This window comes from Solanum verrucosum, unplaced genomic scaffold (genome assembly GCF_900185275.1).
Source record: "Solanum verrucosum unplaced genomic scaffold, falcon-dt-bn FXZP01000206.1, whole genome shotgun sequence".
NCBI classification, from domain to species: Eukaryota; Viridiplantae; Streptophyta; class Magnoliopsida; order Solanales; family Solanaceae; genus Solanum; species Solanum verrucosum.
The window spans coordinates 1,422,287-1,494,375 of record NW_026020104.1 but is presented as its reverse complement, the minus strand read 5'-3'; the positions used below and the strand labels follow the sequence as shown (position 1 = coordinate 1,494,375).

At 37.1% G+C, this 72,089-nt stretch overlaps 1 protein-coding gene across 1 annotated transcript; it reads right to left on the bottom strand.

The window, feature by feature from the left end:
• Nucleotides 1-19,271: 19,271 nt before the first annotated feature.
• Nucleotides 19,272-41,058, bottom strand: LOC125825132 (uncharacterized). The gene is made up of 7 exons (XM_049504469.1): nt 40,652-41,058; nt 38,498-38,671; nt 38,251-38,343; nt 38,098-38,166; nt 20,497-20,703; nt 19,898-20,023; nt 19,272-19,761 (listed from the first exon to the last, which is right to left on the bottom strand). The coding sequence occupies exons 1-7, from the start codon at nt 40,892-40,894 to the stop codon at nt 19,609-19,611; spliced, it is 1,065 nt and encodes a 354-aa protein (XP_049360426.1). The 5' UTR covers nt 40,895-41,058; the 3' UTR covers nt 19,272-19,608.
• Between the last annotated feature and the right edge of the window lie 31,031 nt (nt 41,059-72,089).

The window sequence follows — 72,089 nt, the reverse complement described above, 5'->3', positions numbered from 1 at the left end:
CACATATTTATTATTGTGTTCTATCAAATATAGCACAACCCACAAGTAATTATTTCAAAAAGTTTATGAGAAGCCTGTAGAAAAGGACAAAAAAGATCAATTTTCAATCATCCTTGCTGAAATTTTTAATAGAGTTCAAAATAAGTCACCAAAATAGCAAAATTTTTTTTTGCAATAGTTACATGAATCATTATGACTTACAGTAAAATATTAAGCTTCATGAAATAGGAGGAAGAAAACTTTGAGGAATGAAACACACTTCATTAGATGCTTAATTAATGTTTTTGAATTCAACTCCCCTATAGCGGAAAAAAGCCTACAAATAATAGTGGCAGGAATAGAAGTTTTATTTACTAAAGACCAAATGTTATGAATTCAACCATTCCAACAGCGTAATGTGTTGTTGACTGAGAGACGCAAGTGTAGTAATGTTGCATTGCAATTGAAAGCAATTTTCTTTGCTTATTCTTTCTTCTTTTGGTACCTTAGAATTAAGTGTTGGGTTTCAAAAGGTGTGAAGAAAATGAAGAGTTGTAACTTTTGTGAAAAGTTGTGACATTTATTAAAAGTTGTGACTTTTATGAAAAGTTGTGACTTTTCTAAAGAGTTGTGAATTTTATGAAAAGTTGTGACTCCGTGAGATTGTGTAACACCTCATATTCGAAAAGGGTAGAAAATTTCAACTGTTGCAGGGACTTGTGCCAGTCCTGATGGGTCCACCCACGGCTCGTGGACTGACACACGGACTATAATTCGTGTCGTGGATGGCATTCCAAGTTTTCCAAAAATGTCAAGTTCCAGTACTTTTTTCAATGGTTCACTAGGACGGTCCGTCATTCCGTGTACGAGTCGTAGATAGGTCTCCTAGGTGAGTCCTAGACTTAGAGAAATTTTGAGGCAAGAGTTGGGACCTACGACTTTGTTCCACAGCTCGTCAATGGACCCACGGGTCGTAGGTGTGGTCCGTCATTAGGAGTCCAAAAATTTTGGCATCTGAACTCATCAACGACCAACCAGGACGGGTCGCGAGTTGATCGACGACGTAGGTCTAGGTCGTCGGTGAGCTCGACAGTTATTTTCTTTAAGGAATTTTGGGTCTTTTTCTAATTATTCTAGCCTAATACTATGTCGTTTTACCCTTCACCTAAAGCTCTGTACAAGTGTTTTTACCACCAAATTTCCCCAACTGAAATCATTCTATCAAATTCCTAAAACTAAAACAAGTTTTCCCCTCCAAAATATTTCTTTCTCAAGAAAGCTTGAAGAAGAAGGAGTCAACCTAGGGTTTCAAATCAAGTCTCCAATTCCACCATTGAAGGCAAGATTTTGGCATTGAGGTATGATAGTCTTCATCCGTGGAGACCTTTTCTCCATGGAGTTCCTAAATTCTTCAGTTTATAAAGTTAAAAAATTCTCAATTGAGTTAGAGTTTTCTTCTATGGCACATGTTTCTTTCAATATTGATATAATTGATTGTTTTATAAAGTATTATGATGAATCCCCATAAATCCATGCTTAACCCATGTTTTCTAGACTATGATAATTGAAAGTGGGTTTTGAACTATGAAAGAGGATTTCATGATTTTATGCATCTTCTTATGAGATTGATGAAAATGTTTTAAGGATGCTTTGAGAGTGAAATATATTGTTGTGTTGTGAAAGGATTTCTCATAGACACATGAAAGCATGAATGTGAGTTGAAAGGTCTTCTCACCTAAAATGAATCAAAGTTAAGGAGCTATTCTAATAATGAGACAAACAACGATTACCCATGACCTCTAATACTAAGGCAAGTGACAATTACCCATGTCTTATGAATGTTAAGAAAAGTTAAGAATAATGAATATTTTGTGGGAGTTGTGCTTAGCACCGAGTGGACAAGTGGTGATTACCCATGTCCCATAAACTATGTGCCAACATAGAATTCTCTAGATAGACATTAGCTAGTGGATCCATGTAAGCTAGAAGTTCATGGTCTTACCTTGGCAAGTAGGACACCTCCTTTCGGTGGGGTAGACACCAGATTCCATGTTAATAGCTTGTCTTACATGTCGGTTATAGGTGATTCTCCCACATTAATGAATCAAGGTTACTTGTTACAATGAAAATGAAGAAGAACTTCAGGTCTACAAGGTGTAAACAATAGGAAATAGGAGCTGTAAATTGCAACAGAAAATCTGAAATTGAAGCAGAAGGCTTAAGTTTTCTTGAGTTCAATTTTTTCACAAGATGTTTCATTACATATGGTGTATTTATAGATAAAGTGTGAGAATTACAACCACATAATAAGCAAAATATCTCACACCAAACTATGTACCTATGTGGCTCACTAACCACCACACATTTTAAATCAAGACCAACATATCTACTACAAAATATCTCCAACCTAGGAGTTTCTAGATAATTCTTACTTTTCTAACATATCTAGTACAAAAATATCTCCAACCTAGGAGTTTCTAGACAATTCTTACTTTTCTAACATATCTAATACAAAATATCTCCAATCTAGAAGTTTCTAGACAAATCTTAATTTTCTAACACTCCTCCTTAAGATTTTTCATTGAAACTCCTTGCAACAACCTTTGAAACTCAAACTTCTTAGTGGAAAGAGCCTTGGTCAGAATATCAGCCTGTTGATCGTCACTGATGCAATGTACCAACTTAACTTCACCATTCTTCTCCGCATCTCTTAAAGCATGAAACCTTATGTTGATATGCTTTGTTCTTCCATGCTGCCCCGGATTTTCAGCCATCGCAATGGCTGATTTATTGTCCACATAGATCACTGTTGGTTCTTTTGGCAACAAATTCAATTCCAACAAGATCTTTCTTAACCAAATTGCTTGATTTGTAGCAGATGCAACAGCCACATACTCGGCTTCTGCTGAAGATTGTGCTACAATATCTTGCTTCTTTGTGCTCCAAGAAAAAATGCCTGAACCAAACGAAAAACAGTAACCAGAAGTGCTTTTGTAATCATCCAAACATCCACCCCAATCACTATCTGAATAGCCAATAAGAGATCCATTCTCCACATTTCTATACCAGATTCCATAATTAATCGTCCCTCTAATGTACCTTAACACCCTTTTAGCGGCTCCAAAATGCTTAGTGCTGGGACTTTGCATATATCGAGATAACAAACTGACAGCGAACATTATGTCTGGCCTAGAAGCTGTTAGATACAATAGACTTCCAATTAGACTTCTATAAACTTTTGGATCTGCCCTCTCTTCGCCATCATCCTTCATTAATTTTTCATTCACAACAAGTGGAGTTGCAACAGCTTTGCACTTGTCAAGCTTGAACCTTTTTAACAGATTCAAGGCATACCTCTTTTGGGACAAGAAAATTCCTTCACAAGATTGAGATATCTCCATTCCCAGGAAAAACTTCATTTCTCCTAGATCGGACATCTCAAAAACTTTTAGCATTTCATTTTTAACTTCTTGAACTGCAAGAGGATTTTCACCTGTAATCATCAAATCATCGACATAAACTGATATCATAATCAACATCCCATCCGCTTGTCTTTTGAAGTACAAAGTAGGCTCATTTAGGCTTCTCTTGAAGCCTTGTGACAGCAAATGAGAATCCAGCCTACTATACCAAGCTCTTGGGGCTTGTTTAAGACCATAGAGAGCCCTTTTAAGCTTGTACACCTTGTCTTCTTCACCTGCAACTGTAAAACCTTCAGGTTGTTCAACATAAATGTCTTCCTCAAGCACTCCGTTGAGAAATGCAGATTTTACATCCAAATGAAAGATTTTCCACTTGTATTGTGCTGCGAGAGCGACTAGAAATCTTACTGTCTCATGCCGTGCAACAGGAGCAAAGGTTTCTCCAAAGTCCACTCCAGGCTGCTGAGAATAGCCTTTAACTAGAAGTCTAGCTTTATGCTTGAAGATGGAGCCATCTGGATTGAACTTTGTTCGATAGACCCATTTGACACCGATAACATTCTTCTTTTCTGGCCTATCAACCAACTCCCAAGTATCATTTTTATTAATCATGGCAAGTTCCTCCTTCATTGCTGAAATCCACACTTTGTGGTTTGCTGCTTCTTCAAATGAGGATGGTTCAACAAGAGCAAAATTGCATTGCTCATAAACTTCTGCTAGTGATTTGGTCTTCAAAACAGGAGAGTCTGTAGTCAATTCAACATCTGAATTGTTTTTTGTTCCAGAAATAGGACTAGAGGGAGTATCACCTTTTTGCTGATGTGGAGTTGCAGCTGAAGTATTCCCACCTTGGTTCTTCACAACAATATCTCGATCCCAATCATAGTGGCTAGACTCATCCACTATAAGATCTCTACTAACAAACACCTTCTTACTACTAACATTGTACACTTTGTATCCTTTTGCAACTGTACTATAGCCCAACAGAACACACAGTTCTGCCTTGCTATCTAATTTGCCTCTTTTAGCATCAGGAACATGTGCATAGCATACCGAACCAAATACCTTCAAGTGTCTTGCAGACGGCTTGATACCCTTCCATGCTTCAAATGGTGTCATGTCTTGGACTGCTCTAGTTGGTAATCTATTTAGCAAATAGACAGCGGTATTGACTGCTTCAGCCCAAAAGTATTTAGGCATCTTCTTTTCTGCCAACATGCATCTCGCCATCTCCATTACAGTTCTGTTCTTCCTCTCAGTAACCCCGTTCTGCTGTGGAGTGTAGCTAACAGTGAATTGTTGTTGGATACCCAAATCTTTACAATACTTGCTGAACTGATACGAAGTATATTCAGTTCCATTATCGGATCTAATATACTTCAATTTACAGCCACTCTCCCTTTCTACCATAGCTTTGAATTCTTTGAAAACAGAAAACACTTGATATTTGCTACTAAGAAAGTAGACCCATGTCATTCGAGTCAGATCATCTACAAAGAGAACAAAATACTTGTTTCCACTCAAAGAAGCCGTCCTTATTGGTCCACATAAATCTGTATGAACCAACTCTAGCTTTTCCTTAGCTCTCCAAAGACTTCCTTTAGGAAAGGATCGTCTACGCATTTTACCAAATTGACATGACTCACAAACATCTCTACACATGTCAATTTTGGGTACTTCAAGCACCATACCCTTTGATTGCATATACACCAGTGAGCTAAGATTATAATGACCGAACCTTTTGTGCCAAAGCCAAGTATCACTCAATTCAATATTAAAAGAGCAAGTATCAATAGAATAGCATGAAATTGGAAAGGAATTGTCAATCATGCTAATTTTAGCTACTTCACATCCTTTAGGATCATGAATGACACATTGTTTATCCTTAAAATTAAGAGAATAATTTTTATGAAGTAATTGAGCAACACTTAACAAGTTTTGTGTCAAATTTGGCACATAAAGAACATCATTAATAATTTTCGTACCTTCGTCAATAGGAAATTTTACTGACCCTCTACCGTGAGCTTCCACCAATGCGCCATTTCCAAGCTTCACTTTGGTTCTATCAGATCTGTCCAAGGAAACAAACAGATTTTCATCAATTGCCATGTGCCTTGTGCACGCGCTATCAATATACCATTTACATTGGTCAATATGTGATGTGTGCGAGGCCATGAAAACCTCCTCCTCTGATTTTCCAACTTGGTGATCATCTGCGAAATTCACTCGATGGGAAGACTGGCCACTTTGATTTTTCTTTTGCCTACAATACTTCTCAATGTGACCATACTTCTTACAATATCTACATTGAATTGGAGACCTCTTTGAATTCTGCCAACAATTCTTCTCTAAGTGGTTTGTCTTCTTACAAATGCCACAAAGTGGAAATTTTCCTTTTATCGACAAATCACCTTGGTTTCCACCAGATTTTACCTCTCCAGATTTATCCAACCAGACTTTTCTGCTTTCCTTTTGATGTTTGAATTTATGCCTTGCTTGAAAGGCATCTTCCACTATCCCTTCACTTCTCATACTGACCCGTTGCTCTTGGACTTGCAATTTGGAGATTAGTTCGGCTATTGTAAGAGTAGTCAAGTCACAAGACTCTTCAATAGCTGAGATTTTTGATTCAAACTTGTCTGGAAGGCTGACCAAGATCTTCTCTACAACTTTCTGATCTGGAAAGGTTTCACCAAGTATTCTTATCTGGTTCACAATCTCCATCAGCTTTGAAGAGTATTCTTTCACACTATCTGAGTCTTTCATCTTCAAAAGCTCAAACTCTCTCTTCAATGCTAAGAGTCTAACAGACTTTACTCTACTGCTGCCTTCAAACTCCTCCTTTAACTTATCCCAAGCCTCTTTGGCTGTTTCACAAGTCATAATCCTCGTAAACATCACGTCCGTAAGACTTGAATGTATGCAGGTGAGAGCTCGTGGGGATCTAGTCACCAACTCATCATACTTCTTAATTTCATTGAGAGTTGCATTAACTCTCAATGGCTGGACAACAGGTTCTCCAAGCTCAACAACTTCCCATAAGTTGAGAGCCTTTAGATAAGCCTTCATTTTGATAGCCCATATGTGATAATTCTCTCCGGTAAAAGTCGGAGGACCTGTCGTTGGTTGATTTTCAGGTGCCATGAAATTTTTTTCAGCGAGCAAATTCAAGAAAGAACAGAAAGTAGATGAGCGAAACAAACAAAATTTGATTCAGATCCCTTAGGAAATAGGCTTTGATACCATGTTACAATGAAAATGAAGAAGAACTTCAGGTCTACAAGGTGTAAACAATAGGAAATAGGAGCTGTAAATTGCAACAGAAAATCTGAAATTGAAGCAGAAGGCTTAAGTTTTCTTGAGTTCAATTTTTTCACAAGATGTTTCATTACATATGGTGTATTTATAGATAAAGTGTGAGAATTACAACCACATAATAAGCAAAATATCTCACACCAAACTATGTACCTATGTGGCTCACTAACCACCACACATTTTAAATCAAGACCAACATATCTACTACAAAATATCTCCAACCTAGGAGTTTCTAGATAATTCTTACTTTTCTAACATATCTAGTACAAAAATATCTCCAACCTAGGAGTTTCTAGACAATTCTTACTTTTCTAACATATCTAATACAAAATATCTCCAATCTAGAAGTTTCTAGACAAATCTTAATTTTCTAACATTACTTCATAAGTACCTCTCACGTGACTTAAGATGATGTCTACTTGCATTGACCTTGTTTTTATGACTTGTATTTTCCAACTCTTTTATATCATGTTTTAGCTTGGTCATTTCATATTACGAAAATGTCCTTTTATCATGACTTATATTTTCCAGCTCTATTATATCATGTTTTAGCTTGGTCATTGGATATTACGAAAATGTCCCTTTATCATGATTTTTGAACTTGATGTACGGGTTGCGTCCTGATTTCTTCTTATGTACTACATGGCTTGAGACTTTGTTAGATTCCGCTTCGTTTTATAAAACTCTATGTTTTGAAATAATCTTTCAAATCTCTTAAATTTCTATTATCTTGTGTATGTATGCTAAGGACCCGTTTGGCCAAAGATTTCCCAAGTAAAATTTGGGGGAAAATTTGGCAAATAGTGTCTGTCCATATAATTTGTAATTATTTGGTAAATATTTTTGTCAAATAACCCAAATTCCCAAATATTAGAAAAACTAGTATTTGGATCAAATCTCATTATTTGGGAGCTTTTAAATATTCAAATTCTACATCAAATTTTTATTCTTTTACAAAAACACCGTCTATAGTAGTTGTTTGCATTGTATTACATAATTTTTTATATGAACACCAAAGTAATGATGAAATATGAAAGTGATGATATGGTTGTCGATGAAAATGGCGAACAATCATCTTAGGGTAATAAAGTCATGTGCTTCATCTACTTCACGGTGTATGGAATGATGGTTGTTCCACTCACTCCGAACTACCACATTACTCCAATGTCATGGACACTACTTGTTATTTGCTGCAACAAAGATTCAATTGATTTGTTGCGGAAGTCATGAATCTTGTTACGTAGATGTTTCTATCTTGCTATGTAATACAAACCTATGGTTAGTTTTGATAGTTTTTAAAGCTTATGGGTATAAATCATATTTATTTAAAAAGTGAAACATATTTCCCAAATATTATGGCCAATCACATGGTGAAATTTCACCCAAATTCTCACCCAAATAATATTAGCCAAATTTTTTTGGAAATCTATGGGCAAACACTAGCTAAGTGGCTTGTATGGGGCCTCTCGGGGTCTTATACTCCATGTTACACCTAGGGTCTACCTTGGGTCGTGACACGTTGTGACTTTTAAGAAGGGTTAAATAAGAATCCTGTGAGGGCGCCGCATAGGCGCGTCTAAGATTCTCATATATATATAAGATTTGTTTTCATCCTCGACATTTTTGTAGTATTTAGTTGAGAAAATGGCCATATACCCCCTTAATCGATATTTAGATTTCCAACTTCACACTTCAATTTCGGGGGTCCTATCATCCCCCTTGAACTGTTTATATTTGATATTATTATACTCTTAAAACGTCACAACCATATTAAACTGGCAGGTGAGACTCACGCATTTGACATGTGGAATTTTATTAAAAACCTTTTTTTATTCTTTTTCCTTTATGATTTATTGTTTCAACAACTAGTTAAAGGTCATAACGTAAAAATTTATGGATGTATTTTGGATCTTCAAATTTGGAACTTGTTGATAATATAGATGGTTGGTAATTATTTGAAGCTATCGAGTTTGATTGAGTTCATGGCTAAGATTTTTAGATTTGAAGAACGCCGAAACTCTATGAAAATCGATGGGCTTCCATATGAAATTGGTAGATCTATATTCGTGATTTGGAAGCAGCTTTTGTTGATGGTTGGAAGAGTTGTATAATTGAAAACTGAAGCTCATAGTTTAAAATGTAAAGCACCAACTTGAAACCTCCATTAAATATAGTTAAAAAATATGAATTGAAAATTTGATTTGCCACAATTGAGCTCCATTTTGAGTGGGTAATATATCAAAAGAATTAAAACGTCAAGAAAGACTTATATCTAAAATTTAGGACAATGTTGAGAAGATTTAGAGTGATTTTACATCAAATTCTCAGAGCAATAAGTTGACGAAGATGAACAACAAGTGATTTATTTTCCAGATTTGCAGAAAAATGGCTAGTTATTAAAATTAGTTGATAAATATTTCTATGGGTCTGTAGAGTATTGAATATAGGATAAAAAATTGCACGACCCAAAGTACACCCTAGACGTGACATGGCGTATAAGACTCCGAGAAGCCCTCCACAAGCCACCTAGCATACATCATACAAGATAATAGAAACAAAAAAGTTTAAAAGGTAGCATTTCATACAAAAGAGTTTGACAAACGCAGAAGTCTGAACATTAGTCGCAAAGCCATCTATTACATCATAAGGAAAGTGATTGGGACGTAGCCCATACATCACATACAAAGTCTGAAATGAAAATGACATGAAAGCAATAAAAGAATCTTGTCCCTCGAATCATGAGGATTCACAAATCTTCAAATGCCCAAAAGAGTCAACTAGCCACGAGTATGGGGAATAGAAGCGTCATACCTACATTAGTGAAACAATGTAGGAGCAAGTATGCATTAATTCATGAAATATACTAAGTATAAGGCAACATGCATAAATGTAAGTATGATAATATAAGTAACTTAAAACGAGTAGTCATGCTCATAATGTTACATTAAAAAACTTCAAAGATGACATTAAAATCATGAAAGTGTGGTAAAGTATATTAACATAAAGGCCATACGAAAAGCTTTGAAGAAAACTTAGTCATTTTGTGGGATATTAAATTTAACTGACAATAAGACCATAAGAGTTATATCATGGAATCCGGTATATCCCTTATACCGAAAGTGGGGGAAACTACTTATCAAGGTAGAATCCGTACATATCATCATTTTCTAAAGTGGATCCACTAGTTAGGTCAGTTAAGACAATCCTACAGGGTCACGTAGTTTGGGACTAGAGGTTGCTACTAGAGACTACCCTATTTGAGCCTCCACCTCAAAGCCCTCTCGGTGCTAAGTCTAAATCCCAAGGGAATGGATAAAAGTCAGATATCATTTTAACATAGGAAAGACAATGATCAATACAAATCCACATATTTCAAGATCAAAACATAAAATAGTTCCTTAAACATAACTCAACATAGATGAGAAAATCTTTCACCAATGTGAATTCATTCTTGAGAATACCTTTCACAATTATAATCAGCATAGTAAGTGAGAAATCCTTTCACAAATAACATTAATACTTTCCTTTCAAAGCATCATCAATTATGAAAACATGCATATCTTCATAACTTCATAATTCACAGTTCATAGGTTCATCATAGAATCATGGTTGAAAAGCATAATTTAGGCATGGGTAGATGCAATTTCAACTAAATATTATAGATTAACATCAAATAATGCATTAGAAGATTTAATTAATCATAATTGAATGAAACCCACATTTGTTAAAATATAACCCTAATTTGATCAGTTTGAAATTGAGTTGAAAAATTGAAATACTAAGGGACCCCATGGAGGAAAGGACTTGATTGGTGAATACACACATACCTTGATCTGTTAAGCCCAAGAAAATGGAGAATTTGAAAACTTGATTGGAACCCTAACTCTTTTTTTTCCTTATACTTAAGAGAATTTGGGAGGATGAATTTGGTCAAATTTAGAGAATTTAGGAGAATGAGTTGTAAATGAGTTAATTGGGGGGTTAAAACGTTTATATAGGGTCTAGGGTAGAAGGTAAAATGATGTAGTATTAGGTTAGAACAATTAGGAAAAGACTGGAAAGCCCCTTTAAAATAATTGTCGAGCCATACCTACCGTTTAAACCTACGGTAGGTCCTTTTATGGATTGGTCAGTCGTAGATAGGTTACTAAGGCCCTTAATTTAACCATTTTGACGAAAATCATGTACGGTTTGTAGGTCGTCCTACGGTCCGTACATGCATACCTTGGAAACATATCTGAGGAGGAAAAATTGACTCCAAGCTAAAGCATATCCAAAACATCAATTCATAAGGCCTATATGCAACTTATACTCAAATGCACATAAACATGAAGAAATCAACCAAGTTAACTCATTTTCTCAAAAGCAAGTTTTCATGCGCAGGCATGCATGAGGAAATATGGGAGTAACTAAGACAAATCAAATCAAAATAGTTAACCATGAGGAACTAGATACCTCAAGCTAGAGGAGGGACGGAGGGGAAAAAATGAGGGTATCGGGACATCATATCGGCCTCCCAAGTTGCACCCTCAACTAACTGATTCCTCCAAAGAACCCTTACGAAACCAACTTCCTTATTCTTAACTTCTTACTTGACAGTCCGAAATTCCAATTGGAACCTCTTCTAAGAAAGACTCTCTTTTATACTAACACTCCCCAATGGCACAATGGATGTTGGATCACCAACACATTTCTTCAACAAAGAGACATGGAAAACCGAATGTACCAATACCAAGTCATTTGGCAAATCGAGTTCATAAGCAACTTTACCAATATGTCTCAAAATCTAATATGGACCTACATAACGAGGACCAAGCTTTCCTTTCTTCCCAAACCTTGTCACGCCCTTCAAGGGTGAAATTTTCAAGTAGACCCAATCATTAACATCAAATTCTAGATGTCTCATTCTAACATTGGCATATGACTTTTGTCGACTTTGATCCATTTTCAACCTTTCTCTAATAAGCCAAACTTTTTTCATAGCCTCATGTACCAACTCGGGACCTATCAAGGCAACTTCACCAACTTCAAATCAACATATAGGAGATCTACACCTCCTACCATAAATAAATTCAAATTGAGTCATACCAATGCTAGAGTGATAACTATTATTATAAGTAAACTCAATAAAAGGCAAATGGTCATCCGAATTACCCTTGAAGTCAATCACACAAGCTCTCAACATATATTCCAAAGTTAGGATAGTACGCTTAGCTTGCCCATCGGTTTAAGGGTGAAAGGCCGTACTAAGCTTAACATGAGTGCCTTGATCCTTTTGGAAAGACTTTCAAAATTGAGAAGTAAATTGGGTACCACGATCGAAAATAATAGATAAGGGTACTCCATGCAACCTAACCATTTCCCTCAAGTACAACTTAGCGTAGTCCTCCACCAAATAATAAACCTTGACGAGAATGAAATGAGCCAATTTCTTCATATGATCCATAATAACCCAAATTGAGTCATGTTATCACCAGGTGGGGGGTAAACCCACAATAAAATTCATATTCAAATCTTCCCACTTCCAAGTAGAAATACAGATATCTTGGGACAAGCCTCCCAACTTTGATGCTCAACTTGCACTTGTTGACAATTAGGACATTTAGCCACAAATTTTGCAATATCTTTCTTCAACTCAGTCCACAAATAGATGTCCTACTAGCTACGATACATCTTGGTGGCTCCCGGGTGAATGGAATATTGAAAACTATGGGCTTCCGATAAAATCTACTCCCTCAAATCATCGTCATTAGGAACACACAAATGACCTTGATACTAAAACACACCATCTCCCCCTTGGAAGAAAGCCTCAATGAATTTTTTAGGCATCCTTTCCTTCAATTCCACCAAAATCGGATCACAACCTTACTTGGCTTTCACATTTGACACAAAAGACATTTATCTACCATTATGTACCATAACACCGCCTTTGGTGGAGTCAACCAACCGGACAGCCAATCGAGCCAATCTATGAACATCTCGTACCAACTCCTTTTTACCATCCTCAATATGAGAAACACTACCCATCAATAACCGACTAAGAGCATCCGCCACCACATTTGCCTTGCCAGGGTGATAGGGGATACTCATGCCATAATCTTTAGCAACTCAAGACACTTCATATGGAGAAGATTTAGATCTTTTTTCTTGAACATATATTGCAAACTTTTGTGGTCGGTAAAGACATCAACATGAACACCATATAAGTAATGCCTTCAAATCTTTAAGGCAAAAACAACCGCCACTAGTTCCAAATCATGGGTAGGATAGTTATTTTAATGAATTTCAAATTGCCATGAAGCATAAGAAATAAAATTTCCATTTTGCATAAGAACACACCCTAGCCCAACTTGAAACATCACAATAAGCCACAAACCCATTGGATCCTTTCAGTAAAGTCAACACCGGAGCGGAGGTAAGTCTATCTTTCAGCTCTTGGAAACTCTTTTCACACGCTTTAGACCATACATACATAACCTTCTTTTGGATCAATGCCGTCAATGGAGAGGCAATAGAAGAAAACCCTTCAACAAACCTTCTATAGTAACTAGACAAACACAAGAAACTTTGAATATCCGAAGGGGATAGAGGTTTAGGCCAACTCTTAACAGCATCCATTTTCTTAGGATCTACCTCAATACCCTTATCAAAATAATGTGACCGAGAAAAGCCACAAATCTTAACCAAAACTAACATTTACTAAACTTTGCAAAGAGTTGTTTGTCCTTGAGAATTCGCAACACAATCCTCAAATGGTCAGTATGCTCATCCTCACTCCTTGAATAGATCCAGATATCGTTGATAAACACAATCACGAATATATCAAGGTATTGTCTAAACACCCTATTCATCAAATCCATAAATGAGGTCGGATCATTATTCAAACCAAATGACATTACCAAAAACTCATAATGACTATACTGGGTTCAAAAAGCCATTTTTGGAATGTCATCTTCTTTTACCCTCAATTGGTGATAACCCAACCGAAAGTCAATCTTAGAAAAGTAACTCTCTCATTATAATTGATCAAAGAAATCATATATCCTTTTAAGAGGATATTTGTTCTTAATGGTAACCTTGTTCAATTTTCAGTAGTCAATACACATACAAAGTGAACCATCTTTCTTTCGAACAAACAAAACATGAGCACCCTATTGAGAGATAGTTGGTCCGATGAAACCCTTATCCAACAAATCTTTTAATTTCTCTTTTAACTCCATAAGTTTTGCCGGAGCCATACGATAAGGAGGGATAGAGATAGGTTGCGTATCTGGGAGAAGGCCAATCCCGAAGTCTATTTCCCTTTCGGGAGGAACACTGGGTAAATCATCAGGAAACACTTCCAGAAACTCATTAACAATGGGGACCGACTCAAAGATAGGGGTTTTAGAATCCATATCCCTAATCCGACCAAGATAGTATATGCAACCCCTAGAGATCATCTTTCTAGCTATAAGACAAGACACTCCCTTTCCACTCTAGGACTGGCTCATTAGGAAATTGAAACTTGACCACTCGGTCCTACAATTAACAGAAGCATAACAAGAATGGAGCCAATCCATACCAAGAACAACATTTAAATCTAATATATCAAGCTCTATAAGATCAACATGAGTGACTCTATGGGATAATGAGACGGGACAAATTTTATACACTCTCTTAGCCACACTAGATTAACCAATAGGAGTAGAGACGGAAAAAAGGTCTATCAATACATCCGGAAGAATATCAAACCTCATAGCCATATATAGAGTCATAAAAGATAAGGTAGCACCGGGATCAAACAAAGAATAAACATCTAGATGAAAGATTTTCAACATACCGGTAACCACATCGAGGGAGCGTTTTTGCTCATGGTGAGTTTGAAGTGCATAAAATTGATTTTTCTTTGGAGAACTGGAACCCGAATCACTAGGTGGAGCTTTCCTACCATCCTTTCCCTTGTCATTTCTAGATGGACAATCCTTCAAGCAGTGACCACTCTTGCCACAACCAAAGCAATTATATGTAACCATCAAGCATTTTCCTGAATGACTATTGCCACACTTTTGGCATGCGAGAATCGAAGAACAATTTCCACCATCATATCCTTCTTGAGTTTTAGGGTTAGACACCCTTTCCTTGTTGAACTTAGGAGTCGGGGAAATGGAGGAACCTTGACCGAAAACCTTTGTCAAATCTTAGAACGACCATGTCTATCAGACCTTGAATGTGAAAAGTGACCATCACCGGTCTTTGCCCTCTTTGCCTCCCTAGACTTTTCCTTAAGTTTCTCTTCTTCGATTTGTTGAACATGAATCATTAGACGATAAATGTCCATTTCCTTAATGAGCATGGCGGTACGACATTCCTTAACCACCATTTTGGACTCACTCGAGAAGAATTTGCTCATCTATGCCCTAGAGTCGGCAACCAAAGTAGGATCATACCTAGACAATTGCGTGAACTTCAAGATATACTCCTTCACACTCATATTTCCTTGACGAAGGTTACTGAATTCAAGTACCTTGACCTCCTCATCTCAAGGGGAAAGAACCTATCATGGAAAGCACCCTTAAACTTTTCCCAATCAAGAGGTCCTGCATCAACCACCCTCTTTTCCTTCCATTGGTTGAGCCAAACTTGAGCAACACCCTTAAGTTGATAAGCGGCTAATTTCGCATTTTCCATCGGTGTCACTCCCATGATCATTAACACCTTGTAAACATCATCAATGAACTTTTGAGGATCTTTCTCAACCCCGGAACCATGAAACTTCATAGGATTCATCCTAGTGAAGTCTCTCACTCTAGTTGCTGTCGTTCCCACATTTGGGTTCATGGGGACCACAACCTCCCTATTGGCTTGAGTTGTCATGGCTTGAGCCAATACTTGAAAAGCAGACCTAAACTCTACATTATTCACTTGTTTGGCCAAAGGATCAGCCGAAACTTGTGGAGCTTCTTGAAGAGCTTCTCGTTCCACATTCTCACCTGCATTTCTTTTAATGTATGCTCTTTGAGGGGTCATATCCTAAAAAACATCTAATAGGGATTAGGAGAGGGACATATAAAGTTAAAATTCATCGCACAACTTTAGAGTAAAGAAAGAAGTGAAGTTTCCTAAACATCTTATAGCCTCTCATTCATAAATATGATGCACTTCACACTCATGAACATGACTCTACTTGACGTGGCTTATGAGACATCCTAGGACCTTTCTAAGTCTTGTGCTCTGATACTAAGTTTTCACGACCCAAAGTACACCCTAAACGTGACATGGCGTATAAGACCCTGAGAGGCCCTACACAAGCCACTTAACATACATCATACAAGATAATAGAAACAAAAGAGTTTAAAAGGTAACATTTCATAGAAAAGAGTTAGACAAAAGCGGAAGTCTAAACATAAGTCTCAAAGTCATCTATTACATCATAAGGAAAGTGACTGGGACGTAACCCATACATCACATACAAAGTTTGAAATGTAAATGACATGAAAGCAATAAAAGACTCTTAGCTCTCAGATCATGAGGACTCACCAATCTTCAAATACCCAAAAGATTCAACTAGCCACAAGTATGGAGAATAGAAGCATCGGACCTTACATTAGTGAAAAAATGTAGGCACAAGTATGCATTAGTACATGAAATGTACTAAGCATGAGGCAATATGCATAAACATAGGCATGATAACACAAGTAACTTAAAACGAGTAGGCATGATCATAATGGGACATTTAAAAACTTTAAAGAAGATATGACATGAAAATCATGAAAGCATGGTCACGTATATTAACATAAATGCCATAAGAAAAGCTTTGAAAAGAACTTACTCATTTTGTGTGATATTAGCTTTAACCGGCAATAAGACCATGAGAACTATATCATGGAATTCGATATATCCCTCATATCAAAAGAAGGGGAAACTACTTATCAAGGTAGAATCTGTACATATCATCATTTACTAAAGTGGATCCACTAGTTAGGTCATTTAAGACAATCCTACGGGGGGCACATAGTTTGGGAGTAGAGGTTGCTACTAGAGACTACCCTATTTGAGCCTCCACTTCAAACCCCTCTCGGTGCTAAGTCTAAATCTCAACAGAATGAATAATCAATTACAATCCACATATTTGAAGATCAAAACATAGAATAACTCCTTAAACCTAATTCAACATAGATGAGAAAACCTTTCACCAATGTGAATTCATTTGTGAGAATACCTTTCACAATCATGATCATCATAGTAAGTGAGAAATCCTTTCAAAATAACATCAATACCTTCCTTTTAAAGAATCATCAATTCATTTACAATAACTTCATGAAAACATGCATATCTTCGTAACTTCGTAATTCACAGTTCATAGGTTCATCATAGAATCATGGTTGAAAAGCATAATTTAGGCATGGGTAGATGCAATTTCAGCTAAATATCATATATTAAGTACTGCCGAGGAGCGATACCTCTGAATGGCACATCAAATAATGCATTAGAAGACATAATTAACCATAAATGATCATAATTGAATGAAACCCACATTTATTGAAATACAACCCTAATTTGATCTATTGGAAATTGAGTTGAGAAATTGAAATACTTAGGGACCCCATGGAGGAAAGGACTCCATGGGTGAATACATACATACCTTGATCTTTTAAGCCGAAGAAAATGGAGAATTTGGAGACTTGATTGGAACCCTTACTCTTCTTCTTCTTCTTCCTTAGACTTGAGAAAATTTGGGAAAATGAATTTGGTCAAATTTAGAGAATTTAGGAGAATGAGTTGAAAATGGGTTAATTGGGGGCTTAAAACGTTTATATAGGGCCTAGAGTAGAAGGTAAAACGACGTAGTATTGGGTTAAAATAATTAGGAAAAGACCCAAAACCCCTTTAAAATAATTGTTGAGCCTTATCTACAGTCCGTAGGTCCTTTTACGAACTGTACCGGTCAACCGTAGATAGGTTACTGTGACCCTTCATTTAACCATCTTTTGATGGAAACCATGTACGGTTCATAGGTCGTCCTACAGTCTGTACATGCCAACAGTAGAAACCAACTTTTATCCTCAAAATTTAAACTAAGTCTGGGACTCACCTACAAGACCTATCTACGACTTGTACAAAGATTGACGAACCGTCCTGGTGAATCGTAAAAAGGGTACTGGGACTTGATTTCAAAATTTTATTTTCCTCAGTTCCTACGGTTTCCATCTACGTCCCGTAGATGAGACATGTAGACATAGACACCAGCCCAAAAACTGCATTTTCCTTCCTTTCCAAATCCGAGGTGTTACAGAAAAAATTCTTAGTATTCAAAGTTTATTGTAGAAAATCAGTTGGGTGTCCTTATTCAAGCTTAATTTTGCTTTAATTTGATAGATTTTAGGTACATAATTCTTGATTATGAAGAGTGTTGGGTGAAATTGCTACATACGATTTGTGGTCTATCGATTGACGTAGTGATGGTGTTGATTTTAAAATGGTGAATAATGATGAAATTTGGTGCTTTTCATAGATATTGTATCAAGTTACTACAAAGAAAACAAATTATAAGATATAAAAATAATTTAAAATGAAAAAATAAATAAAAATACATATATTTATGAAAAAATATTAGTAATAATATTTTGATATTTGTTTTTGGTCTTCACTCTCTTTGAGAGTGAAATACACTCACTTTGTAGGTAAGCGTTTGAAGAGATAATAATTTCAATTTTAAACAATTCAAGATGTTGAAGAGGTTGATAGGACCCCTGTGAAATTGAAGTGTAGTTGGAATCCCAAATATAGTTTAGGGGGGAATTTGGCTATTTTCTCTAAACGGATTTGAGTTGATTTTGTCACCCCCCCCCCCCCCCCCCCGAGAACTTTGACCAAGTTCTAATTTGTTTGTTTATTTTCTTTATTTATTACTGATAAAACTTTCTTAATTTTATGCATATATATATATGAAAATATGACACATCTAAAAGCATTCAAATTCAGGCAATTTTTTTCTTATGCATATATATATATATATATGCATAAGAAAAAAATTGCCTGAATTTGAATGCTTTTAGATGTGTCATATTTTCATAGACTATTTCTACTACCTCTATCATATAATTTTTTCTTAGGGTACCCTATTTGAACAATGCTACATAACATGTACCCAGTTTTTTTATAGTTTCTTTTTTTATTGATTTTAGATTTTAAAAGAAATTGAATTTTTTTTACACGTCTACAAAACTTCAAAACAATTTTAAGCATTCTATAACTGAAATTTTATATGGCTTAAGCTCAATCATTTCTGGTTGAAGTTCAAGCAAAAAATAACTAAGTTCAGCCACATGGATGATAATGGCTAAACTCAGTCATATATGCTTGAACTTCCGTCAAATAAAACTTCAAATATAGCATGTTTAAAGTGGTTTAATTACAAAGTAGGTAAAGTTACAAGTTTTTTAGATACTACGGATATGATTTTACGGTGGTCCCAAATTCTGGTCTATGTATACTTGAGCTCTCTATCACAAACACAAATGTTTGAATATATGTAAAACATCAGCAACATAATAGACACTACGAAACAGACATTACTCAATTGAATAAACGCAAACCGTCAATACATCAAGCAAAGCCAATACTACTAAACTTGAATGGATTGACATTTCATCTTTTAGCCAATCAAATGATAGAAGAAATCAAGTCTATCTTGCAGTCATTTGGGAAATATATCCAATCACCTTAGTGTTGAACAAGTTAGAAATAGGGAATTGATGATATAGTTATACTTTGCTCCTTTACAAAGGCTCTTGTGACTGTTTACTGGCCAGGAATTGACAAAAGAATACACTTTCAATTTGCTTCATCATTTATAGCAACACCGTGAATGCTGTAGGTATCCACTTATTATCTTAAATAGGGGGGATTATCAAGCTCCTTTATTACCTTTAAGATTTATGACAGCAAGTTCTTGTTCAACATATTCACCGGCACAAATGGGAGGATACTTGCTTGCAAGAGAACTGTCTGAAAAATGCCCTAAAGGTTTTAGCACTGCATCTGATGCTATGTGTGCAAATAGCTAGGTAAAACAGAAAATGAATCCAAGTTAGTATCACTTTCAACAAGTCAACCTTCAAACAAGTGCAACTTCTGCAATTGAAATTAAAAAATTGACCCAGATAAAAAAAAAAATTCAGCCTAATTTCCTCACGCACCGTTGAGGATACTCTCCACAGACTGCAGTTTTGCTCCAGAGCTTGTTTAATCGCATCAGTGGTCCTATTAGTTACAACAACTTCATGCATGCCAGCCATGCATTCTCCAGCGGTCAACCATTCTATCTGAGTATATTATTGAACAATACGTTTAAAATTGTAGCAACTGAAACTACAACCAATATGCGAGGAAAATAGGGATACACTCATAAATCAAATTGATCTTTCAATCTATGATACAGATCTTGCAAATTGAATATTTCAAGATATATCTTGATTAGAAAATTTAGCATTTTAACATTACATTTAAGCCAAACAGTACCACAGAGCTAATATTGAACTGAGAACAACTAGCTCTAATTTTCTTATAAAAGTGAACATACTTAATCAAACATGACATTTGTTTTACTTTTCTCCAATAAAAATGGAAAAACATAGGACCACAGTTTACTATTTCACCATGCCAAGGAAAGAGAGCACAGTGGTTGCATAATCATCTTAAGACCATGTTGATGTTGATTGCTGGAGCTTAGCAGATTTAAATGTTAAATGCATTAATAATGTCGAGAAAATAAGGAAGTGCATCAAATACTTTATACCTGCTTTCCTGCCTGAATAAGGAGGCATCCTACAGGAACCTTCACTTCCATTTTTAGCCCATTTCTAAGCCAAATACTTAGTCCAGGAAATCGACTTCTCCCATGAATAGTAAGGAAGTTCAGGTCATAGTGGTATCCTGCAAATACTGTTCCCTCTTTTCCATAACGCCTCAGGTCACTTCCTGTTGGAGCAAGCAGATGTGGTCCCTGGAAATTAGAATTAGTCATAAAGAGATGAACTAATAGAGCAAAAACATCAATTCTAGAAATTAGAATTAGTCATAAAATGATAGCAGAATAACATTTCTAGAAAATATTTTTAAACTCGCAGAACATATTATGCTCATACACCCCTGAACATTGGTAGTGGGTCCAAGTACCAAGCTTAATTCAATAGAGAGAGACGGCCAAATTTTCCTTTGAGAAAACAAATGAATCTGTTTTCTGGTAATTTTCTTTCTTGTCCAAACCATTTTAAGCAATATTTCACTCGTAAAGCAAGGAAATGCCAAGAGTTGTCTCATTTTTATGATCCATTTCACTACTCACAACAAGGATCCAGACTATACGGAGAGGATTATCAGTGAGAGACGAAGGATGGAAAAATAATCATGTATGTGTATCTAGTTCATGAAGTTAAGGATAAGATTAGGACATCGATTACTCAATTGCCAAATTTGAAATCTTAACAACCTTCCAAACTAATCTAGTGGGAGAAGCTCTCACTTCTCTCTACCTTTTCCTTTTCGAGAATTTCCCCAAAAGGTTCTAACGGTCATCTTGAAAGCAAACTGCTCTCCATCAACTTGTTCAGGAAAGATCTCTGTCCTCCACACCAGCTCCCCTGACCCCCCGGTCTAACCCCAATTTCAAGCCTCTCCACTGCTAATTCATCAAGGAGAAATCATTACCAAAGCTATCACTCCTCAAATTGGGAGAATTTCTGCTCTCAGAAACCCTCTAGCTGGGGATAACTCCTTAATTTTCATAGCTGTACTTGGTGGTCCAGGCAATAATGGCAAAGCTACAAAGAAATAAGTTCGCCTCAAGTATGATTTGTCTGATGAGAAACCTGCGGTTAGTTTCACCAAAGAAAAACGTGTATGTTGGCTGAAACCTGTTGTCTGAAGCGTTGGTAAATTTCAACGAATCAGATTATCCATCTAAAGAATTTGTGCCAACTTCCTCAAATCAACCCCTCTCAAGGGTAAGGTCAAGATTAGTGCATATCTATCTATATCTATACTCCCTTAAAAGCATGAACTCCTAAATTGAATGTTAAATTACTATAATACCCCTAATTAAAAATACTTTATTTATTTTATTTATTAATTTAATTATTTGTATTATACAAAAAGTAGATACCCTTTCATATTAAAAAGTTGTGACTTTTCCAAAGGGTCGTGACTTTTTTGATGGGTTTTGACATTTTCGATGAGTTGTGACATTTGCAAAAGGTTATGACTTTTCCGATGAGTAGTGACTTTTTCGAAAGGTTGTAACTTTTTTGATAAGGCACAATTAACACCTATTCATACTACTATTTGTTAGCTATAAATAGAGGGGCTTCCTCTCACTTTTAAACTACAATTTTTTTAAAGTTTTCAACTCTTCTTCTTCTTAAATAATCACTGATTAAGTTCAAAGTTCAACAAAATTCGAGATACCACATAAGAAAGAGTTGGTGAACAAATTGTAGCAAATCATTCATAAATTCACACTCGTATTTTTTCTTAAGATTTTCATGAGTTAATAGTGACGAAAAGTTGTGGGAAAGACAATAATAATAAACAAATATGAAAATAGTCACATGATTTGGGTGATATATTTCTTCTTTGTTTTTTTGAATTATTTTTTTACCCTCCAATGAAGGAGTTCCTTTCTACTTTCGCTAAAACAACGGGCATCAATGTAGTCTATTGAATCATTAGTTTTGATGTTAATTCCACTATTTCAAAAATAGATTTTAACTTTTACTTATAGTATGATAATAATTATTTTTTAATAGATATGTAAGTAAAAATGAATGGAGAAAGTAAAGTGGTGGTGACAAGAGATTTTAATCAAATGGAACACTATAGTGAATATAGCATGATCATATATTTTCGTCTTCCTTCTTCATTGGCTATGTATCGTTCAGTATATTTTTTTAAATATTTATATTGAGTATGGAATTTTTTAAGTATAAATTTCCTGTTATTTTGTGTTCATTTTAATTTGAGAAAATGGTATGTCACAAGATACACTACTTGCTAGCTATATAAAATAGATAAGAAAATAGTGATTGATCATAAAATAATCTTAAATCAAATTAAAGATTCTATAAACAATCCTTTAAATTTTATTCTTCTATTAATTTTTATTATTTAAAAATTTTAATATTTTATATCACGATACAACTTCTATAAGATACTAGATACTTTCATTAGACAACAAGTAAAAGATAGATTGTGTATAAAGATAAAATATTGAAATATTTATGGTAATCCTTATTAGTGTCATGCACGTACTAAATTTCAAGTATAAATATTTAAGAGAAAAATTATACTTAAATGGTGTCCATAATTTATGTTCATAACCTCACGAGGAAAGACTATTGGTGACATATTTTGTATTGATATTTTTTTTTAATTTTGTTGGTTAGATTTGCTTACAAAATTTAGTAAAGTAAAAAATAATACTACTAAACAAATGTCACTTTCTCCCCATATTTAAACTTTGAATGTATTTTGAAATGTTTCAATGATATATGGTCATTTTGATATCAAAATACAAGTAACTCTTTGACAATTTGTATTAATCATTTAAAAGCACTTGTCCTATGTTCTTAAACTATAATTATTTACTAAAAAAATTTAATTTAGTAATATTAATTCTATTTTACAACATCGTATACTATATATACATATACACGTGCAACGCACGTGCCGTGAAACTAGTAATATGAAAAATGTGTTCTTTGATCTGGAGGAAGATCATAGAAATATATACAACAGGAATCTCCTTTTACTTTGTGGCATGAATAAGAAGCAACTCAAATGGACTACTGATCTTAAATCAGAATAGGAAACAATGCTGGCACCATAATGGATTAACCTCCCTAATTACGGTGGCATTTCTTTCAATGGGATGCATTGTGCCAAATTTTCAAACCTATGGGCCTTCCCATCATCACCGACAAAGAAACTTTGTCCAAAACTAGGCCTACAGCTAAAATCAAGGTTAAAATCGATGCAACTGGACCTCTTCTCAAGGAGGTTCTGATTGATCTCACTAATGAAGCAGGACACAAGGAAATCATAGTTCAGAAGGTTGAGTATGAATTGATACTGGAATGCTTTAGTCACTGCAAAGTGCAGGGTCATAGCGATCTTAAAATGTAGAATACTCCACCCTGAATTGAGGAAAATGTTTGTTACTAGATCTGAGGAAAATAACAATGGTGTTGCAAAATTCCCCAGAACTAATGAAACACAGGTGGAGATCAAGTGTGATACAGGTTGGCAACAAAGATCTAAATGCTATAGCTCTGGAAGCTGAGATAGTGGAAGAAGAAAAGGGTTGGGCAACTGTAGTTAAAAAGAAAGGAAAGAAAAAAAAGGGAGCAATAAAATAGCACTAAACAGATCAAAGCTGCAAGTGTGACAATACCCCTCAAAAGAACAGTCAGGAAACTGAAACAAATTTAAAGGAGACTCAGGCAGGATCAAAATCCATGGAATTATCTCAAAAGAAGGATGTTATTATGGATTTTGTTGAGGAACAGCCGAAAAGCAGATTATCCTTGGACTCATCCAGAATCTCCAAAAAACAGGCTGACAAACCTATTCCTAGGAAGATCCAGAGACCAAAAAAGAACTCTTTTTCAAGAAGATCGGCCCTCCTTATGATAAGAACAAAAAGAAAGGTGAGGAAGGTATCAAAAGAAATACCTCTACCAATTGTGAGGGGACCAAGGATTTGAAAATTAGAGAAGTGCAACTCCTAACAGAGGACTCCGAGATTCGGAACACACTCTTGCAGGAATTTGCTTTTCTAGTTAGACCTCCAGAAATTCCAGTTGAAAATATGGAGCCACTTCTTGAGCTTAAAAAAAGGAAAGAATTAAACCGAGGATCAGAGTAACTGCCTCCTGGTTTCTCAGATATAAGAGACGGGGCTCAGGAGAAAAGTAATGATATACTGATTGTCATGGACAATATCCCAGTAGAGACTAATTATCAAATTGATGACTATGACAGCTGATTATCCTCATTTTGAATTTGAATCTGAATCTGAACAAGAGGTTGAAGAGACTTCAGTTTCAAAATGTACAAGCTTTCCTGTCTGAGGGGAAAATCCCCACATCAGCTAGGAACCAATCCATTTTACACCCTGTAGAAGGCAGGAATTTATTAAATGATCAACTTTTAGTCTGATGAAATTTACCTGTCTCCTAGAGTTCTGGATGGAAATCAATCTGGACTGTCTAGTTCTCAACAACAACATATCCAGTGAAATCCCGCAAGTGGAGTTTGGGGAGGTTACATTGTACGCAAACTTTACCCCTACATAGCTGGGGTCTGAGAAGGATTGGCTACTTCTCAAGGAGTCAAATCCACAAAGAAGAGAAACAAATCTGTAATTCACATTGTTTCCAGTGTGCCCTTTCATAGAACTTAAGGAGTATTAGAACTCAAAGTGCATTCAAAAGACTCAAAAACTCTCAAAAATCAATACAAACTCATCCTTATTTGTTTGCAAGAACCCAAAGTGAAGGCAAAATATATGAACCAGTAAATGAAATAGCTTGGCATGAATGGCTGTTACTCTACTGTAAATAACAAAATTTGGGGTATTTGGTCCAATGACTTTGATGTTCATAGTTCTTACAATCAAGGAAGTATATCAAGAAGTTACCAGCAAGATTCTCCACAGTGGCACCAATACTGAGGTCCACCTCTCTACTGTCTATGCTAAATGTAGGACTATTTTGAGGAAGGAGCTGTGGGAAGATTTGATCAAATTCTCTAGTACTTTAATGGAGCTTGGGTTGTGATTGGTGACTTCAATGACTGATCCTGAGGAAAAAGTCGGGGGAAATCCTTACAGAATAGACAAGAGTTTTGATTTCCTGGAACACTTGAGATACTGGTATGTAGGATGTTGGCTTTCTGGGAAATATGGTTACCTTGTGTAATAAAAGAGGGGCCCCTCATACTATATGCAAGAGGCTTGACAGGATGATTTATAACTCAAAATGGTTTGACTTGTATGGTAAATGTCTGTAACTCATCTTGCCAATGCATACTCTGATCATGTGGCACTTCTTATTCAATTCACCCCGGCTGAAGAGGTATACGTAAAGTACTAAAATTTCTTGATTGAGCATGAGGAATTCCATGAGGTGGCTAAGAGCATTTGGGAAGAGGAATGTCAAAGGGAGACTAAAACGTTAGAGTTCAATGGAAGAGAGAACTCTGATCTCTTGCTTTTTGCTGAAATATGACTTAATGATTTATTCCTCAAAAACCCTTTAAATAGAAGTCTTATACATCAATAGGAAGTCTAATTCTTATGAAAGTAGGAAACCTAAATCTTATTCCAAACTAATAACAATAACTTAACCTAATCCTTATGAAGCTATGAAACATAAAACCCTCTTGTAGAATAATAAATAAAGCTACTAAAAATATAATTAAATACTTAATTTGATGGCTTCCAACGCATCCACAACATTGCCCCCTCTCACGTTGAAAGAGTTTGTCCGCAAGCTCGAATTTCATGGTAATCATCTAGAACTTCTGGAATATTGTCTGCTGAATCATCCAATTCCAGCCAGAAAAAGTCGTTCGCACCGGTGAAGGGCTGAATATGGTTCGTCATAATTATAGCATAATCCCTTAGCTCTTCTCTCTGCCATTTCCACACGAGTTAATTGCTTGACCAAAGGGGTCTGGTTGTTGGTATTGGTATTAGTCAAGGTAAATGAATCGACTAAACTAGTAGCAGATTTTTTTGCCAAGTTTATTGTGCTGCCAAGACTTGTCCGGGACTGCTGCCTTTTCTGCAGTTGTTGTTTTTGCTCTAAAGCCCTAGATACACTCATTGCTATCGATAAGTCAAGTAGTTTGAGCAACTGCACATCCATTCTAATTAAATCATCTAACCCTGCCATAAATATTCCCACGTGCAAGTGCTCTGGAATAAGCTCATCAGCCCTAGCAAGTTTTCTTGAAACTGACGTTGATAAAGTTCAACCGTACCAGTTTTCCGAAGCGAGACCAATTCGCTCACCGAGTTGCTACTTTCAGGAGGTCCAAGTCACTGGAAACACGTTTCTGAAAGTCTTCCCAACTCATTGGTCCCTTCGCTCATTTAAGCTAATAATACCATAATTGTGCTTCTCCGAACGGGTGAAACCCAGCCACTCCAACCTTTTCCGCATCTGTTGTATGTTGATTTTCAAAAAATTGCTCACAACGATGTGCCCAAATTAATGGGTCGTTGGTGCCATCCTAGCTAGGAAAATCCATCCTTGCATACCTTGGTATTGTCAAATTGGAATTACCACAAGTTTGATGATTCTGACCAGCCAGTTGAATAGGCAGTGTATAGCCTTTATTAGTTGGAATTGTTGATCTACCTATCGTCAGCGCATTACTGGACTCTCCCCTGTGGACTGCTGGTTTTCTATAGTCAATTCCCAAGCTAGAAAATAGTTCTTGAATGACTTGTACAATTCTTTCGCCGAGACGTTGTTTCATCGCTGCAAGTTTAGAGTCTATTAGTGATTCTGTAATCACACGTTCTTCCTGAAACCTGGAATTGATCTCATTATCCATTGTGTCGAGCTTAGGTACCAAATTGTTAGGATTCTTAAAGAAGGATCAAGTCACATGACGATGAACATGAAAATCTAAATCAATTGACTTCGACTTTCCCTTGCCTTTGTTCGAATTACTAGATCAACCTATTTTTGTATATAACTTCAGCTCTTCAAAGGGAGACTGAAACCTTAGAGTATAATGGAAGAGAAAACTTTGATCTCTTGCTTTTTGCTGAAATATGACTTAATGATTTATTCCTCAAAACCCCTTTAAATAGGAGCCCTATACATCAATAGGATGTCTAATTCTTATGGAAGTGGGAAACCTAAATCCTATTCCAAACTAATAATTATAACTTAACCTAATCTTTATGAAGCTATGAAACATAAATCCTATTCTAGAATAATAAATAAAGCTACTAAAAATATAATTAAATACTTAATTTAATGGCTTCCAACACACCCACAACACTTTGTTTCCTAGTCCTGCAAGTGTAGTGAAGAAGCTAGATAGACTAAGAAGAAGAATTTTGTGGAAAGGCAACAAAGAGAGGAGGAGATATTATCTGGTGGAATGGGAGGTCACTCAATTAAGAAAAGGACAAGGAGGATTAGGAATAAAGAATTTGGAAATTCAAAACAGCTGCCTTTTGATGAAATGGCTTCCGAGATTCTGTGATGAAGAAAATTCTCTCTGGAAGGAAGTAACTATTCACAAGTTTGGACAGAACAGTCCTTGGTGCTCAAGTGAAGTGAATTGTACTAATCAGACGGGAATATGGAGGGCAATCAGAGGTTTATGGTCAAAGCTTCCGGAGAACTCTAAAATCAGAGTGGGCAATGGTAACAATGTTAGATTTTGGAAGGATAATTGGATAGGGAAAGTACCACTGCAGGATAAATTTGGATCTCATGTTACTATCTAGTAACCTTGAAATTGTTGTGTCCGATTGTTGGTCCCCCAGGGTTGGGATCTTAACTTTAGAAGGCACTTAAATGACTAGGAGGCAGAATGAATAGTTGACTTGCCAAAAGAAGTGGATACTTTTGGTGGGACAATAATGGAGCCTTATAGACTTAGATGGAGACACAGTTTAGAAGGAAGTTTCACAGTAAATAAGTTATACAAGAGGGAGAATAGCATTATGCAGGAGGAAGAGCTAAAGATATGGAAAAATGTCTGGAAGAACATAACCCCTATAACACTGAAGTTCTTCACATGGCTAGTGGTAAAAAAGGCATGTCTTAGAGCCCGTTTGGATTGGCTTTTAAAAAGTAGCTTTTAAGTCAAAAATAAAAAGTCAAACTTAAATGACTTTCAAGTCAAAATAAAAAGTAGGGGGAGACCTACTTTTGGTTTTTAACTTATTTTAAGTTATTTTTAATCTTGCCAAACACACTTCCTAACTTTTATCTCAAGTCATTTTGACTTATTTTAAGTTATTTTTATATTTGTCAAACACTTCCAAAAGTCAAAAACTAACTTAAAAGTAGATTTGACCAACTTAAAAGGGGAGAGTTGTGGTGGCTAGATGTTTTTTTGTGCAATGAGACTGGGAGACAAACAATCACTTGTTCCTACACTGTAAATTCACTGCTCAATTGTGGAGCATGTTTTTCAGTCTCACAAAGACAGTGTGGACAATGCATGAACATACAGCTGATCTAATGAGTTGTTGGATGAAAAGAGGGGGAAGTAAAAGTCATAAAAATGGTGGAGGATAATACCCTCTTCTTTCTCTCTCTTCTCTCCTCTGCTAGTGTGGAGCTAAAAGTCAAATGGGCAATGTTTTCATTTAACTAGACAGAAACCTTTTGCTGATGTATAACTTTTCCCAATGACATTTGAATTTCCCTCTGCCAACCTCTCTCCTCACCTCCGGTGGCCCTTCTGACCACCGGAAACCCAGTCCTTTCTTTCTTTCTTTTTCCCAACCTATGGAGAACACCATTTATTTTTCAGTAGGATTTAAATCATACGATCTGGAAAAAATCTCAGGGACAGCAGGAATGTGGTTACTAGGACTTCCTTCAACAGAAAATCGATGGAATGGATAGTGCAGGTCTTGAAAGAGGCATCTAAGACAAAAGGGAATGCTGTTCGTTGACGGAGGAAAACAGAGACTCCGTCTGAAATTTTCATAGCCCGTAACTTTAACAAGTTTGGACGCTACATCAGTTTGATAAATGTAAGGGGAAGGAGGAGGGCAGTCCTCATCATACAAGAGTTGACGACTAATTCTGGATGGATGGATATTGGAGAAAAGGTGACTAGGTTCATCAGCAGCCACAAGAGGGAGAATAACCTAGAGGAATATAGGCTATCTGATAGCAATATTCCATATGCAGAGGTGGTCAGGAATTTTAAATGGGAAGACAGGAACAGGAAATCAATAGAGACAAATTCAACAGTCAAAAGTGGAGGAATCATTAGCATTAATGACTCCTTAATAAACCAAAATGGGGTCTTAAAGAGGAGCTTGTTGGGAGCTTTTAATGCTGATGCAACTCTCTCTGAGGTCAGAAGGTGGTCCAACACTAATTGGAGACAAGCCCATGGCTTGAACATTTACGAGATGGGGAATGGTCTCTTTTTATTTGAGTTTACTTCCAAACTCATAGCAGAACAAGTCATGAAAGGAGACTGGATCTGGATGAAAACCCCAATAAAGCTACGATGGTGGAATCCCTCAATCGGAACATATGAACTGATGAACAGACCCAAAACAACATGGGTGAGGACTGTAGGCCTCCCTCTTCACCTTTGGTCCCAAAAAATATTTAGACTCATCGGAGAATACTGTGGGGGATGGGCTGAAACAGAAGAAGAAACCACGCTGAGGAACCATATTAAATGGGCTAGGATAAAGGTTCACGGTGATGGTAGTAATATTCCAAAAGAGGTGACGATTGAAAATAGAGGGGTTTTGTTCACGATGTAACTCTGGGAAGAAGCTCCGGCGAAGATATCCTATGGAGAAGAAGGCTCGAACACAGGTATTACCCAACAGGTTTTGGATGGAAAACCTTTGGGTAAAAGGAGGTGTGACAATGATAAAGTATAGATGGGGGAAAGCGTGCCAAAGACATGTGATGAACCATGTGGGTCAACTAGGGTTACTGGGGACCACCCAGCAGATCTAATGAAAAGATCTGCTCTGGCCCACATCTCAGGGGAAATAAATTTGGGTCCAATAGCTCATTTGGGCCAAAAACACAAAGGGAATTCTGAAACCCATTTGGGTGTAAATGAGACATCACGGGAGGAACAAGTGAGAGATATTAATGGGAATTCAACCATTAAGACTCTAGCTTCTCAATTTCCGGAAGCAATCAAACTATGGGAGAAGTGTCCTCTGAGGAAATAACGAAGGAGAAGATGGTGGGAGAGAAAGTAGCAGATGAAAATGCACACATGCAAACCCATAACTCAAAACTAACCAATGAGGACAGACATTCGGAAGAAAGGTATACGTCCAAAGATTTAAATCAGACAGAACTACAATTGCAACAAGTTCTTGATGCTGAACCATTGGCTACGCAAAACCTGTCAGAGGAAGATTTGGCTGAAATTGAGGCACCAAGCTGGGTTAACTCACACATATTGGAGTTGAGCAAAACGTATGGGGTAGCATTCGAAGGATTTGAGAAAGAGACTCTTGCACTACTCATGAGAATTGATGAAAAGAAAACAGAGATAGACAACAAGAAGCAGGGGAAAGCTATTAGCACCCCTAAGAGCAGGGGAATAGGCAAGAATGAATTGAAAAAGCTTCAATCTAGTCTCAATAAAGAGGTTGAAGGTGCTAGAAGCAGGGGGAGGGTTCTAAGCCTGACTTTGAAATGAATATTAAGTTGATCACATGGAATGTGAGGGGTCTTAACAACACCACCAATAAGAAGTTGGTTAAGATTTGTTTGCAGAAATGGAAAGCGGATGTAGTTTGTTTACAGGAAACCAAGGTGAACAAAGGGATTGAGGGGATTGCCTATCAGCTCTGGTCTAGTAGATGGATGAGGCTTGGATATATTGAGGCAGATGGGAGTAAGGGGGGAATACTTATTATGTGGGATAGTAGAGTATGGACTGGCACTAAGGTGGAGGAAGGTACCTACTCAATCACTTGCAAGTTTGAATCAACTCAAAATTCTTTTTCCTGGTACTTCACTGGAGTGTATGCTCCACACACCAGGAAAGAGAAGTTAGAGTGTTGGGAAGAAATGGCTGCAATGAAGCAACTATGTGGAGGACCTTGGGTCACAGGGGGAGATTTCAACACTGTAAAACATATGGGGGAAAGAAGAGGGTGCAGCAGAGTTACAAACATCATGAATGAATTTTCCAGATGGATAGATGAACTGGAGTTGCATGACCCTTATCTGTCGGGAGGGAAGTTCACTTGGTTCAGGGGGATAACCATCCAAGTGCTGCTAGGTTGGATAGGTTCTTATATTCTATGAGTTGGGAGGAAAACTTCAAAAGACATCAAGCAAAGCACCCTCCCTAGAGTAGGGTCAGATCACAATCCTGTCATGTTGGAAAGTGGTAACTGGGAGCATCGAAAACCATGTTTCAAATTTGACAATTGGTGGCTCAAGGTTGATGGCTTTAATGTTATGGTGCAGGGGTGGTGGAACAACTTTGAGGTAGAAGGGTGCCCTGATTATAAGCTTAGCAGTAAACTAAAGATGCTAAAACAAAAGTTAAAAGATTGGAGCAAGAAGAACTTCTCTGAAGCAGCCCACAGGAAAAATTGTTTGCTAGAAGAATTAGCTGAGCTAGATAGAATCCAGAACGACAGAATACTTAATGATGAGGAAATGGTGATAAAAACAACAATTCTGGTAGAGCTGGAAGTGCTGGCCAAACAAGAAGAAGCAAGCTGGAGACAAAAGTCTAGAGTGCTATGATTGAAACAAGGGGATAAAAACACTAGGTTCTTTCAGAGACAAGCAACTGCCCACAGGAAATACAACACAATTGACAGACAGGTGGTACGAGGGGTGGAGATACAGGAACCTACAGAAGTTAAAGAAGCCATGATAGACTTCTACGCCAAGCTCTACTCAGAAACTGAGTCCTGGAGGCCCTCTTTTGATTTTGTAGGGTGCCCAACAGTGTCTACGGAAGAAAACGAATGGTTACAAAGACCATTTACAGAGGAGGAAGTGCTACTGATCATCAAAAAATGTGAGGGGGACAAAGCACCTGGCCCTGATGGATTTACTATGGATTTCTTTAAGAAATGCTGGGATATATTGAAAGAGGACCTGATGCTGACTATACAAAATTTTCATCAGAGAAGTGTGTTTGAGAAATCTTTCAATGCTACATTCATAGCTTTGATTCCAAAGAAACCAGGTGCAGTTGAGCTTAAGGATTTCAGACCTATCAGTTTAATAGGAGGAGTTTATAAAATCATATCCAAGTTATTGACGGAGAGAATGAAGACAGTCATTGGGAAACTGATTGATGAACATCAAATGGCTTTTTTGAGAGGTAGACAAATAATGGATGAAGCATTGTTGGCCAATGAATTGATAGACTCCAGGGTAAAGCAAAAGAAACCAGGGATTCTATGCAAGCTAGACATTGAAAAAGCTTACGATCATGTTAACTGGAATTTCCTCCTGAAAATTCTAAAGGACACGGGATTTGGAAGCAAGTGAATTGGCTGGATCAAGTATTGCATTTCAAGTGTGAAGTTTTCTCTCATCATAAATGGTAACACCGAAGGTTTCTTTCAGTCCCAGAGAGGTCTCAGACAAGGAGACCCTTTGTCTCCATTCTTATTCTTAATAGCCATGGAGGGACTGAATCATATGTTCAGGAAGGCAAAGACAAATGGATGGGTGAGAGGCTTTAGTGCACAGGCAGGAATGGAGATCACACATTTATTTTATGCTGATGACGCTCTTATATTTTGTGAGGCAGAGGAGACTCAGACTAGGCATTTAAGAACTATTCTCACTATATTTGAGGGCATTTCAGGTCTGCATGTCAACTGGTTGAAGAGTCATCTCTTTCCTATCAATAATGTTGACAATATGTCTAGGCTAGCTGAAACATTGGGTTGCCAGGTAGATGCACTACCAACAAAATACTTGGGACTACCTTTGGGAGCAAAGAACAAAGAGCTGGAAGTGTGGAATGTGGTGTTGGAGAGATGTGAGAGGAAACTAGCCAAATGGAAAAGCCAGTACCTGTCTCTGGGTGGCAGGGTAACACTCATCAAATCAGTGTTCGATGGTCTGCCCACCTACATGATGAGCTTATTTCCAATCCCCAAGAACATTGAGAAGAAAATTAATAGGCTACGGAGAACTTTTCTATGGCAGGGTAACAAGGAAAAGGGAGGCTATAATCTGGTAAAGTGGGAGTCAATCACACTCAATAGAATCCAAGGAGGCTTAGGCCTGAAGAACCTGAGTCTACAGAACAGTTGTCTACTTCAGAAATGGTTATGGAGATTTTGTACTGAAGACAGAGCCTTATGGAGAAGAATCATTGCAGGCAAATATGGTTTATTTAATCAATGGACAACTAAAGAGGTTATGGGCACTTTTGGATGTAGTGTTTGGAAGACCATTACAAGATTATGGCCACACTTCAGAAGCAACATATGCATCAGTGTGGGGGATGGTCTAAAGACAGTTCTGGAATGAAATATGGTTAGGGGAAGACAATTTGAGAAACCTATTTCCTCATTTGTATACCCTGAGTTTGCAGAGCAATGCCACTGTGGCACAAGTCTGGAGTCAACAGGGTTGGGATCTAATTTTTAGAAGAGCATTAAACGATTGGGAAATTGAGGAAATTGCGAAGTTATTAGAGGTCCTCAATAATTTCCCAGGTACATCTCCAAGATCTGACAAACCAATATGGAAAATACACAAGCAAGGGGTCTACACAGTGAAGTCATGCTATTGGAAGATGAACTACAATATTTCATTGACTGAGAGGTGGCCATGGAAACTAATTTGGAAGGTGAAATGTCCATCAAAAGTCTCATGTTTTGTTTGGCTACTGATTAGGAAAGCATGCCTTACTCATGAAGCTTAACAGAAAAGAGGCATGCATATTTGTTCAAGATGTTTTATGTGTGAACATGAAGCTGAGGTAAATAATCATCTGTTCATTCACTGTCAAACAGCTACAAGGTTGTGGAATACGTTTTTGTGCAGTCTGAGGATTAGTTGGGTGATGCCAAAGACTACTTTGGAGGTCCTGAACAGCTGGCCAGGAGTTGGAAGTAGAGGCAAGAAGGAAGAATGGTGGAAGCTCATCCCAGCATGTATCTGGTGGTCTATATGGAAGGAAAGGAATGCTAGGTGTTTTGAAGGACAGAAAATCAATTTTCAGAGGATTAAAACAACTGTAATAGTCTTCTATTTTTTTGGCGTAAACAAGACTTGGTGGGGGATGGGGTAGAATTAGTTGATTTCTTAGGAAACTTGTAATCTGATTACCATCATGGAGGTGTGCCCATCACACTATGGGATGTAAGTTTCCAATTCATCATCTCTTGGATGATGAATCTTTTGTGAATACAAAGTTACCCTTATCTCAAAAAAATAATACCCTCTTACATATGGTGGTCAATCTGGAGGGAAAGAAATGGAAAGTGTTTTGAAGACGATCAAATCATTCCATGATGTGAAATGGAATTGTCTGGTGACTTTATTTTTTTGGTGTAAACAGAACTGTATAGAGGAAATAGAGGAGTTAGTAGAATTTCTAGGAGCTTTATAAAGCTAGAGTCTACTTGTTTTGTAATATGTTTCTGATGGTGGTCAGCATTGGGAATGCTGAAGAATACAACAGTACTAATCCTCAAAAAAAAAGGATGGCACAGTGCTATGCAAATTATATATGAGAAAGTAGTCAACAGAAGGATGGCACGGTGCAACACAAATTAAATATAAGAAAGTAGTCACCAAAAAGATACACAGAACTACGCCAATCAAATTGAAAAAGTAGTTACCGGAAAGATGGCACGGTGCTACACAAACACTGACGGATACGGGGTCGACACAAAATAGTCCCAAAATGTTGCCGGAAATTGACGCGTGGTGACATGTCGGACTGAGTTTTCTTCCCCTGAATATCGGGTTCATGCATATATCATTGGTCCTACTTTTGTTAACATAACCATTAGTCAGACGTGGGCGTATACGAGTAACAGCCACCCACCGGCATCAAAAGTTCTTTGTTTATATATAGGATTATGGAAGCTCTGATGCCATTTGAAAAATATAGAAGAAAAATATTATTAAACTATGTATCTACATTATTACATTGATACCCTATTTATAGACACTACATTAGACTCCTTTTCCAATTAGGATACTACATTATAATCCTTTTCCAAGTAGGAATCTATATACTATTCCTATTCTAAGTAGGATTGTATATATTATTCTTGTTCCTATTCATATTCTACCATAGTTGAACATCAATTCCTTCATGGACCAAACCATCTAAAGATATCCCACCATTACCTCGTGACTAGTTTGCAATCAAGTAGAATGTGATTCAAGACTTCACCTGCCTCCTTACAAAGAAAGCACCAACTTATGTAGACAACTTTTTGTTTCCTAAAATTCTTCGCCATCAAAATCACCCCTCTAGTAGCTAACCAAGTGAAGAAGCACCCTCAACACCTTAGGAATCCAAGCTGAATCATATGAAGACTATCCTCCACTCTCACCAAAAGCTTTTTGTAGAAGGAGCAAACACAAAACACTGTTAGTCTCTAACTCCCAACTCAAAGCATCGAGTTTGCCGACTAGCTCGCATTGCTTGTGAAGTAAAGCTAGTAATCTCTAAAACTCGGTCACCTCCAAATCTTGGAAATCTCTCATGAATCTCTAGTCCCCAAAACCCCCCACCCCGTGTGTCCCCCTAACTTGTTGAACAGACGATTTTGCTTAACAGACTATACAAAATCAAAAAATCATCCTTTAGCGCCAAATCTCCACACCACTTCAGCAATGTATAATAAAAGGCTCCCCATCCCTTCATTATATTCCTCCACACCCCTTTTCTAAGAAATTAAACAACATAACTACTCTTACTGATTTCACAAGTTTTCAAATGAACACGAATGGTCCCTTATTAATCATTGTCTTTGTTGATGATATTATTCTTTTTTCTAGTAGCTGCAGAAAGTCTCTTAAGTTACTGATGGAGGCTCTATCAGGATATGAGAAAGCAGTGTTCAGGGAAGCGTGAAGCGGAAAAAAGCGATAAGGCCCCGCTTCACGCTTTAAGCGATGAAGCGCTCGCTTTAAGCGATGAAGCGCTCACATACTCATTCTAGTCTGTGAAGCGTAGAAGGCTCGCATCGCTTCGCTGCACTTGCTTTCCTGAACACTGTGAGAAAGTATCAGGAAGTTGGTCAACAAACTTAAATCAATGTGTTATACCTGCACCCAATGCTCAACCTGAAGCAATCTCAAGGGTTGAGAGCATTACAGGGACTGAGCGCAAGTTTTCTCCTATCGAATACTTGGGATGTCCATTGTATGTTGGGAGGAAGAAGATTTCAATATTCTCATAGATATAATCAAAGTGCTAAACAAAATTTCTGGCTAGCACACTAAATTCCTGTCTACCGGTGGAGATTCTGATGCTACAAAACAGTCGAGATTGGGAGTGCTGAATAACTGGTTGACATTGTCGTTGTGAGTTGCTTGATTCCGTCTGCAGTGCCTCAGAATCTTTCTTTATTTACTATACGATGTTCTTATCATTGTCCAGACAGTATCATTTTGGACACATTTATACTAAACTATTCATAGAAGCTCGTGACTTGTACTACCAGGTTCAGGAGGTATTTCGGTCTTTCCACGTTGTTGATTCTAGAACTTGTTGTTTATGAGATTCAATGTCTTAACATTTATTCATGTTTCTTAAATATCACGATGGGTTTCTATTGATTTTGGGTTCGCCTAACGGATTGGGAATAGGTATCATTGCGGCTTAGGCAAATTGGATCGTTACTTTGATGAAAAATGGACCTTTGGTCAAATCACAATCTTGGAATGCCTCGTGTAAGGTTAAAAAGTTGGTCGGCCAGCATATTTTGAGGAAGGTTGGAAAAGGGGATGCAGCTTTTTTATGACAAGGGAAACCCGAAGCCGCTACCCTTTGATTGCGCACAGGCAGGGTGAAACCCCCATTCCTATACAATAGCTTGTAAACCACACAGGAGAGGTAAGCCACACTAGGCAAGCCCGGTGCAATGAGCTCAACCCAGAAGGCAAACCCCTTGCTTTCGCTAACAAAATTAGGTCCTTTATGCAACCGTTTACATGAAGGTCATAAGCCAAAAGAATTAAGCTTTTTGAAATGGTTTAAACAATCATTTAAATTGGGGTGGATGGGATCTCTTTTTCTTCCTCAACATGTGGCTGATATGGTTCACAGTTTCCATGTCATTTTGAGATTCATAATGGGTGACAAACCAATCTGGATGGCTAACAACAGCAGAACCTTCTATGTGACTTCAGACCATCTCCAACCCCCCTCTATTTTCCTCTCCAAACTATATAAATGGAGGGGGGAAATAGAGATATATATCAAGTTTACACCAACAATTTTCAGTGTAATTCACCACTGTCTGCCTTCCCTTTGGAGGTGAAGGGGGAGTTCTTGAGTTACAGCACAAAACAGCATCATAACAGACAAACAATAACTAATTAATTAAGTCATCAAATTCGATGATACGCAAGCAATCAGTTGGAGACACAATATGTAAAATTTTCCACTGACGTGAAACAACACTCACCTGCTGCATTAGGGAAGTAAATGCATCCTTTGAGAGACCAAAACCAATCGCAGCCATTTCTGCAACAGACTGAAAAACCGAGCAGTCACATCCCAGAATTCTCAAACCAGTAGCATAAATAAAAGATTCAAATGCTTATAAGTTGTAACCCACCTCTACAGCAGATATCATCTTATATCCCCATGAGTCCATAGTACATTTCCATTCAGGAAAACCCTCAGGTATTACTGGCTCTGAATTCAGTTCCTGCAAGTGTATAATGCTTGTTTTACTTACTAGCAGCAATTTTCATTCTTATGGCACTAATTGTAACCATTGATTGGAGCTAAAATCAAAGAATGTCGTTGACCAATCTCATCTTTGAATAACATAAATGAAATGGGGAAAAGAGAGGAGAAACCTTAAAACAGGTAATCTTTGGACGGGGACCAACTCTCCACATGTATCTCCATTTAGGATCTGGTCCAGATGGACTAGATGGTTGATATTCTTTAGGCATTGCTTTAAGCTTCTCTTTCATTTCCTCATCAACCAGGCTACGTGGGACTTCAACTCCTTCAGGTGTCACCCCGACCTGTCAGACATTGACATGAATAGTCTTCCAAAAAAGAGGCTTAATGAGCACTTGAGCAGACTTGGAATTTATCGAACCGATTGAGTACATCTATCTTTCTAGTTATTAATTGACAAAACTAGCTATCACTTCTCTATAATTGACAGCAAAACCATGAGAAGGAGAATCAAAGCAAAATAATTTTGTTATCTAAACATGCAGTACACGCAGCAGAAAATACAAATTGTACTATTCAATGCCGTTTCCAAATTAAAGCCAGATACTCTGCAGCCCTATTACTTCTGGAGTCTTTTATCATATGCTTCAGCACAGCATATTGGCAACCTTTAAGAGCTGCAGAGCATCTTCTTCTATGCTTACCTAGCTGCTACAGCAAAGGATTTAGAAACAGAACAGTTCTAAATATTTGTGATCCATTCCATCAAACTGCTATAAAACTCAACTCCTTAGCATACATTTACAGTTAATACATAAAATAGAATCATCAAGCAAGGTATTAAGATGAAGAATCTTAACTCTTAAGTATCTACTGAACACCTGGCAAGCATAGTATACAAAGAAAAAGATGAATTCAGTCAAGCTTATACCTTTGTACATCATTTGGACAGTTTGGAACAGAAGGAACAATAGATGTTCTGGAGGCTAAGTTGCTCGGACTCGGGTGCGGGTAACTGAGACGGATGCAAATCCGAGAGTCGGATCGGTAAAATTTAAATTTTAAGATTCGGGGGTGCGAATCCGAGTATGGATACGGGTGTGGCTGCGAAAATAAAGAGTCCGCGCAACATAGTCTGGAGGTAAAGAGGAGCAGATTTTTGTTACAAAATATAGATGCTTACAACACTTGTTTTGCTGGCATAAAGGTGATATTGTAATTAGCGGATGACTTCTTGAACTTGCTAGATTAAGTTATTAAGGTAGTCTCTGCACAAGTCCAATATTTTTGTACTCTTTTTGGTACCTTCTTGGTACTGTTTTCATTAATAAAAATTATCTTGTAGGAAAAAAGGTATATCTGGTGCTTTGTGTTTCAGTTATGCAAAAGCAATACCTTAAGAATGTAGATTTTGAGAACATGCACAAGGCGTAAGTTAGAAAACATGCAACAATTCGGGGAATAGAAATTCAAATAATAAAATAATACTCCTTTGTTGCATTTTACTCTTGTGATTTTTAATTATATAACCACACTTTTCTAACGATACCAATGGACCCTCACTTGCCTAGATGTCAAGTATTTGTAGTTAGCAAAGCTTCCCAATTTCTGTATGTATGTTGGATGAACACCAACAGTAGAGAATAACGCTTTTTTAAAAAAAAAAAGTGTTAACGGACAGGGTTTTTTCAAGTAAATTATTGGTGAGGCAACAAGATCACGCAAGAGAAAGCTATTTTGTACTTGCCAGTTCGACGTTTGACATATGCAGAAAATGGAGAATATAGTAAGTAAGCCAAATCGGTCTCTCAAGTAAAATTTTAGATGAGATAATTTCACCCAACAAAAGACTATTTTTACAGGCCACATTATTTTTGCCAAGCTTGATAAAAGCTTAAGTGGTCAAACACAGGAAGAAGTTTTTCGTTTATCATAAAACCCATGTATTACTCCATTGACCCAAATTTCTTTCAGTAAACAGTAGGTAAGCTGGAGCCTCTAATGATAAGATATCTGGAAGAAGGAATTCAGGCAAGGGTTTTGATTCATTGCCTTTGCGAATGCCGAAACTAATCTGTTTCTAGGTACTGAGGCCACCAAACTGATGAAGCTCAGATAAGACAACACACTCAAATTGGAGTAAATATAATGCCCCATCACGATTATAGCTAAAAATCCCATCACGATTATAGCTAAAAATCAGTATTTGAATGACTTTGATGTTGAGAATAATATAGAGAGAAAATCTCAAACAGATTATCATCAACACCACTTATAAATGATAAAAGCATTCACAAGATAGGAAATACAAAAGTTGGGATGACCTGATAATGTAGATGAGGGCGCTCCTGAAGGCGCTTAAATTCTTCAGGCTGTTGGAAGTACTTTTCCATCATATCAATGAACTTATCATTATCTTCAGCGGTACACCTCGGATCCTTCACCAATAAAGCTCCAGTTTCTCTTAGGGTTCGACTCACCTCCAAGCACATACTCTTAATATGGGAATCCAACTCATCGCTACAGATTTCCAGATAGGGTGCCAGATCAATTACAGGAAGCTCCATTTCCAACAAAAATGGGTGCTAAATGCTAATGGCTTGAACGGGACAATTCTTTTTGGCCTGTTTTTAGTGCGTGCGTAAACGGCTCACCGGATCACAATCTTTGCCGATTACAACTGGTTTTCACTTTTCAGTTTTGATATTATAGTGATTACAACCCGCCTCATGCGCAAAAAATATTGGGAGTATCTCATTTTATTTTATTATATTATTAAAATTAATTGTAAAATTTAAAATCATTCCATTGATAAAAAGGCCACCACCGTGATAGAAAGTCATTTCCTTCCTTTAAAATTGTCATAAACTGTTATAAAATAAAATATGTGTAGTAAAATAAAATGACAAGAAGAAAATGAGTGAAAATGAGAGGAGACGAGAGGAAGTTGTTTGGATGGTAAGCATCCCTCACTTTCAACCTGAAGGTTGCGAGTTCAAGGCACCAAGGGAGCAAAAGGGGTGGGAGCTCCTAGGGAGGGATAATAAAAAAAAAAAAAAAGAGAAAAAGAGAGGCACAAAGTGATAGTAGTAACTTTTCTCTATTATTGAATGCTTTTCTTTTCACTTACTCTTGTCTTGCTTCTTACTTTGTTACAAGAAGAAGGGTATATATATACTTGGGCATCAAGAAGATTACATAGATATATATTTGTCATGTAGATACTTGAGCACCAAGTATATTATATGAATACCTAGTTTACAACACTTTGTATAATGTGTGTATACATATGTTACACACAATGTATTATGTGTACATATATGTTACCACAAAATATTTTTATGTGTACATCCATTTTACGGATGTCCTATGTAAAAATATTTTTTTTAGTAAAAGAAAAGGTGTAGTAATACGCTTTGTTTGCTGTCTCATTAAAAATCTTTACCAGAAAAATCTAGTTGGATAAAACCTGGTTAAGAAAAAAAGAGTGCAGTGCGTATTTACTCTTTCTAATGAAGACATCACTTAACAACTTGAAGATGACGCATTCCAATCTTGTTTCTCAACATTTCAAAGGTTGAAGTAGGTAATGCCTTGACGAATATATTTGTTAAATTATCACTTGAACGAACTTAGTGAACATCTATTTCACTCTTCTTTTGGAGATCATGAGTAATATATTTAGTTAGATCCTTTGATGTATCCTCCTCTTAATTGAGCTATATTTGTAGCACTGTCTTCATATAATGTTGTTAAAATATCACTTTTCGAAGTATAATACCTCAAAATTTAAAAATCTATGTTCAAAAGGGAAGTTCAATTTTTGGGCATTGTGGTGATCTATGACTCCTATCTACGGGTCGTAGAAAACCCTACGGGCTGTAGAATGGAAGTCGTAGACTATGGGCATTGAAAGTATTTATATGTTCTATGAAGCTTGGCCACATGACATGAATGACATCTAGATTTTCACTATTAAAAAACTGTCAAAAAGCGACGGACAAAGGCGAGGGACTGCATCTCTTTTTTTGCCAAAAGTGACGCAATCAATCTCGTTGTTTTTTTGGCTCGACGCTTTTCTAAAAGCGACAGAATGCGTCGCCAAAAAGCGATGGACTGCGTCGCCTATTGTTTTTTTTAAAAATATTTTTTTAATAAGGTGACGTCGTCCGTCACTTCTTTAAATTTTTTATTTTTTTAAATTTATAAAAAGCAATGAAGTTCGTCGCTTTTAATAATTTTTTATTTTTGTAGAATCTTGAAAAGCGACGGACTAAAGTACCATGTCTGTCGCTTTTCCGGTATTTTTAAAAAATAAAACCTAGAAAAGCTAAAATACCAGAAAAGCGACGGACTAAAGGACCTTGTCCGTCGCATTTTTGGTATTTTAAAAAAATAAAACCTAGAAAAACGACGGACTGACCCTGTCCGTCGCTTTTCTGGGTTTCTTAAAAAAATAAAACCCAGAAAAACGACGGACAAAACCACCCTGTCCGTCGCTTTTTCTGCAATTCTTTTGGCAGCGCCCACCTGTAAAAGCAATTCAATTCTATTCAATTCCATTCAGCCCTAATCAAACACAAAACATTATAAAGAAGTTACACAAAACATAAAACAACAAACTTAAATTAACATTAAAAAATATCGAAATCACAATTTAAAGACTTATAAAGTCTTTCAAAATTCGTTTCAAAATTTTAAAAAATTCATTATAATAAGAGACCTAAACTAGGGAGTGCAATGTACAAAATCATCCTCCTTCTCACTATCGTTGTTGGTGTCCTCAGCAGGAGAAGATGTAGTAGGTCGACGAGCAAGGTTCAACACTTGTTCTTTGATTTGCTGAACGGTCACACTCATGCTTTCTTGTTCAGCTACTCTTTCTGCCAGTACCGATGTAAGTTATGCTATTTGAGCCGACATAGCAGCAATTTGAACATCGTCAAGTACCTCAGCCTGACGTGACAATACAATACCTTGTAAGCCTAACTAGAGTCGTCTTACATCGTTTCGAGTGCCTCGACCATAGACTCTACTCTTGTGTGTCCCCCTACTACTTTTTCTGTCCAAATTTGGGTGGACAGTTCAGGTGTCATTTGGACCGAACTATCTAGATTCTCATCGACGTACTGATTAGACTCTCTCTACATAGTAAATATAAAAATTGGCATCAATATATATACATACCATAAATATATTCACTATTAATATATATTATTCATATTAAATAACTTACAAAAGTTCGTTTGGCCCTTTCCTCCACCCACACATCCGGATCCAACTCACTTTCTTTCTTCTTCACACTAGTCCTCTTGAAAACCTCTGGTTCAAGGGGAGTGCGCCCCATTTCTTTTTCCTATAAATAAAAACTGAAATTTATAACGATATATATTAATTAACTAATTATTTATTTAAAAGTTTGAATTAGAACTTACCATCTCTCTTGTAATTGTTCCAACGGTCTTTGCACCTCCGGTGTGCAACGAGCCACCCTTAAGACTGCCTCTACCCTTTTTTTGCTTGTTCGGGCATCGCCTTGAACTTATATGTGTTCCAATACTGACGCATTTCATCAAAAACATGAGGCTACATCCAATTCGGACACTGAAAAACTGGCTTTGGACTTAATTATTTAACCATTTTGTAATTCCTGCAGCCACAACTCTGTTCTCCTACATTATTATTTTATGCCATTCTAGCTTTTGGATTTTCTTTTGTCTTGCCCTTAACATCCATCACTGTTTTAAACAAAATGTCAATTTTTTTTTCAATGTGCATCATATCAAGATTATGTCGTAGCAGATTGTCCTTCCAATACGGCAACTCCCAAAATATGCCAACCTTTTTAGAACGGATAGGCGCTTGGTACCTGTAAATACACTTTTTAGAATGATTTCTTTGTTTTGTCCAATTATGTTCAACACCATATCTAGGAAGTCCAGAAGGTGAAGCTTCTGTAACTTTAGGTAATTGATAAACTCTCTCCCAAATTTGATGCCCTGTGAGTAATGGAGGTGGGAGGTCACTTTCAATCTTATTTTTCCTGAATGCATTTTTCATCTTTCTAAACTCATGGTCCATTGGCAAGAACTATCGATGACAATCAAACCATGTATTTTTTCTGTCATGTTTTAAAGTAAATGCCTTACTATTTTCCATGCAATATGGACATGCTAGCTTTCCAGCTATCATCCAACCAGACAATATTCTGTATGCAGGAAAATCATTGGTAGTTCATATTAAAGAAGCGCGCATAACAAAATTTTGCTTAGTTGATATATCATAAGTCAAAACGCCTTCAAACCACAATTGTTTTAGCTCATCTATCAATGGTTGCAGATAAACATCAATCAAACTTTTTGGATTACAGGGACCTGGAATAACACAACTTAGAAAAATATAGGGACTTGTCATGCACATTTCAGGAGAAAGATTATATGGAGTAAGAAATACAGGCCAACAAGAATAAGGCGAAGCAACATTAGAGAATGGTGTGAAACCATCTGCACACAACCCCAATCTAATATTTCTTGGTTCACTAGCAAAATTAGGATATACATTATCAAAATTCTTCCATGCTTCACCATCAGATGGATGAGACAAGACACACATCGACCTTCTGTATTCACGATATCATCTCATATGTGGGGCAGACCTCATCCATGCATACAACCTCTTTAACCTATGAATAAGAGGTAGATAATGCATCACCTTAACTGAGACCATCATTCCAGTAGGAGTCCTTTTATAACGAGCATGTCCACAAAACTTACAATTTTCTAATTCACTATCAGTCTTGTAAAACAACATGTAGCCATTAACACAACAATGAATTCTATCATAAGTCAATCCTAACTTGGAAACCAAACGTTTTGCCTGATAAAAGTTCTTAGGTATGTCAAACTCCGGATTGACTAGTTCACCCAAAAAGATCAACCATTGAGTCCATAACCGCATTAGGAACATTCCAATTTGATTTAATATTCATTAATCTAACAGCAACTGACAAGGCAAAATGCGGATTCCCTTCACATAGTGGACGACTAGACTCTTCTAATTGATCATAAAAGCGTCTTGTTTCTTCATTTGGAGCTTCATCAAAATATTTCCATCCCACCTTGCATCCCCGAAATCATCATTGATCATATCATGAACCCTATCATGTTCAACCCTGTCATCATGTTTAACCCTAATTTGTCCATGTGGTGCAAGCATATTATAATCATCCACATGCATCAAATTATAGAACATACCATTCAATCCATCTCTTTCTCCATGATCAACCCATAAAAAATATCTAGACTTAAATCTATTACTGTACAAATGAACCATGACTGTATCAGGTTCAAAAAAAATTTAAGCACCTACATGCACTACAAGGACACCTAACCAATCCATTATTCTTGAAAATATCAAGTGTCATTGTATGTTCAATAAAACCCCTAATATCATCAATAAACTCAACTTTCAAACCACCACCAGTTTCATAATGCATATTATACATCCACAAACGATGATTCATCTACAAAAATATAGATATTCAATTATAAATTAAATTTAATAATAATTTAATTACATTAAACTATTTTATATTGTTAATGTATATTTATAATTACTTAATAATTATATTTATTATTACCTATATACCTAATTAATTAGTTCATAAATACTACATTTCAAGATCTACAAAGTTCAAGCTTAATTAATTATATTTCTAATTAAGTTCAAGTTATTATAAACTAAGTTCAAATCTATTAAGGTCAATAAGATTTTAATAAGTACTTCAAAGTTCAATTATTAAATTCTAATTAATTTAGGTCATCAAGAATTAGTTATATTCAAGTTCTAAGTTCAAGTTCATATCAAAGTTCTAAAATTAGTTATATATAGACTTCAAATCCAAAAATTAGCTAGTTATATTCAAGTTCTAAGTTCAAGTTCAATAACTAAATTCAAGTTCATATCTAATTTCTAAACATAGTTATATATAAACTTCTAATCCAAGAATTAGTTATATTCAAATTCTAAGTACAAGTTCAAGTTCTAAATTCAAGTCCATATAATCTCTAAAATTAGTTATATATAAAATTTTAAGCCAAGAAGAATTAGTTATATTCAAGTTCTAATTAAGCTCAACTACTTCAAGTTCTAATTAAATTCATCATATATTCAATTTCTAAAATTAGTTATACATAAACTTCTAACTCAAGAATTAATTAGTTATATTCAAATTTTAAGTTCAAGTTCTAAATTCACTAACTTCAATTCATCTAATTTCAATTCATCTAACTTCAAATTAACACTTCACTAACTAACAATCAATCAAATTAAAAAAAAATCCAATTCACAAGTACTAAAATAAAAAAACCCTAAATCATTCACTAACTAACTAACAATCAATCAAACTAGTATTAAAAAAAAAAAACCCTAAATCATTCACTAACTAACAATCAATCATTCAAACTAGCAATCAATAAAACACAAATTCAATACACTAATTAACAAAATCAAATCTAACTCAAATTGAAAAAATTAAAAAATAATTTTCATGAAACCCTAACCTTATATTAAAGGAGAAGTAGACAATGGAATGGGGTTAGGGTCGGCAGCGGCGGCGTGGGGTTCTACGTCGGCAGCGACAACGTCAGCGTTAGGGTCGGCGTTCTTAGAGAGAAGGAAGAGAGAAGGAATAGAAGAGAGAAGGAAGAGAGAAGAAAGAGAGATGAAAAAATGGGAAATTTTTGTGCCTGGTCTTAAAATATTTTAAGAAAAGCGACGGACAACGCCACTTTGTCCGTCGCTTTTTTTAAAAATATTTGACCAATATTTTGACCAAAAAGTGACAGACTAAGAGACATTGTCCGTCACTTTTATTAAATATTTTATTAGTATTTTGACCAAAAAGTGATGGACTAAGAGATGTCGTCCGTCGCTTCTTTAAAAAATAATTAATCAATTAAAATTAATAAAAAGTGACGGACGGCGTGGTTATTTTTTAATTTACAAATAATTATTTTTAATAAAAAGCAACGAACAACGTCTCTACCTATTTTAAATAATTAATTTTATATATATATATGGCGCAAAATCTGTGAAATAAAGTGACGGACTAAGAGATGTTGTCTGTCACTTTTTGTAAAATAATTAAAAAAAAAATTATTTTTATTAAAAATCGACGGACAGTGTGGCAATTGGCATCCCTTTTTGGAGCAACGCCGTCCGTCGCTTTTTAACAGTTTTTTAGTAGTGTTTCACTCAATGCTTTTGGGCTATTTTCCTAAATTAGGTCTTGCTTAGTATGGTATCCAGATATGCCATCATTGATTATCGATAATGCTTTTAATACTATTTCCATTAGTAGTAGGACATTTTTAGTATGAAGTTAATGACTATGGGCCTTATAAAGCTATTATGAAAAAGTCATGGATGGTGAAAGGTTTTCTCACGCATGGTCTAAGGAGCTACTCTATGATGTTTCTTGCTTCGATTGATATTTTAACTGTATTTTTCCATGAATGATAATATGAATATGATTAATGACTATTCTGTGAGATTTTTACTTAGCACCGAGTGCTTTGAGGTGGAGGCTCAATTAGATTAGTCTCTAGTAGTAACCTCTAGTCCTAAACTACGTGCCCTCATAGGAGTTGTCTTAAATGACCTAACTAGTAGATCCACATATAACATATGATATGATGTGTACGGGTTCTACCTTGGCAAGTAAAATTCCCCTTCTTTTGGTAAGAGGGATATACTGTATTATATCTTATAGCTCCCATGGTCTATGTCGTTTAATGGTAAACATCCCACAAAACGAACTAAGTTAATTACTAATGTTTTATGAAGCTTCCTTTATGATTTACAGAAGCATTGACCATATTTATGATTTATGAATCTTCTTAAATGATTTTACTATGTTTTAACTTGGTCATGCATTTCATGTTTTCGATTCTGCCCTATTACGATCATGTCTCATGTTTTATTGCATCCCCCTCATACTTGGTACATTCGATGTACTAATGCATACTTGTGTCTACATTGTTTCACTAATGTAGGGCTTGACGATTCTTCTCCTTCCGCTCGTGGCTAGTGTAACACCCCGTATCCTAGAAAGACCAACCAACAGTCATTTCAGAAGTTGCAGGTGCCACTGATGGGTGCCACCTACGGACCGTAGGGTGACCCACGGACCGCAGGTGGGGTCCGTGTTGGCCACCTGCAACCCCCTCCCAGAACTTCCAAAAAACAATCATCTAAGGGTCAACCTACACCAAGACCTACAGACCATAGGTCAAACCACGGTCTGTGGTCCAGGCCGTAGGTCGGACCCCGGATTTTTCAACTCCCAAAACCCCAGTCAACGGTTGACCAGGACAGACCATGGGTCAGTCCACGGACCGTCGGTGGCCCCGACAACTTTTAAGTTAGGGGTCGTTTGGTCTTTTTCCTATGTGTTGGACCCTTAAACTACGTAGTTTTGGTCAGTTTTAGCTTAGTAAAACTTAATTAGAACCTATGCTAGTCAATTCATCCTCTTAAATTCATCCAATTAGAGTGAAAAGAGGAGAAAGCAGTCGAGCAGCTCTAGTCCAAGAACGTAACAAGGTTTCTTAAGTTCCATCCCCGAAATCAAAATATTTCTTCGTGAATTTCGTCACCAGGTATGTGGGATTTTACTAGTGGATTCCTTCCTCCTATTAGGTCCCTAGAATTCAATCAGATTCTTGATTCTCTACATCATGCTTAGACCTAGGGTTTCTAGAATTTCAGATTTATGTTATGATTCAGTTGGTAGACTAATCCAAATTAGATTATCATGTTTTTGAGGAATTATTGCTTAGCTTCTTTCATGAAACTCAGAACCCTAGTTGTGTAGATTCGTTTAGTTCATGAATTACACTTGCTAGGTCAGCTTATCTAGTTATACATGCCCCGATTAAGAATGTTTCATTATCAGTATATTAATGTTGCATTTTCAGTTAACATGTCATTATTTTGAGCTATTTAGTATTACATATATTCAGTCATAATGTGTTAATTACATAATCAGTTGGGAGTAGGCTTAATACCGAGTGGACTAAGGGTCGGTCACCCTCATAGTCCCAGAACTACCTACCCCGTAGGTAAGTCCCCTCTGTGGGTATTTTACTTAGTGATCACGCCAGTCATGCCTCTATACCCTTGGCAAGGTATATTGGGTCCTCTCAATGGGTCGTATACATCAGACTCCACATTTAGCTCATGTTGTTTTATGTCGGTTATTAGTAGCTCCCACAGACAGATTCTAGTGTATTGACCAGGTTATCAGTTACAGTTCAATATTCAGTCTCAGTATGTTATAAACTTGGCCACTACATTCAGTTGGTTCATATTCAACATGTTTGGCATATTATCATGTTCAAATTATATCATTGCTACATCGTTTTGTTCAGTTATATGTTTTATTCAACTTTATTCTATCATGCATGCTCAGTACCTGTTAAGTACTAACGCATACTCTGCGCTACATCTTCTTGTGATGTAGGTTCAGGTCCTCAGCATTCAGATCATACATAGATCGGTTCTCGATCTCCAGTTCAGCAACATTAATGGTTAGTCCTCATTATTCGAGGACGAGTGACATGTTATCTTTCCATTTTCAGTCTTTAGTTTCAGTTTTTGCTAGAGTTAGCTAGGGACATGTCTCAGCATCTCTAGTTAGTAGAGGCTTTTATTCAGACATAGTTTAGATTCAGTTTTAGTTGAGTTTGATCTTTTAGTTGTTATTAAACTCAGTTATATATTCAGACTTAGATTGGGTATTCCCCATCACTTCATTTTATGATATGTTTCTAGCTTCCACATAGTATATTTTATTCAGTAATCTTTTAGTATGCTTATGATATGCCAGCTCAGGGTTAGTTTGGGGTCACTCGTGATCCTAGATCCCGTGTTTACGTCCAGGGGGTAGCCTCGAGGCGTGACAAACTTGGTATCAGAGTATTAGGTTTAAGTGTCCTAGGATGTCTGAAAAGTCGCACTAAGTAGATTCCTTTTCATGGGTGTGAAATGCACCACATCTAATGAGAGGGAGGCTACAAAGTGTTTTGGGAAAACTTTACTTTCTTGATATTCTTATCGTGCGTTAGTATGATCTCTCTTTCTAATCCATCATTATGCGTTTTTAGATCATGCCTTCTCGTAGAGTTTACACAAGGAATGGGAGTGCCTGCAATGCTAACGCAACTCTTCCAGCCTCAGATCAGGAAGTTTCGAATGCAGAGTTTCAAAATGCCATTCAACTTTTGGCTCAGAGTGTGAATAACCAGAACAATCAGCAGGCCCCAGTTCCTACTAACACTAATGTTGGGTCAGCTGCAACTAGAGTTCGGTATTTTGTTACGATAAATCCACCTGAGTTTCTAGGGTCGCAGGTTGGTGAGGATCCCCAGAACTTCAATGACGAGGTTAAGAAGATCTTTGGAGTGATGCAAGTTACTAGTAACGATAAGGTAGAGTTATCATCCTACCAACTTAAAGATGTAGCTTACATATGGTTTACTCAATGGAAAGAAAATAGGGTACGGATGTAGTTCCTATCACTTGGGAGTGTTTTAGTGAGACTTTTCTAGACAGGTTCTTCCCAAGAGAGTTGAGGGAAGCAAAACCTCAAGAGTTCATGAATTTGAGGCAAGGGAGCATGTCGATCCAAGAGTACGGACTCAAGTTCACCCAACTCTCCAAGTATGCTCCTCACATGGTTGCTGATCCAAGGGCACAAATGAATAAGTTTCTGTATGGGGTGTCTGACTTAGTGAAAACAGAGTGCAGAACTGCTATGTTGCTGAAAAATATGAATATATATAGGCTTATGACCTATGCTCAGTAGGTTGATGGAGATATACTTAGGGAACATGCTAAGGATAATAAGAAGGCTAGGATAGGCAACTATGAGTATTCTTAGTAGAAATTGGGTGGTGGAAATCGCTCTCAGTTCCAGTAGAAATCTTCAGCTCCGGCACCTTTATCAGCTAGTGTTCCATCCTCCAGGTTTTGACAAGATCATAAAGGTAGGGCATCGGGCTCTAAATCGTAGGGGAATGTTTCAGGTAATAGGACCTACACAACTTGTCCTAAGTATGGTAAGAACCATCCGGGAGAGTGTCTTGCAGGGAAAGAAGTATGGGTGTGATCAGACTGGTCACAGGTTGAGAGATTGTCCTTCTTCTAAACAGAGTCAGGGAGGTAATAATAGTAGGGCTCAGTCTACAGCTGCAGCAGCACCAACAGGTCTCCCAACTCAGCAAGTGCTTCATCTGGTACATGTGATGGTCAGTGCCAGAACATGTTGTATGCTCTCCAGGCTCGCCAGGATCAGGAAGATTCTCCTGATGTGGTTATTGGTACGCTGCGAGTCTTTGATTTAGATGTTTATGCTTTGTTAGATCCAAGGGATACTCTTTCCTTTGTAACTCCTATAAAGTAGTAAACTTCGGTGTTAGTCCAGAAACTCTTTCAGAACCCTTCTCAGTACCTACTTCAGTCAGTGACCCAATTATAGCTAGACGGGTATACACAAATTGCCCTGTCACAGTTTCTCAAAAAGTCACCTCAGCAGATCTTGTAGAGTTAGAAATGGTAGACTTTGAGGTCATTCTAGGCATGGATTGGTTACATTCCTGTTATTCCTGAGTTGATTGTAGAACTAGGATCGTTCGTTTTTAGTTTCCAGATGAGCCAATCTTAGAATGGAAGGGTAGTAGCTCAGTGCCTATGGGTCGATTCATTTCTTACCTTAAGGCCAGAATGATGATTTCTAAGCGTTGTCTCTATCATCTAGTTCGGGTTAAGGATTCTAGCTCTGAAACCCCAAATCTTGAGTCAGTTTCCGTAGTTAATGAGTTTCCACAAGTATTTCCAGAAGATCTTCCTGTAGTTCCTCCTGAAAGGGAAACTGACTTCAGAATTGATCTCCTTCCAGATACCCAGCCTATTTCTATTCCTCCTTATAGAATGGCTCCAGCTGAGCTTAAGGAATTGAAAGAGTAGTTAAAACACCTTCTAGATAATAGATTCATCAGACCCAGTATTTCCCCATGGGGTGCACCAATGTTGTTCGTGAAAAATAAAGATGGTTCTCTGAGGATGTGCATTGACTATCGACAGTTGAACAAAGTCATAATCAAGAATAAGTACCATATTCCTAGGATTGATGACTTGTTTGATCAACTTCAGGGTGCTAGTCATTTTTCGAAGATAGACCTCAGATCCAGTTATCATCAGCTCAGAGTCAGAGATAGTGACATTCCAAAAACAGCCTTCAGAACTTGGTATGGTCATTATGAATTTGTAGTTAGGTCATTTGGACTAATCAATGCTCCTGTAGCTTTCATGGACTTAATGAATAGGGTGTTCAACAGTATTTGGACTTGTTCGTTATCGTCTTAATTGATGATATCCTCATTTATTGTCGAAGTGAGGAGGAGCATGCGACTCATCTGAGAGTTATTCTGCAAACTCTCAAACGATCTCCAGTTATTTGCTAAGTTTAACAAATGTGAATTCTAATTACATTGGGTTGCTTTCCTTCGTCATGTGGTATATAGCGAAGAGATCTGAGTGGATTCTCAGAAAATTGAGGCAGTGGAGCACTGAGCCAGACCCACCTCTCCAACAGATATCAGGAGTTTCCCCTCCCTTCTCGACCAGACGAAGGAGATATGAATTCCATTTAGGCGGGTCAGGGCTTGGCTTGACCCTTTGTTCTCCTAGGTCGGAGGCGAGAACTTGAAAGTGAATCATTCAGTGGTGGGGTGTTCATAGAACAGGAGGTTTGTTTAAGGATTTTCATCCATAACTTCCCCTTTGACCAAATTGACTCAGAAGAAGTCTAAGCTTCAGTGGTCAGATGAATATGATAGAAGTTTCTTAGAACTGAAAACTAGGTTGACTATAACTTCTGTCTTGACTCTACCAGAGGGTTCAGACGGCTACGTGGTTTATTGTGATGCATCTAGAGTCGGCCTGGGTTATGTACTGATGCAGCAAGGTAAGGTCATTACTTATACTTCTAGGCAACTTAAGGTCCATGAGAAGAATTACCCAACTCATAACCTCGAGCTTGCAGCCGTAGTATTTGCCCCAAATATTTGGCGACACTACTTGTATGGTGTTCATGTTGATGTGTTCACAAATCATAAGATTCTCCAATACGTGTTCACCCAGAAAGAGCTGAATCTTTGTTGGAACAGGTGGCTTGAATTCCTTAAAGACTATGACATGAATGTGCTATACCATCCAGGTAAGGCAAATGTAGTGGTTGATGCTCTCAGCAGATTTTTTATGGGCATTGTGTCACATGTTAAGGAAGAGAAGAATGAATTAGCTAAAGATGTTCACCGACTTGCTCGCTTAGGAGTTTACCTTACGAACACGTTAGATGGTGGTGTGATAGTTAAAAATGGATTAGAATCTTAACTTGTAGTGGAGGTTAAGGAAAAATAGGATAGTGATCCAATAGTTCTTCAGTTGAAAGGAATAGTTCATCACTAAAAGTTGAGGTTTTCTCCTAAGGGGGAGATGGTGTACTTCGTTATCGGGTCGCTTTTGTGTTCCAAACGTGGGTGAGTTGAGGCAGCAAATCCTAATAGAAGCCCATAACTCCAAGTATTCTATTCATCCAAGTGATGCTAAGATGTACCATGATCAACGGGAAGTCAATTGGTTGAACAACATGAAGAGGGACATCGTAGATTTTGTGGCTAAGTGTCCTAACTGTCAACAGGTTAAAGTAAATCATCAGAAACCAGGAGGTGTGACTCAAGAGATTAGCATTCCTACATGAAAGTGGGAAGTGATAAATATGTGTTTCATTACAGGTTTACCTCGTACTCGAGGACAACATGACTTTATTTGGGTGATAGTGGATATTGTTATGAAGTTAGCTCACTTTTTGGCTGTCAAGACTACATATTCGGTGGAGGACTATGCGAGACTCTACATTAATGAGATAGTCTGGTTGCATGGGGTTTCCTTGTCTATCATCTAAGATAGAGGTCCTCAGCTTACATCCCATTTTTGGAAGTCATTTCAGAAAGGCCTGGGTACTTAAGTAAATCTCAGTATAACATTTCATCTGCATACAGATGGTCAGGCAGAGCTTACCATTCAAACCTTAGAGGATATTTTAAGAGCTTACGTGATCGATTTCAAGGGTAGTTGGGATGATCACCTACCTCTCATAGAGTTCGCCTATAAGAACAGCTTCTATGCCATTATTCAGATGGACCCTTATGAGGCATTATATGGGCATAGATGCAGATCTCCAATTAGTTGGTTTGAAGTAGGCGAAGCAGCCTTGATTGGGCTAGATTCGGTTCATGAGTCCATAGAGAAGGTTCAACTTTTCAGAAATAGACTAAAGACTGCTCAGAGTCGTCAGAAGTCCTATGCAGATGTGAGGAGGAGGGACTTAGAGTTTGAAATTGATAATTGGGTTTTCCTGAAGGTGTCACCCATACAGAGGGTGATGAGATTTGACAAGAAAGGGAAGCTCAGTCCTATGTATGTAGATCCTAGCAGAATCCTAAAAAGGGTTGGTAACGTGGCTTATGAATTAGAGTTGCCAGCAGAACTAGCAGCGGTTCATCTAGTCTTTCACATTTCCTTGTTGTAAAAGTGTGTGGGTGATCAGGCATCAATAGTAACATTAGAGAGTGTGGTTGTGAAGGGTAGTCTCACTTAAGGAGAGGTGCCAATTGATAGAACTCAAATAATTTCCGTATCTTTGCATGTTCATGGAACTCAGATCAGTTAGATATCAATTTCTAGTACTTAGTGGTAGGGATTGCAACTCCTTTACTCTATACCCAGCTTGTTTAGTCTTCATTGGAGGATGAATGATCCCAAGGGGGAGATATTGTAACCCCTCAGAAATCTAACTTAGACAAAACAACTGGAAAATGATTAACCAACCAAACTTGGCGGATCACGATCCTCTCCACGGGCCGTAGGGTGGCCCGTTAAATTTAGGCAGAGCCACCGAGGCTCAGGTGTTGAACCACGACCCATGTGACGGGACTTGGTCCCAATGACGAGCTGTGGATGGGCCCGTCGACTGACCTAGCAGACCACTAGCCCTAAGTGAAGAACCAGAGAGGCCTTTACCACCCGTGGTCCTTCGTGGACCGTGGATGGCGTACCAAAAACCAGTAGCACTAGCCAAGAACCACGACCCACTTGACGGGTCATGGTCCCAATGACGGTCTTTCAGTGGCCCTCGTCAACTTTTAAGTCAAGGTCATTTTGGTCTTTTTCCTATATATTGGGCATTTAAATTACGCCGTTTAACACCTACCCTACTTCATTTTACTTAGTCTAAGCCTAATAATCTAGTCAGACAATACCCAAAACCCTTATTCTCCTAAATTCACCCAACTTACAGCAAAAAGAAGAGAAAGAGGCGACCAACTCTCTAAAGAACAAGCAGATATGTTCTTCAAGTTTCAGCCGCAAAATCCAAAGGATTTCTCCGTTAATTTCGTCACCAGGTATGTAGGATTTCACTTGTGGGATCCTTTCACCCATTAGGTCTTTAGAATTCAGTTAATTTTTCAGATTATTATAGACTGATTACACCTAGGGCTTTAAGATTTTCAAGATTTACTGTGATCATGGTTCCTTTGATCTAAATTACTTACTTCTTGATAATTTTAGTATAATTCCATGCATAGTACTTAGAACCCTAGCTTGTGTAAATCTATTTTAGTTCATGAATTATACTTGCTAGGCCAACTAGAAAGAAATTCATGCTTCAGATTTCAAATGTTATATTCTCAGTACATAAATGTGGCATTCTTAGTTAACATGTCAGTTTTGAACTAGCATTGGAGTAGGGTTCAGTGTATCCTTAAAGTCCCAAAACTACGTGCCCGTATAATTTCATTGTTTCAGAAGTCCCCTCTGTTGGGCATCTGTTTTAGTGATCACGCCATAGTCATACCTTTATACCCCTGGCAAGGTATATTGAGTCCACTAAATGGGGCGTATACATTGGACTCAACGTTTAACTCACGTGGTTTATGTCGGTTAATAGTAGCTGCACAGTCATACTCTCATTGTACTAACCATGTTATCAACATTAATTTCAATATTTAGTTCAGCATATTGGTTACATGATTAGTACTTGGTCATTGTGTTTAGCTCAACTTTTAGTTACACTTCAGTACAGTCTAATTCTATATTCGGTAATATTGTTCAGCAATATCATTGTTCAGCCTAGTATCTATATCATTCATGCTCAGTACTGACACATACTTTGCGCTACATCGTTTTATGATGTAGGTTCAGGCACTCAGCATCTAGATCACGCTTAGTTGATTTCCAGCCTATCCTCAACAACTTCAGTGGTGAGTCCTCATAGTTCGAGGTTGTTTCTTTTTATTGGGTTCATCTAGTTTACTTTTAGTCCTTTTCAGTATATTTAGAGTTAGTTGGGGCTTGTCCCAACAGCTTATCAGCAGTAGAGGCTTTCAGACATAGAGTCAGTTTCTTTCTAAAAGAGGGCCTGGAACTGGGTGAACCCCTTGACCTTTCTTATTTTAGTTGTGTGGGGTTGTTTTCCATTGAAATATTTAGATTTATTTCATTTGGAGTCCTTTAGTTTTGACTCATTTATTAGTTATGCTTCTGGTTATCTTAATTATATTCAGTATGCTTGTGATATGCCAGAATCAGGGTTAGCTTGGGGTCACTTGTGATCCTAGGTCCCGTGTTACGCCTAAGGGGTAGCCTCGAGGCGTGATACTACCCATGGTTACTTAAACATCCCCCAGATTTCACAAAGTACTACCTAATTTGACGATTTTCTAAAAGTTTTCACTCTATCTATCATTGGGCAAATACAAGTCTTCGGGGAAATACTGGGTTAATAACTTCAGCCAAGTTCAATTCAATGAAGACCGAGCATATTTAATGACTCAATTTAAAATATTTACTTTCACAACCAATTTTAACACGTTCAGGCACTAAATCAACTATCTTAACTCCTGGGCACAACTTAATATGATGCATTTAGCACTACCTATACAAATTAAACAACAATATATCATTACAAATACAAATCCCACATCAAATACATCAACATTTAGCAAAAATATCAATATAGAACTCAAAAACCAACTTTAGAGATGAGAACTAAGCACAAAATTGAGGGAGACAGATCTAGAATGGAGAAGCAAACACCACAATGCACTCTAAGCAAATGAAATTACGCAAATGAATTCACAAAATCAAAGAAACAAAGGTATGGGGAGTTTGGGATGAATAGGAGCTAAGAAAATGGTTTTCTTTTAAAACTTGAAAAGACTCTTGGCCTATTTATGTCAGGCACACTCGACGATCTACGACTAACGTCGTTGATGCTCTGCGAATCACTAAAGGAGCTTAAGCTCACCGATGAGGCCCAAATGAATACCAAACCTGAAGATCAATCCAGGGGACTCAATAGAGTCTACTTAGTGTGCTTCAGCAGATCCCCGCTCGCCAAAGTTGAAAGTACCATTTTTCCATTTTTTCAGCCTAGGAGGCGAATATGAAAATGTCCGCACAATCATTTCAGCACATAGCCAACATGGTTTTTGCATCACTGAATTTACCTCTTTCAATTGTTTGACTTTTTTTTACCTGCACTCTCAACACCGTTCTCACTCATCAACGCTCATTTTCGGGATTTGGGATAGTGTCACTAGTCAACTTTCCCTTTTGCCTTGGATTTGGATAGGTGGACATTTGACACATTTTAGTTCCAACTGCTTGATTGATACTGTATGGCAAGTAACCATTTTAGTCAAAGTGGAGAAGTCATTTTTCAAATCTTTCAACACCTTGACCCCTCTAACCTTCTTGAGTATCCTTGTTAGCATATTCTTGGTTCGGTTTCCCTCTGGTCCAGCTAGTCCCTTTGGTTTTTGGTGATGATGAAGCGGAATACCTATCTTTTTTAGCTACTCTATCTCTCTAATTTCCACCTCGATCTCTCCAATATCTCATATCATTACTCGATATCTTGATTCCTACCCTATTTTGGGTAGTTAGGATGAGAACCCCCCATTTGATTTCCCATGTAGTTCACTCATTCGTTGTACAATGCCTCAAACTGGGCATCTTCTGATCACTGCCCAGTGCTTGTTCCAAGTGCAGTTATCGTTTTGGGTGCACCTCCCATGACATGTTTGGATAGAAAGTCAAGTTGGGTCATCATTTTAGTTATGTTTTAATTGCGCTCATGATCCTTCCCCATTTATTCCTTGCTTATGCCTGATTGTTGAGAAGTTACTTTATCCATACTAGTATGCCATGATTGGTTCACTTTGATCATGTTATCTAGCAACAATGTTGACGCATAAGCAATTGTGTCATCAACCCACCTTAAATAAGTTCATCAGTCAAACCATTGTTGATTAAATTAAGGCTATAATAAAAATATTGCAGCAACAAATTAAGGCTATACATGTGTTGGACATTGTAGAACTAATTTTCGAAACTGCAAGCATATCTCGTGAAAAGGTTCACCTCCCAATCTTTTAAAATTCTGGATGTTGTCCCTAAGCTTGACAATTTTTGAGGGAAGAAATAATATCTCTAAAAAAGCACAAGTCAACTCCTCTCAAGAAGTGATAGAGTCATTTGGCAACTCCGCCAACCACCTTGTGGCTTCCCCCGTCAAAGAGAAAGGTTATAATTTTAACAGAGTCGACTTTTGTGAGATGTTCTTAAAGAAGAACGGTCCACAAATATCCATAAAGTTCTGAAGGTGTTCATGAGGATACTCATGAGCTAGTACTCCAAACATTCCTCTCATTTGTAGTAGTTGTAGTATTGTTTTGATTACATGGAACACTGCTCTCCCTAATGTGTGAGGTAACCAGATAGCTCCATTGATTGCAATGACAATCATGTGCATGTAATTTACGTTACCCATATTATCATTTTTCTCGTAGTGACTATCGTTGTATCTACCAAGATCACTCATGTTTTATACCTATAATTTAGCAAAACCACATCACCAAGCAACAATCTAATACAATTTAATAAGTTTACAAATCAACTTCGCTAACTGAATTCTTAGCCACCATTCCCTGACAATACCGCCATTTTTTTATAACTCTCAAATTACCCTCAAAACAAACTTGATGAGTAAGCGGTCATCATTAATAAAATACCCAATTAAGATTTGCGGCCAAATCCCACAAGGAATGATATAATGATGAGAATTCAACTAGGAAATTAAGAATGCAAACCTATTCATTGTAGCACGTTAAGACAAATGGGTGGAGGATTCCACTAAATTTACTAAAATAGTTTGAAATATCAAGGGTCACAATTAAACTAAAAATTCAGAAATTTAAGCAATTAAAAAAGAATATAAGGGTGCGGGGATTGCGATCGATGTCACATAGGGGTAGTTGTGTTGCCTAATAATGCTAAACAATAATGGATAGGTTGAGTCATCTTAAATGACACTAATCTTCTTTCAATCTAATAGGACCAATTCATAAAATCTTCTTTCGGTCTCATCTCTGCGAATAACAAACAAACCCATTAGCTTACAGATTCTCTCTTTCGAGCAGATTTGGGTAAATAGATCTGAACCATAATCTCTCTTTTTCGAGAAAATCTTAGAAATCAAATTTAAATTGCATGCATTAAACTAATTACTCACTCCAATTGATCTATTTCGAGCATCAATTAAAGTTAAAAAATAGGATTAAGTTTGTAAATTTAACCCATGAATTAACCTCATTCTAATTAGCCTATATTCATGAATGAACAACAATAAAATAGAGCAAAACACAATACTCACTATATTAAATCATTACCCAACCTCATAATTACAACCTAGAATTGGAGTTTTAACCACCCATCACACAATGTAAAGAGATTATACCTATCATGATAGCAACCATGGATATGATAAAATTAAGTAATTATAATCAACAACCAACTTGATTTCAACTTCCAATTGTCAATTGTAAGAGTAAAATGGAAAACTTCAAACTAAAGATGTTTTTCACAAGGTAAAACTTTCATACAAAAGCTCTCCAAAGTTTTTCCCTAAATGAAACTCTCTAAAACTAATTAAAAACCCCTCTCTTTTCTCTCTCCTTTGGGCTATTTATTGTTTCCCAAAATTTACCCCAAAATTCACTGTATGACCAACTCAGCGACATTAGTCAGGCTCGCCGAACACGATCGCCGGATTGTCGTTTGTTCCTCAGCTAGCCTTTCATTTACTTCAAGCTTTAGATGTTTGAACCTCAGTTGGTGAACTTGTTTGAGTCTACCTTTCACATTCGGCGGATCGCCAATTACTACATATGTTTGCCTTTTAAGCCTTTATTTTTCATCCAAGTCATGTCACCTTCGGTGACGGTCGTCATGTTCACCCTTTATTTTCACTTAGTCAATATTTCACTTTTAGTTTGTTAACCTGCCTCAAATATCTTCAATTGTGAGCATTGCCACTTTAGGCGAGGTTATGACATTTGAGTGATCCACTCTTTTAGTTAGGCGACTACAAGTGTGTAGTTTATACTTCTTTCAATGTTTTTATCCTTTCTTTCATGTATTTATCCTTGCCTTGTCATTTAGCCTTTTTAGCTGCAAATCATCAAAATATCATCTAAACAAGACATAATTAGGCATTGAGGACACTAATTGTTGAACTAAAAAGACGTGAAATGAGTGTAAATCTATCACTCATCACTGAGTTAGTGCATGAGGCTGTGAAGAAGGTTTAAATTTTATGAGAGAGGCTGAGAATAACTCAAAGTCGATAAAACTCTTATGTTGATGTTAGAAGAAGGGAGCATGAATTCAATGTTTATGGTTTGGCTTACTTGAAAAGCTCACCTATGAAGGTTATGATGAAATTTGGAAAGAAAGGAAAGCTTAGTCTCCGTTATGTGGACCCATATTAGATGATTAGTCTCCGTAATGTAGCCTATGAGTTGGATTTGCCTCCCGAGTTGGCATTGGTGCATCCAGTGTGTCATATTTCATTATTGAAGAAGTGTATTGATGATCCTACTTCTATTGTGCCATTGTAGAGTGTTGGTGTTAAGGAAAGTCTTTCTTATGATGAGGTTCCGACTGAAATCTTGGATCGTCAAGTCCAGAAGTTGAGAAATAAAAAGTGAAAGTACTATGGAGGAATCAATTAGTTGAGGGTACTACTTGGGGAATAAAGATGATATGATATCCAAGTATCCTCTTATCTTCCTCCATTCCCATTCTAGCTTGAGGTATTAGTTCCTCTCGTTTAATCATTTTGATTCATACGTATTAACTATTCTCATGTTTCCATATGCATGCATTTTCCTGAAAATATTATTTTGAGTTGACGTTTTAGCTTAGGGTCAATCTCTATTTTCCCTATTCTATTCATGCTAAATTGAGTCCCATTTGAGGATAAATGTTCCCAAGGGATAGATATTGTAACACCTTGGAACTTGGTATGTTTAGTTGGGAAGGAAATTTAAGAAATGTTCACTGATGCAGTTTTTACGAGCCTACATACGGACCGTATAAGGTCCAATAATTTGTAGAAGACAATCGTGGAAGGGGTCCTAAATATTTAGATTTTGACAATTCCCAGAAGAATTCTTATACTCCACCTGGAAGGTCGAGATATTGTTATACGACCCAAAGAAAGTGGTCATAGAAAGGATTCTAGATTTGGTGAAATATTTTTTTAAAAACTAGGGTTATACGGTTGGGACCTACGATCCGTAAAAGGACCGACGAATCATAGAAAGTGTTTGTGGAATTTTTGTCTCCAGTAATAGGTTCTACAAAAGACTAGTAAGGTTTGTAGAAGTTTGTACGGACCATAGCTCGATCCGTAGAGTTTGTCCGACATATTTTATTCAGAATTACTTGGGTCTTTTCCTAACCTTTTTAACCTAAATCGCGATGTTTCTAAAACATTCTAAGGTTCCATAACTGAATTTACCTTCAAAATCTACTCATTCACTCAAAACTCCAAAAATCTCCTAAGTCTTCTTTTCCAAAATTCTTTCCTAAGCTCTCAAAGAAGATTCTAGGGGTTTTAAAGCTTCAAGATTCCTCTTGAAATTCTAAGGTTTTGATTATCCAAGGTATGTGGGAACTTCATCAATGGATTCTCGTTTATCCATTGAGTTTCAAAAATTTCTCTATTTTTTCTATGATTTCACCCTGAAATTATAGGGGTTTGAATGATTCTTCACGAGTTCAATTGGTTATAAATCAATAGATGATATTTGATCTTATTATGCATGATTTGATTCAAATTAAATTTTTTCAAAGCATTCAATATGTACCAATGCTATATGTCTATCTTATGATCATGAATTGAAGCTTTGAAATTATGCATGAATAAGGAATTGTAGTGAATATGATTCTAGGGTGCTTTCGAATAAATCATTTCATGTATTATGAAATTAGGTTGCTTCCGATTGAGGTGTTCCTATTATGAAAGATTTTCATGACTTAGCCACTTCCAATTGAAGTGCGATTTTACTATGAAAATGTTGTCTATATTCTTTCATGTATTGTGCGATTGAGGTGTTCCTATCATTTCATGTATTATGATTTCGATTATGTTATGAAATCCTGATATTTTGAAATGTGTAACTCTTATGAATTATGAAGCTTTTTGATTGGTGAGTATTACTATATTCTTACCTTTTCAAGTATTATGATTATGATATGATGATTCTTTATGATTTCTATTGGAGTTTACTTAGCATCGCGTTAATTTGGGAGATTCTCAAAGTCTTTGAACTGCATGCCTTTATAGGATTTCTTAATTGAAAAAGATAGCTAGTGGATCCACCTATGCTTAAGTATGAAGTTCCTTACCTTGGCAAGTAGGACAATCTCTTTTAAGTGTGACAAAGACATTGGATTCCATGTTTCAGCTCACATGTTGTATGTCAGTTAATGGTAAACATCCCACAAAAATTATGTTTTTTCTTAAAGAGTTTGTGACATCCTTAAAGATGATAATTTAAGCTTATGTTATGCTTTTTAAATGTTGATTTTAGCTTATCAAAGATTGATATGTTTTACTTGGTCATGCATCATCATGTTTTAAAGACTTAGCATGTTTAAAGTTTATCTTTATGCATGTCCTCATATTCAGTACATTCAAAAACAACTTATGACATCTTAAGTTTAAAAAACCATGCGAAAAACCTATCGATGGTCGCTGGTCAGCTACCTATGTTGGTTGATCGAGCCTCTTCTTCCAATTTAGATTTAACACCCCAATCCAATTCCCTCCTTTATCAACCAAAGTCATAACACAACCAGTAGCATCACTACAACAAATACCCTGTCCTATTACTATCCACACAAAGTATGCATATTTTCTTAAAAACAAGGAGTCCAATACAATTACAAATCCAATTGAGATGAATGTTCTCAACATTGTAGATGGATATCTAGTAGTCCGTTGGACAGAGGCAGAAGTGACACGAATGAATATCATTGAAAATATCTAATATGTAGTGGTTGGAAAGTTCTGTTATGACAGTGTATGTTCTTCAGGCTCGCCATGTGGTTACTGGTACGTTGCGAGTCTTTCATTTAGATATTTATGCTTTGTTAGATCCAAGGGCCACTTTTTTCTTTGTAACTCCCTATATAATAGTAAAGTTTGGTGTCAGTCTAGAAACCCTTTCAGAACCTTTCTCAGTCTCTACTCTAGTCGGTGACCCAGTTATAGCTAGACAGGTATACAAAAATTGCCCTGTCACAGTTTTTCAGAATGTCACCTCACCAGATCTTGTAGAGTTAGAAATGGTAGACTTTGGTGTCATTCTAGGCTTGGATTGGTTACATTCCTGTTATGCCTCAGTCGATTGTATAACTAGGATCGTTCGTTTTCAGTTTCCAGACGAGCCAATCTTAGAATGAAAGGGTAGTACCTCAATGCCTATGGGTCGATTCATTTATTACCTTAAGGCTAGAAAGATGATTTATAAGGGTTGTCTCTATCATCTAGTTCGGGTTAAGGATTCTAGCTTCGAAACCCCAACTCTTGAGTCAGTTCCCGTAGTTAATGAGTTTCCAGAAATGTTTCCATAAGTTCTTCCCGGAGTTCCTCCTGCAAGGGAAATCGACTTTGGAATTGATCTCCTTCCAAATACCCATCCTATTTCTATTCCTCCATACATAATGGATCCAGCTGAGCTTAAGAAATTGAAATAATAGTTAAAAAACCTTCTAGATAAGGTCTTCATCAAACCCAATATTTCCCCATGGGGCGCACAAGTGTTGTTCGTGAAAAAGAAAGATGGTTCTCTCAGGATGTGCTTTGACTATCGGTAGTTGAACAAAGTCACAATCAAGAATAAGTACCCTATTCCAGGATTGATGACTTGTTTGACCAATTTCAGGGTGCTAGTCATTTTTTGAAGATAGACACCAGATTCGGTTATCATTAGCTCAGAGTCAGAGATAGTGAAATTCCAAAAACAGCCTTTAGAACTCGGTATGGTCATTATGAATTTGTGGTTATGTCATTTGGACTAACCAATGCTCATGCAACTTTCATAGACTTAATGATTAGGGTGTTCAAATAGTATTTGGACTTGTTCTCTATCGTTTTTATTGATGATATCCTCATTTATTCTCAGAGTGAGAAGGAGCATGCAACTCATCTAAGTGTTGTTCTGCAAACTCTCAAAGATCGCCAGTTATTTGCTATGTTCAACAAATATGAATTCTGATTACAGTGGGTCTCTTTTCTTGGTCATGTGGTATATAGTAAATGGATCTAAGTGGATTCTTAGAAAATTGAGGTAGTTGAGTACTGGGCCTGACCCAACTCTCCAACAGATATCAGAAGTTTCTTGGGTTTGGCCGTTTACTACAGGAGGTTTGTTGAAGGATTTTCATCCATAGCCTCCCCTTTGACCAAATTGACTCAGAAGAAGGCCAAGTTTCATTGGTTAGATGAATATGAGAAAAGTTTCTTAGAACTGAAAACTAGGTTGACTACAACTCTTGTCTTGACTCTACCAGATGGTTCAAACAGTTACGTGGTTTATTGTGATGCATCTAGAGTTGGCCTGGGTTGTGTACTGATGCAGCAAGGTAAGGTCATTGCTTATGCTTCTAGGCAACTGAAGGTCCATGATAAGAATTACCCGACTCATAACCTCGAGCTTGCAGCGTAATATTTACCCTAAATATTTGGCAACACTACTTGTATGGTGTTCATGTAGATGTGTTCACAGATCATAAGATCCTCCTGTACGTGTTCACCCAGAAAGAGCTGAATCTTTGTCAGTGGAGGTTGTTTGAATTCCTCAAAGACTATGACATGAATGTGCTATACCATCCAGGTAAGGCAAATGTAGTGGGTGATGCTCTCAGCATATTATTTATGGTTAGTGTGTCACATGTTAAGAAAGAGAAGAACGCATTGACTAAAGATGTTCACCGACTTGCTCGCTTAGGAGTTTGCCTTACGAACACGTCAGAGGTGATGTGATATTTAAAAATGGATCAAAATCTTCACTTGTAGTGAAGGTTAAGGAAAAATAGGATAGCGATAACTCCAAGTATTCTATTCATCCAAGTGCAACTAAGATGTAACGTGATCAATGAGAAGTCTATTGGTTGAACGACAAGAAGAGAGACATCACAAATTTTGTGGCTAAGTGTCCTAACTGTCAACAGGTTAAAGTAGAACATCAGAAACCAAGAGTTGTGACTCAAGAGATTAGCATTCCTACATGAAAGTGGGAAGTGATAAACATGGATTTCATAACGAGTTTACCTCGTACTGCAGACAACATGACTTTATTTGGGTGATAGTGGACAGAGTTATGAAGTCAATTCACTTCTTGGCTGTCAAGACTACATATCGGTGGAGGACTACGCAAGACTCTACATCAATGAGATAGTCAGGTTGCATGGGGTTCCCTTGTCTATCATCTAAGATAGAGGTCCTCAGTTTACATCTCACTTTTAGAAGTCATTTTAGAAAGGCCTGGGTACTCAAATAAATCTCAATACAACATTTCATCTGCATACAGATGGTTAGGCAGAGTTTAGAGGACATGTTAAGAGCTTTGATGAGTCCACGATTTGGATTCTTTTAGGGCTTTATTTTGATAGATTCTGTGTCCTCAAATGCATATTTTGTCTAAAGATGAAAACCCTTGAGTTTCAAGTATTTCGAATTAGAGACAAAACATTGACACTATTGGGCAGAAAGGAACAAGGCAGCTGAAAAGAAAGAAGAAAAGACAGCCTTAGGATCGCCTAAGCCACTATACGAGTCGCCGAATGGCTATGGTCTCGCCTAATGTTCTAGTGTGCCAAGCTCTGAAGAAGAAAATCGAGTCGATGAGGTAAAGGAGCAGTCGGTGAGTCAACGAACGATTTCGCGATGCAGTACTCCATCGCCCAATGTTACAGAACTTAAATTTGTTAAAGGCCAATGCAGAAAGGTGATGAACCAGACCAAAGGGTGGATCACTGAGTGGATTGGCGATCCCGACTAACTGCGCCGAGTGGTCCTTCACAACACTTTTTCTTGAAAACTATAAATAATTGTTTAAATTCTTAGCTTAGTATCAGATTTTGTATGCAATCAGTATCAAACATTATTTTCAGTTCTTAAAACTTAGAGTTTTGGAGACTTTGTTCCTTAGCTTTGAAGATTTGAAGGTTTCCATTTCTAAGCAATTGGAATTGGGTATTGAAGATCCTTCATCTTTGACGTGTGTAAAGACAATAATTATCGTACCCATTTGATGGAAACACTTTTTGGTATCGATTTCTATCTCCTTACTATGTCTAGCTAAAACCCCAATTCTTAGGGTGTGAATATGGGTTGAATTTACTGCTGGGTATTGCTTATAGATAGTTATTTTGCTGTTTAAAGGTGATTTCGTTCAGTAATTGTGTTTGAATTTAATGGGGCTGTAGTTGCAAATACAATTTTATCTTTGTGGTTTTGACTTGCTCGAGAGAGAGGTTTTTAAACCAAAACTACTGAATCAATAGTCTGTAGTTATTGGGTTGTCGTGGGTTCAGCTCAAGAGAGTGAATCCTAAACCCTCTCCCACACATTCAGCTCGAGAGAGTGAATGGACTAAGGCGAAGGCTGTGCTTCATTGCCATTTATTGGTGTTCAAGAGAAATCATTTGATTCGGGGTAATTGTTTGAGAGAAAATTTACCCCCACTAAAGTCTAGCCTAGTTACCAATTTACAGCGATTTACTATCGATAAAATTTACCCAGTTATTTATTTTAGCCCATATTTCTATCACATCCCAAGAATCCCGTCTCCCTATTTGCATTTTCATTTCTAGTTGTTATTTTAATTGATAATTGATTACAAAACCCCCTATGATAATTGATACTTGTGTCACCCTTTAACTTGATATGTTTTTCTTCGTAAATGTTTATAGCTATAATTGACTTGAACACATTCTTACTTTTCTCTTAATTCTTGGTTACAAACCGCTCCCTTGGGACTCTACTCCACTTCACTAGTTGGGTTATATTACTATTGAACGACTGTGGACGCTTAGTATTGGATGACGTGCCTAAATATGTTAAGTCAAAATGGCGCCGCTTCCGAGGAGTGGTGTTAATTGAGAATTTTTGGTTATGTTGAATTTTGCTCTTGTTAATTGTAGTTCTACTTACTTTATTTTCAGTTTTGTTTTGCTTGTTTATATTGAATACAAGAAGTATGAGCGTAAACGGCAGCAATGGCAGCCAAGTAGGCCATGAAGACGACATCAGAAATCTCAACGATGTCAACGAGCCTCATGCTAATGACCCCCATCTCATCGGCGGTATTGGTTCCATTCGCTTGCCTCCGGTCGAAGGGAATGCGGTATTTCACATCACAAGTACTATGTTGCAACTTTTGCAACTAAAGGGGCTTTTCAGTGGTTTGGCTCATGAAGACCCTCATGAGCATATTAGAAACTTCGTGGATGTATGCGAACCATTCTCCTTCAAGAACATCTCCCAAGAGTCGGTCCGGTTGAGGTTGTTCCCGTTCTCTTTAATGGGAGAGGCGTGCAAGTGGCTGGCTGAATTGCCACGTGAATCAATCACTTCATGGGAGGAGTTAGTTACTACATTTCAAGTGTGATTTTTCCCTCATTCGAAGATGATGACTATTCGGGATAACATTCAAAACTTAAAGTGTTTAGAAGGTGAGCCAATACATGAAACTTAGCTGCGATTCAAGAAGTTGGTGCTTCAATACCCAACCCATGGCTTGCCTGATAACGTGTTGATGCAGTATTTTTACCGGAGTCTTGACTCGATAAATAAGGGTGTTGCTGACCAACTTTCTCCGGGAGGTTTTATGCAACAACCTTATGTGATAGCGGCTCAACTCTTGGATGGCATGACTACCATAAACAGGGCGTGGCATACCCGTGAAGACTAGGTCTCCCCTCTCACGTTCAAGCTAACTAAGGAACAGATGGAGAAGGACCAAGAGAGGGACCAAAACATGACCAAGATCATAACACAACTTGATATTTTGTCTAAAAATGTCATGGGAGCTGGTGCTCGAAGTGTCAATGCCGTGGGTGTTGGGTGTGCCAACCTGGATGAGTCTAAGTTTGAAGCCTTGTATAATGAAGAGGTAAATTTCCTAGCCAACCAAGGCGGTTGCTATCGTTCAAACTACCCAAGGCAGGGTGGTAACCAAGGTTGGGCTAGGGATGAAAGTTGGAAAGATTGAGATCGTGAATAGAGGGACCGTAATCCAAATTGCAAAGATGGGGAGAAAGATATATATGTACCTCCCCATGAGTGCCAAAAGCCTAAGGATTCAGAAGGTGGTAGGTCTGAGGATACACTCTCTTGTATCCTCAACAAAGTTGAAGGGTCAGACAAAATTTTAAAATAAATTAAAGAAGATCTGTCTACCCTTAGCCAGACCATCACCTCCCATTCAGTGTCGATCAAGCAGTTGGAGATCCAAATGGGTCATATATCGTCTCATCTCAACCCGAGATAGCAGGGGGGTTTGCCTAGTGATACTATGGCTAACCCCAAGAATGAGGTTTGAAGGTGCAATTATGTTGTGCCGCGACGTTAACTAAGGTGTTGCTTGGGAGGCAAACATATATCGTGAAGAGGTTCATCTCCCAGTATTTTAAAATTCTGGATGTCATCCCTAAGCTTGATAATTTTCGAGGGAGGAAAGAATCTCTCTAAGAAAGAATAAGTCAACTCCTCTCAATAAGTGATAGAGTCATTTGGCAACTCCGCCAACCACCTTGTGGCTTCCCCCGTCAAAGAGAAAGGGAGTAATCTTAACATAGTCGACTCTTGTGAGATGTTCTTAAAGAAGAACGGTCCACTAATATTCACAAAGTTCTGAAGGTGTTCATGAGGATACTCATGAGCTAGTCCTCCGAACAGTCCTCTCATTTGTAGCAGCTGTAGTATTGTTTTGATTACATGGAAGACTGCTCTCCCTAATGTGTGAGGTAACCAGATAGCTCCATTGATTGCAATGACAATCATGTGCATGTCATTTACGTCACCCAAATTATCATTTTTCCCGTAATGACTATCGTTGTCACTACCATGATCACTCATGTTTTATACCTATAATTTAGCAAAACCTCAACACCAAGCAACAATCTAATACATTTCAATAAGTTTACAAACCAACTTGTCTAATTGAATTATTAGCCACCATTCCCTGACAACACCACCATTTTTTTTATAACGCTCAAATTACCCTCAAAACAAATTTAACGAGTAAGTGGTTATCATTAATAAAAATACCCAACTAAGATTCCGGGCCAAATCCCACAAGGAATGATATAATGATAAGAATTCAACTAGGAAATTAAGAATGCAGACCTATTTATTGTAGCACATTAAGACAAATGGGTGGAGGATTACAACAAATTTACTAAAATAGTTTGAAATATCAAGTGTCACAATTAAACTAAATATTCAAAAATTTAAGCAATTAAAAAATAATCTAAAGGTGCGGGAGTTAGGATCGATGTCACATAGGGGTAGTTGTGTTGCTCAATAATGGATAGGTTGAGTAATCTTAAATAACACTAATTTTCTTTCAATCTAATAGGACCAATTCATAAAATCTTCTTTCGGTTTCATCTATGTGAATAACAAACAAACCCTAGCTTATAAATTGCATGAATTAAACTAATTACTCACTCCAATTGATCTATTTCGAGCATCAATCAAAGATCAAAAATAGGATTAAATTTGTAAATTTAACCCATGAATTAACCTCATTTTAATTAGACTAAATTCATGAATGAAAAACAATAAAATAGAGCAAAACACAATACTCACTATATTAAATCAATACCCAGCCTCATAATTACATCCCAGAATTGAAGTTTTAACCACTCATCACACAATGTAAAAAGATTATACCTATCATGATAACAACAATAAATATGATAAATTTAAGTAATTATAATCAACAACTAATGAGTCCAATTTGTGGACTCATTCAAGAATATATTTTAATAGAAATTATGTCCTCAAATGCTTATTTTATGTCAATATCTGATGAAAACCCTTAAGTTTCAGATATTTAAAGTTTTAAGGAAAGAATGGACACTACGTCGCAAAAAGGAATGAAAGGGCTGAAAAGAACGAAGAAATGAAGGCCGGAGGATCGCCGAAGGGTCTTACTTCACCTTTTGTTCTAGTGTGCTGAGCGCTGAAGAAAAGGATCAAGTCGGCGGAAACAGGGAGCAGTCGACGCATCGCCGAGCAGTTCCGTGAAGCAGTACCATGCCGCCCAATGAACCAGAGCACGACGATGCTGAAGGCTGGTGCAAGACGGCGACGAACTACACCAAAGGGAGAATTGCTGAGTTGATCGGCGATTCCGACTAACAACGCCAAATGATCCGCTGCAGCACAAATATGTGATAACTATAAATACTAGTTAGAGTTTTAGTTTAAGAGGGAACAATTATTATAATTTTCACTTAGAGTCGAACAATTGTGATAATTTTCATATAGAATAGTACTTTTTAAGGGTTTTGAAGACTTGAAGAAAAAGAGGGTTTCATCTCCAAGGATTTGGACTTGGGTCTCTTGGATTCTTCATTCTTGGCTTGTAACAAGAATTAAATCTTTGTACCCATTTGAATGCAAGCTCATTTAGGTATAAATTTATATCTCTTGATGTGTGGCTTAAAACCCCAATTCTTGGGGTGTGATTTAGCGAATATCGGTTAGATTTGTTGTTGGGTCTTGCTTGCTAATAGTTTATTCATAGTTCAAATGTGATTTCGTTTAGTGGTTGTGGATGAATCTAATGAATTTGTAGTTGCAATACAGGTTTATTTATGTGTTTTCGGCTTGCTCGAGAAATAGGTCGTAAAACTAAGACCACTAGATTGATGGCCAGTGTGAGTGGGTCGACATGAGGTTCAGCTCGAGAGAGTGAACCCTAGTCCCATGTCCACACACTCAACTCGAGAGAGTGAGCGGGTTAAGGTATAGGCTGGTCTTCCTGCGGCAAGTGGGTATCCGAGAGGAACGCATTTGAAACAGGGTAAGTTACCCGAGAGAGAGATTATCCCCCTTAAAGCTTAGCCTAGTCACAATTACTCTATGAATCTTCTATTGAAAACATGTACCCAAAAATCTACCTTAACCCGTTTCCCGTCACATCCCAAGGATCCCTTCTCATTGCTTAGAAACCCTTGTTTATTTTGCTGTTTTTTACTTACTAGTGA

Excerpts from the sequence above, each read along its gene's own strand:
- LOC125825132 (XM_049504469.1), bottom strand. The coding sequence starts at position 40,894 with ATGGAGCTTCCTGTAATTGATCTGGCACCCTATCTGGAAATCTGTAGC. Across the intron at positions 38,672-40,651 it reads GCCCTCATCTACATTATCAG|GTCGGGGTGACACCTGAAGG; the intron begins GTCATCCCAACT and ends AATGTCTGACAG. Across the intron at positions 20,024-20,496 it reads TTATTCAGGCAGGAAAGCAG|ATAGAATGGTTGACCGCTGG; the intron begins GTATAAAGTATT and ends TAATATACTCAG.